Below are 72,089 nucleotides of genomic sequence, written 5' to 3'. Positions count from 1 at the left end.
TCAATGCGTGTAAGGAAGCATTGGTAAGTGCCAAGTTGCAGTGTATGAAGGTGCTCGTGCATGATTTATGTTTTGGATTTGCATTGAGTAGCAACAAAGTTATGTGGGCATCAACTCTTCAACAACAATTTGACCAAGAGCCAAGAGATTTACTTGTAATGCATGATTGGAGTATCATTAACTTATCACCATCAAAGGATCCACCACAACTAATCAAATGTATAAAGGAGAAGGAATCATCTATCGACATTGGCAAGCAAGAAGAGGAAAGCATAACAATTGATGAATATTCGTGGGATAGGGAAAACAAATCATTCCACATGGTGTCTAAGGAGGAAGAAGAAGTCATTGAAGAGAAAAGTATTATCACCCTAAAGGGGAAAAAGAAGATGATTTCAAACGATGTCCAAGGAGAAGAGGATCTAAGGTTTATTTCTCTCTTTTTTAAGTTTACAAAGTTATTCATAAATGAGTATTCATAGATAAGAGTAGAAGGCATCAAGCACCACATCAAGTTGGAGAATTTGAAGTTTGTCTCACTTATTGTGGTTGTTCCAAAGGAGAAAGACGTCAACTTCCAATCCTTGAATGATTCAACCAAACGAGATTTATTTTTGCTTCCTTTTCGAGATGAGATTCTAGATGAAATGGTCATACATAAAAAACAAGGTAATGTGGAGAATGTGGTGTGCCAAGAAGAAAGTCATGTTGATGAAGCAAAGATTGACATAATTCAAAATATGACAATTCTGACAAGTCTCGAAGCTTTGAAGGTATTTGTACAAAAGGTTCGCTCGCTCGAAAGATTTATTCATATGTTAACATGCTTACTTCTATCAAGAGTTATGTATCACATAGACCTACTTCTGTTTGGAAAGTTGATGAAGATATACTAATTGTTGTAACCTCTTTCTTTGTGTTGACAAGGAGAAAGATGGTGATGGCAATTGTCAATGTGTATGTGTGTGTGTTTAGAAGTGTGAGGTTTTTCCTATCGACTAGCGGGGGTTTTACTCACATAGTTTGTTTCTTTTCTATTTATTTTCTCCTTCTTTGTCTATAGCCATGAATAAGGCGAAGGAGAACCTTTAGTTTTATTAGTAGCTTAGGGTTCACCATAAATGGTTCACAAAAAAGCAAGGGGGAGGGCTAAATGTGAAAGTGTTTTTAGAATTCAAGGTATTGAAGTCTACAAGAATATAAGGTATGGTGCGTTCACATCCGGAGGGCAAGATCACGAGCTAAGGTCTTGAGGATAAGTCAAACAAAAAGCAAGTCACGTGGAGAAAAGTAAAAGAAGAAAAAAGCGGGCACCAAAATGCAGTCTACAACGAACGCTCATAACTCATTCGTTTGGAAGCCAAATATAATGTGTAAATATGGGTTGGAAAGTTTGTGAAGAGAGCTATCCATAGGTTTTTAAAGCTCTAAATTTAGAGCTTCTACGAGGGAGATATGACGATTAGAAGATCGTTGTATCATAGCTAAGAATAGGAGATGGAAAAGCTGTAAAAAAAGCGTGGAAAAGAAAGCAAGCGAAACTTATCTACTAGAGGAGAACTTCATATAAAGCAAGAAGAGTGAGGTGGTGAGGAGAGTTTTTTTCTTGTGGTGTTTTTCTTGCCTATTCATGTAGTGCGTTTTTCTAGTGATCAATTGATCCTTGTAGGCTTGAGTTTATGTATCTTCTTTCTCTTGTTTCTATGATGATCACTCCTTATTAATATATCTTTGTAGATTTGGGTTTCTATATCTTCCTTCTCTCTCTTTTTTCTATCATCATATCTCTTTTCAGTAAGATAAGTGATGTTGCATTTCGTCTTGACCTCCCTCCGCACATGCATCTTCATCCGGTGTTTCATGTATCCCTTTTGGAACCTTATACTACAAGTTCAATTCCGGGCCGTCTTATGACACCCCCACCACCTGTCGAGTTCTTGGACGGGCCTGAATTTGAAGTTGCTGCCGTTCTCGATTCTAAAATCGTGCGCAACAAGTTGTATTACTTGGTCGATTGGCTAGGCTATACCCCCAATGATCGAACTTGGGAACCTGCCACAAATCTTTCCAATGCTGCAGAACTTGTCAATGCATTTCATTGCCAATATCCTTGTAAACCAGGTCCTAATACAAACCCTACGACCCGTGAGACGTGTCGTCGAAGAAGGGGGATAGTGTCATGATAACAGTCACATCATGCATCGAAAGGATCATGACACTCACATTATGACTTGAAAGGATTTGAACCCACGACCTTGTTGTACACATGTCAAATCCTTAACCATTGTATTAATATTCTTATATGTATAGTCTCTAGAATATGAAATCTAATATCATAGGAATATTCTATATTACTCTACATTCTAGAATGACCTAGAATATTCTAGAGTGTTCTATACCACTAGAACCTTCTAGAATACTCTAGAGATCTTCTAGATTACTCTACATTCTAGGATAACCTAGAATATTCTAGAGAGTTCTCTATTACTTATAAATAGGGATCTACCACCCATCCCAAACCTAAATTGGTTCAACGCCATTTTGTAGCCTACTCTTTGTAATCCATTTTACGCTTCAATATAATAATTCTCTTTCAATTATCTCTCTATCTCTTTTTCTCTCTCTTTTTCTCTCTCAGTCTTGACAGGCTCGAGCCCAAAAACAGAACACACTATATGTAATGCATGGGAAGTTGTGTTGAGAGGAAGAAAATGTAGTGGCTGGCTCAGATGGTGAGTTGTGGCATAAAAGGCTCGGACATATGAGTGAAAGGGGAATGCATATCCTTGCGGAAAAGGATTTCCTACCAGAGGTGAAAGGAGTGCATTTGGAAAAGTGTGTGGATTGCCTGGCTGGAAAGCAAAATAGAACAGCGTTTCACTCTAGGCCTCCAATGAGGAGAGAGCATGCCTTAGAGTTGGTTCACACCGATGTATGTTATGTTGATGCCCCATCTCATCGTGGAGGACAATACTTTGTCACATTTATTGATGACTTCAGTAGGAAAGTGTGGGCTTATGTGCTGGTGTCTAAAGACCAAGTGTTGTCGGTCTTTAAAGAGTTTCATGCCAAGGCAGAAAGAGAATCCGGACAAAAGCTGAAGGCTGTCCGAACAGATAACGGTGGCGAATATAGAGGCCAATTTGAGATGTATTGCAAGACTCAAGGCATCAAACTTGAGTATACGGTGCCGAAGACAGTTGAGCTAAATGGTCTAGCAGAAAGAATGAATCGAACCATAATGGAAAGGGTAAGAAGCATGTTGGCACATGCAAAATTGCCAAAATCATATTGGGCTGAAGCAATGTTGACGGCTGTTTATCTCATAAACAGGTCTCCATCAGTGCCTTTGAAGGGGGATGTACCACAAAGATTGTGGACAAGAAGAAATGTGTCTTATCAGCACTTAAAGGTGTTTGGATGTACATGTTTGGCCTATGTACATGTTGCTAAAGATCAGAGGTCAAAACTGGACAGCAAGTCCAAACCTTGTATATTCTTGGGGTACTCGGAAGACGAGTTCGGGTACAGAATGTGGGATCTCCTTGACAAGAAAGTGATAAGAAGTCGAGATGTCATATTCATGGAAGACAAGACAATCGAGGACTGGGAGCAACAAAGACCAGAGTCGTCTCCCAAATCGATCACTGCTATGGAGTCAATACTAGTCGATCCGACTCCCACACAAAAATCGGCTAATGAAATTGAATTTGAGTCAGTCGACACCCAACAACAATCTGAGTCGGTCGACACCCAACATCTGACTGATACACACGAATTGGAGTCGGAAGATGAGTTGCTGGAAGAAAACGGCCATCAGCCAATTATTGAAGGGAGAAGATATCCACGAAGACAAAGGAAGGTCTCTTCTAGATATCCAGCCAGTCAATATGTTCTCTTGACTGATGAAGGGGAACCAGAATGCTATGAAGAGGCCATGACTGATGTACACAAGGAGAAATGGTATAATGCCATGCAAGAAGAAATGGATTCCTTGCATGAGAACCTAACTTATGAGCTGATGGAGTTGCCTGATGGTAAGAAGGCACTTAGAAACAAATGGGTCTACAAATTAAAGACTGGTGAAGATGGTAGTACACCCAGGTATAAGGCCCGTATCGTCGTAAAGGGTTTCCAACAGAAAAAGGGAGTTGACTTTGATGAGATTTTTGCCCCAGTTGTAAAAATGACCTCTATTCGGGCTGTCTTGAGTATGGCCGCTAGTATGAATCTTGAAATTGAACAACTAGATGTTAAAACAGCCTTCTTGCATGGTGAGCTAGAAGAGGAAATCTATATGCAACAACCGGAGGGCTTTGAGGTAAAAGGAAAAGAAAATCTCGTGTGTAGGTTGAAGAAAAGCTTGTATGGTTTAAAGCAAGCTCCACGACAATGGTATAAGAAATTTGAGTCCTTCATGTTGGAACATGGATTCCACAAAACACAAGCTGATCATTGTGTATTTGTGAAAAGGTATAATGAGGGTGACTTTCTTATTCTGTTGTTGTATGTGGATGATATGTTGGTTGTTGGACAGGATGTCAAAAAGATTGCAAGCTTGAAGAAATCATTGAGCAAATCATTTGCCATGAAAGACTTAGGACCGGCAAAACAGATTTTGGGAATGCATATAGTCCGGGACAGGACCGAAAACTTGCTATGGCTGTCACAAGAGAAATATGTGACAAAAGTTTTGTAAAGGTTTAATATGTGCGATGCAAAATCAGTCAGATCTCCATTGCCAATGGACTGTAAGTTAAATTCAGGACAATGTCCGAAATCTGAGAAAGATAAGGCAGAGATGAGAAGAGTGCCGTATGCCTCTGCGGTTGGTAGCCTTATGTATGCTATGGTTTGTGTTACGGGCATGACCATATAATATCCCGTGGTGAGAATTGTCGTAGTATTCTATACACGTGGATAAGTGTGAGGGTTAAACAAAGAGTCTAAAGAAGGGGAGGATTACTTTTAATCCTCGGGATTGAGACAACCCATGAGGCCAAGTGTGAACATGGCTGGGGGCCTTGAGAATTACTATAAATAAGAGGCCTAGCTACCCTCATTGGGGCATGCATTGACTACGTCGAGACTCTGTCCGTGAGTGGAACGACTCTTGTAGCAAGCACGCTATCGTCCAGGTACGACTCGACGCCAAGGCGGTGGTATGGGACGCCGATTGAGGCTCGAGTCCGTCTCGATCCCTTCGCTCGGGGGTGGTCGGGTGGATCGGCACCCTTCTTTCTCTCTTTTCTCTCTATTCTTTCTAGATCTATCATTGATATATCCTTATTTTATGCTTACTTTAGTACCTAATCTCTAATATTTTGAACATTCACGTTTACAATATCGATAATGTCTCGGGTCAATTAACATATTTTGAACAAAAACAACTTGATGAAATCATAAACGATTTTCGTGATGTTTTTCCGAGTGAACTACCCGATGGTTTACCTCCTAAACGTAATATAGACCATCGTATAGATATTGTACCTGGCATTGCACCCATTAGTATACCTCCGTATCGCCTAAGTCGATCTGAAGAGGATGAGGTAGCTAAGCAACTTAAGGACTATTTACGAATGGGTTATATACGTTATAGTAAATCTCCATGGGGTGCACCAGTTCTCTTGGTTAAAAAGAAAGAGGGCACATGGCGTATGTGTATTAATTACCGACGCTTGAATAAAGTGACGATCAAGAATTCGTACCCATTGCCCCGGGCTGACGATCTAATTGACCATCTCCAGGGAGCTCGGTATTTTACGAAACTTGATCTCCGTACTGGCTACCATCAAATACGAATAAGTGAGGACGATGTTCCTAAAACAGCATTTCGTACGCGCTACGGCCATTATGAGTTTTTGGTTATGCCTTTTGGTTTGACCAATGCTCCGGCTACATTTCAACAAGAAATGAATGACATTTTCCGAGAACAACTTGGAAAATTTGTCGTTATCTTCTTAGATGATATTTTAGTTTATAGCCGTACATTACAAGAACATGCTAGACATGTCCGCTTTGTTTTACAAATATTGCGTGACAAACAATTTTACGCGAAGATCTCAAAATGTGAGTTCTTCAAGAAATCAATTACTTATCTTGGACATCTCATAACCGAACGAGGAGTTGAAATTGATCCTTCTCGCATCGAGAAAATCAAGCTTTGGCCCACTCTTTGGAATATTCGAGAAGTTCGATCATTCCTTGGTTTTGTCGGATTTTTGCGAAAATCTCTTCGTAGTTACTCACAATTGACGACGCCGTTTACTGATCTTCTAAAAGGTCAAACGCGTAAGTCTACAAAACCTATTGTGTGGAATGCTACACTAGACCTCGCCTTTAAGGAACTCAAGGACTTGGTATGCAAGGCTCCTTCACTTCTTTTACCCGATCCTTCAAAACCTTTTGAGGTTGAAACCGACGCAAGCGATTATGCTATAGGTGCTGTCTTGTATCAAGATGGTAAACCAATAGCATTCGAGAGTAAGAAACTTGATTCTGCTCAATGTCGGTATACCGTTCAAGAAAAGGAATTATTTGCGGTTATACATGCGCTCAAAACATGGCGCCATTATCTTTATGGAAATCGCTTTGTGGTAACTACGGACCACGAGTCCTTGAAATATTTTTGTGACCAACAAGACCTGAAAGGTCGTAAGGCACGATGGGCTGATCTCATCCAGGACTTTGATTTTTCCATACGATATCGTAAAGGTTCCATGAATACTGTCGCTGATGCACTAAGTCGCATCCGTGAAGTTAACATGCTTAGCTTCACTGAAATAACATCAGATCTTTATGATCACCTTCGAGGAAAGTATCCTGATGACAATTATTTTGCAAAATACTGGGCAAGAGTCGAGTCTGGAACAGACACCACCACACCCTCGAAGGAATACTTCCACATTGCTAACGGTCTGCTCTACCGTAATGGGAAGGTTTGTGTTCCAGATTTACCTGAGGTCAAAAAGAGAATTCTTTTTGAATGCCATGATGCACCCTCAGCAGGGCACCCTGGAATACATCGTACACTCGTTCTCATCTCCACTCAATTTTATTGGCCTAAGATGCGTCCTGACATACATAGCTATGTGACTAAATGTCACCAATGTCAGGTTAACAAAGCCGAGCGACTTAAAGCCGCAGGACTTTTACATCCCTTGGACATTCCCAATAATAAGTGGGAAAGTATATCCATGGATTTTATTGTTAGCCTTCCTCGCACCCAAAAAGGTCATGATGCCATATGGGTTGTGGTTGACAGACTAACTAAAATGGCCAGATTTATTGCTACTAAAACCACGGTAACAGCTCCTGAATTGGCTTACCAATTCGTTGATGAGTTATTTCGTTTTTACGGGTTACCGATGGATATCGTGAGTGACCGAGATCCGAAGTTTACTAGTGACTTCTGGACGCAAGTCTTTAAGAAGTTAGAAACTACGTTGAGCATGAGCTCCACGGATCATCCTCAATCCGATGGACAGACAGAACGAGTAAATCAAATTATTGAGGACATGCTTCGAGCATACGTTGGTGCAAAACCAACAAAATGGGAACGTTACCTCCCAATTTTGGAGTTTGCTTATAACAGCTCCAAGCATACGTCGACGGGATATAGTCCTTTTATGTTGATGTATGGATTTTAGCCACGAGCCCCGATTGATGTTAATATACATCATGATGAGTTGCGAAGTACGCAAAACTTTCTTCGGGATATGCAAGATATGTTGCATATTGCACGGGATAATATAAAAACAGCTCAAGATAGAGCGCGTTTTTATGCCGATCATCACAGGCAACCTCGTGTATTCAGCCCTGGACAGAAGGTATTTTTACGTGTACTTCACAATTCTAAGACATTGTCTACGGGTAAGTGCGCTAAGTTAGCCCCACGGTTTTGTGGACCTTTTACAGTCCTCAAACGCATTGGATCATCAGCCTATCGTCTCGCTCTTCCCGATGGTGTTGGAATCCATCCAGTCTTTCATGTAAGTCGTCTAAAAGAACTTCTAGGTTCTGGCGACAATACAGTTACAACTGAAACTCTGGTTACTTCTGAAGATTTATCTTCTAAACCACATGTACCAGAAAGAATTCTCGATGTTAAAACAAAAAAATTACGTGCTAAGGAAATCCGAGAATTTAAAATAAAATGGATGGATAAATCAATCAAAGATGCCACATGGGAACGCGAAACGACTCTCAGAACTAACTTCCCTAACTTTCCATTGCAAGAGTGCAATGTTTTAAAGAGGGGGAGTATGTTACGGGCATGACCATATAATATCCCGTGGTGAGAATTGTCGTAGTATTCTATACACGTGGATAAGTGTGAGGGTTAAACAAAGAGTCTAAAGAAGGGGAGGATTACTTTTAATCCTCGGGATTGAGACAACCCATGAGGCCAAGTGTGAACATGGCTGGGGGCCTTGAGAATTACTATAAATAAGAGGCCTAGCTACCCTCATTGGGGCATGCATTGACTACGTCGAGACTCTGTCCGTGAGTGGAACAACTCTTGTAGCAAGCGCGCTATCGTCCAGGTACGACTCGACGCCAAGGCGGTGGTATGGGACGCCGATCGAGGCTCGAGTCCGTCTCGATCCCTTCGCTCGGGGGTGGTCGGGTGGATCGGCACCCTTCTTTCTCTCTTTTCTCTCTATTCTTTCTAGATCTATCATTGATATATCCTTATTTTATGCTTACTTTAGTACCTAATCTCTAATAGTTTGCACAAGGCCGGACATTGCATTTGCTGTCGGGACAGTTAGTCGATACATGGGAAATCCTGGAAGGGAGCATTGGGAAGCTGTGAAATGGATTCTTAGATACCTCAAAGGAACTTCGAATGTATGTCTTAGATATGGCTCCGGGAAACCCATGCTAGAAGGTTTTACAGATTCTGATATGTCGGGTGATGTAGATTCTAGCCGATCCACATCAGGGTATGTGATGACGTATTCAGGGGGAGCTGTGTCATGGCAATCAAGATTGCAAAAGGTTGTGGCTTTGTCTACCACCGAGGCTGAGTATATGGCTGCAGTGGAAGCCGGAAAAGAACTAATTTGGATGAGAGAGTTCTTGAATGAACTAGGATTGAAGCAAGACAAGTACTTACTTCATTGTGACAATCAAAGTGCTATCCATCTGGCTAAAAATGCTACCTACCACTCTCGTACAAAGCACATTCAAAGAAGGTACCATTGGTTAAGAGAAAGAGTGGAAGAAAATGAGTTTGTTCTATCTAAGATCCCCACTGAAGAAAATGGCTCAAACATGCTCACAAAAATTTTGCCTATGGAAAAACTTGTTGCATGCCGGAATAAGATTGGCTTGGTTGGTTCTCCCCCTACAGGAGTGAAGGGGCAGTTTGTTGTGTAAAGGCGTCCCTCCTTGCGGGGGAGTCGGCCGAAAAGTCGACTTGAGTGTCGACTGGTCGAAATCGGCCAAAAAGCCGAAAGGAGTCGAATTACCGAAATCGGCCGAAAAACCGAATTACCGAATTTGGTCGAAATTCGGAAAGTAAAAGAATAGTCGGTTGCGAAGAACCGAATCGGGGGTTAGCTGATCGAATTCGGTGAGAGAGTCAAATTCGTATTCAGTCTAATAGACACACATATACATATACATATGTCTTCTACATTCAAAGAAAAAAAATGACTTAGTATATATATGCTAACAGGCCTGGTAGTGCGCCTGTATGCGGGATAACTTACTAAGAGTGAAATAGTGAGAAAAGGGGAAAACCTACATAGCGTATGTGAGGGTGTGAGATATATATATATATATATATCTGAGAGAAAAACGAGTTGTGTGTGTGTGGTAAATCTGAGAACGACTGGTTTTCTGCACAGTAGTGGCTGTGTAAGAGTATACGTACTCAGAAGCTAAGTAAGAAGAAAAGAAGTGTGAAGCAAAAGAGAAAAAGACAGAGAAGCTTCGGAAGCTTCGGAAGGAATAGTCACCTGCGTGCTAGAGTTTGAAGAGCTTGACTGAAATCGTGGTTTCAGTACATGCTCATACCAAATCAGGTTTCATTGTTCTGTGATTGTATTCTGTCATTTCTCATAGTGAAATTTATGTTCCGTGGTTTTTCCCTAAATCAGGGGTTTCCACGTAAATTGTGTGTTCTTTCTTATTTCCTGTTTGCGTCTAAGTTCAATTTCTGATTTCGAATCGGAGTGAAACTCTTTCATTTACTTCTTGGACGAAGTTCAAAAGAGAGTTGCGACAATATTTTATCCCTCAGAACGAGCATTTACACCTTATGGATGAGTGGAAGGCATTGAAGCAGGGAGAAGGCCAACTTACTATCTATAATGAGAAATACCGTCAATTAGTATTACAGATACCCCATCTACATCCAATCACCAGCTTCATGGGTTTGTGTCGGGCTTAAGACCACGTATTCGGATGGAGGTGGAGAAGATGAACCCACAATCATGTGAAGAAGCCATGCGAGTAGCAGAATGAATTAGTGATATCGAAGCAAATACACGTCCGACATATGGAAATCAACCAACTAACTTCAACAATAGAAGCTGGATGACAACGGCAACTCGATGCAAAAAGGTTTAACTCGGGGAGAAGCATCTCAGAATCAATGGACAAGCAATATAGGGCAAGGCGCACCATTGCTCAATAATACCCCGACATCATCATTCCGTGGTCCCGTGATGAGGAGAGGATGTTTCAAGTGCGGTGGTCCGCACCTTGCATCAGAATGCCCAAAAAAGAAACAATTTCAGGCGAGAGCTGCCTCTTCCCAACTTGAGATAGCCGAAGAGGAGGAAGGAATGAAGTGGGAAGTAGACACAATGACAACTCAGTACGAGGATGAAGTAGATGAAACCATATGTTCGAGCTGGACCAATTAGAGCACGGCCTATATGCCTCAATGCAAGGCTAAACAACACAAGCAACTTATTTTTACAAGTTCAAATCAATGGGTACACGTGCGAAGCTATGATCGATAATGGAGCAACACATAATTTCATAACGCTAGTATGTGCAAGAAAATTTGGCTTGAAACTACAACCTCTAAGAAATCTTGCAATCAATTTTGTGCAGGGATTCAAAAATACATGCTCAATAATCGAAGATGTTAACTTAGGTAGAAGCTGGAGATTGGAAGTGGTCGAACAACCTTTCTCTCAGTAGATATGGATAGCTTTGATGTAATTTTGGCGTTGGAATGGGTGGACAAGTATGTCATCTCCCAGTTTGGGAAAAAGGTAGATAAACTGTTGCTAGACAATGAGGATGGAAAAGGTGGCATCATTGTAAACATGTATAGGCATAAGGAAGAGAGGGTTACAAATCGGAAGGCCAGAATCGCCTCTTTGTAGGTGCAGCTATGCTCAGCCAAGGTTGCAAGTAAAGCCCTAAAGAAAGGCGGGCAACTTTTTTTATGTACCTCTCTACACAAAAGGATACAAGAAAAACAAGACTTGAAAAAGGTACGATTGGGTGATGATAGTTTTTGTAAATTACTAAATCAATTTAGTGATGTGTTAACAGAGGAGTTGCTGAAGACGCTTCCACCACAACGAGCGATTGATCATCAAATTCCTTTTATTCCGGGAAGCATGCCACCCGCGAAAGCTCCCTACCAATGAATACAACACAATTGGCAGAATTAAAGAAGCAATTACAAGAATTGGAAGAATGTCGCTTCATCCGGGCGAGCAATTCTCCTTACGGTGCACCGATAATTTTTGTAGCAAAGAAGGATGGCACAATGAGATTATGCATGGATCATAGGGCTTTGAACAAAATACTTGATCAATTACAAGGTGCCCAATATTTCTGTCGAATCGATTTGCGCTCCGGATACCATCAAATCCGGATAGCAGAAGAAGACATTGAGAAAACAACATTTTGTACTAGATATGACAGTTTTGAGTGGTTGGTCATGATCTTTGGACTGATTGGAGTGTCGTGGACCTTGTGTAGGCTTGGGAATGATCTTTTCCGTGACTATCTAGATAAGTTTGTAATAATATACATTGACGATTTGCTCATTTTTAGCAAATCATTAGAAGAACACAAGCTACATGTCACTCAGGTTTTACGACGACTAAGAGAACATAAGTTATTCGCCAAGCCAGAAAAATGTGAGTTTGTTGTAGAAGAAATAGAGTTCCTTGGGTTCCGAATAGGAAGGGAGGGACTAAAAATGGATGTGACGAAAGTAGAAGCAATTACTAAGGAAATGGCCTGACCTAACAAAATAATAGAGGTACGACAGTTTATAGGATTTGTGCAATATGTTAGGAAATTCATTAGGAATTTTAGTGAAATGGTAGCCCCACTAACGGATCTCATCAGAGGGGCTCAAATGTTCAAGTGGACAACAAGAGAACAAGCCGCATTCGAGAAATTAAAAGAGGCCCTATGCTCACAACCGGTGCTCCAATTACCCGATTTCACGAAACCATTCGAGATCCACACCGATGCATCCGATCAAGCATATGGGGCCGTGTTGTTTCAAGAAGGACACCCAATTGCGTACGAGTCCAAAAATGTTTCGAAAGTAGAGAGTAGGTGGCCAACACAGAGAAGGAGATGTTGGCCATAGTATACGCTCTCCGGAAATGGAGGCATTATGTACAAGATAAGTTCACACGGGTAGTAACAGATAATATCTCTCTAAAATACTTCCAATCACAGCCACGATTACCAGCAAAACAAATGTGGCAAGACCTATTGGCAGAATTCGATTTGGAAATCATACATAAAAAAGGTAAGTTACATACATTACCTGACACACTAAGCATGATGCCTCAGATACAACACATATCAATAGTCACCAGCTAAGCATGGATGGAAGAGATACGGCAAGCTCAAGAGTAGGATGCGGGAACCCGACAACTCAAAGAGGATGTGGAAAGTGGCAGAATAGTGCATGGAATGTATAGGCTACATGAGGGCTTATTATGGAGTCAAAAGAGGGTGGGAATACCCAATGACATGCAACTAAAGGCCAAGATCCTAAAGGAATTGCATGATGGACATCTGGCGGGACATGGAGGGCCAAAACGGACATTATTGGCCGTAAAAAAATATTTCATGTGGCCAAGAATGGAAGAAGAAATTATCAATTATGTATGTACATGTAAGGTATGCCAAGCGGTGAAAGCAAGGAGAGGGAAAGCACTTGGACTTCTACAACAAATGTTGATTCCATCCAGGCCTTGGGACGTGATTAGCATGGATTTCATCGTGGATCTTCCTCCATCCCGGGGACACAACATATTGATGGTGGTCGTGGATTTCTTCTCTAAGCAAGCCCATTTCATACCCACTAAAACACCTCTAACAACGAATCACATGGCACATCTTTTCTTTAAATACATTTTCAAGTATCATGGGTTGCCCTAAATAATCATCTCTAATAGAGACCCACGTTTTACAAGTAGTTTTTGGCAAGGGCTATTTCGGGTGTTAGGCACGCAACTTCGTATCTCTTCGTTGGCTCATCCACAGACAGATGGCCAAACCGAGAGGCTTAATCAAGGTATTGAAGACTACATTCGTTGCTACGTCTGGGCTGATTAGACGGATTAAGTGGATCGTGTTGACAAGCTAGAATTTTGCTATAACGCGACCATTCATTCGAGCACTGGTTTTTCTCCCTTTGAAATAGCTACGGGGAAAGAGGTACTTACGCCAATTGGTCTAATTCAACATAAAGATAGGAGGCCTACAGGAGAGCTATATATTGACAAATTCCTGGAAACATGGAAGCAAAAGATGGAAACAGCAGAGGCCGCCTCAACAAAACAAAGACACAGATGATTGCTTGCGTCAACAAAAAATGAGAACATGTGGAATTTTTTCCAGGGGATCTGGTGCTAGTAAGTGCTTCAAGCTGGCCATTGCCTGAGAAATTAACGCCAAAGTTCAATCACAAGTTCTATGGTCCGTTTGTTGTCACAAAGAAAATCAATAATGTGTCTTACAAGCTTCAATTGCCAACAATATAAAAAATACATGATGTTTTTCACGTTAGTCTATTGAAAAGATTTCATTCAGATGTGACATGGGCCCGGGATGAGCAAAATAACATGGCTTATGAGCCAGAGACAATTTTGAAGAAGCAAGTTCGAAGAGGAAAAAGTCGTTTTTTGGTCAAGTGACAAGGATTGTCAATAGCAGAAGCTTCATGGGTGACGGAAGAAGCATTGCGTCAAGCAGGGTTTGAATGGCTGATGGCACCGCTAAATCAACCTGATCTTTGGTAGCTATCAGCCACTTTAGTTTTGTGGTCGAAAATCTCTTCAATGGAAGGAGAGTGTTACAACGGTAGAAAATAAAGAAATCGTTTAAACCGTTAAGCCACGGTTTCGTGGTTCAGTTCGGTTTGTCGCCGATTGTTAGAGGATGTATGGAAAACAATGCCCTTGAGAGTCTTGGTAAATTTGTTAAACTCAAGGATTACCTCAATTAGCAAAATCCTACAAATCATGTAACCATTGCAGTTACGCTCCTTATCTTCTTGTCACTTTATCGAAGATATTGTCACGGATGAACAATTGGGGGTAATGAGATGGGGAAGTTGATGATATAGGGAGATCGAGATGTTGATGACAATGAGTAAAAATATCTATTCCATGACTGGTGTTGATCTCCTTGATGTTAACAAGGGAGATCACCCCTTTTTATACATGTAGTGATGCATGATAAGCATGCTCATGCCAAGTCTTACATACTATGATATCAAGCATACTAATTCTTGCATGCCAAGTCTTACATACCGAGTCTTACATACTAGGTCTTACATACCACTCTTTATACAAAGGTTTGAAGTCTAAAGTTTGTCTAGGAGAAATATATATACAAGGGCCTAAGGTTCACATTCGAGTCGAAGTTCATGAAATTATCCTCCCCTTAAGTGTCGACTTCAAGAAGGTGTGGGTTTGTGAGGATATCGGAGATGAAAATCATGAACCACTTCTGGGGCATTTAGTAAATTTCTAGTGGGCTCCCATGTAGCCTCAGAGATGGGATATCCTTTCCACAATACCAGATATTGGAGCTTTCGTCGGCTCTTGCACGAGTCCAGAATGGTCTCGACTTCATACTCATCCTCGGTCGCCAAAGACACAGGGGGAGGTGGCTCGATGCTTCTTCCTGGAATTGAGGATGGATGATAGAGCTCAAGAAGTGATGCATGGAAGACATTGTGAATTCAGTAGTGTGATGGAAGAGCAAGACGGAAAGCCACAGTGTTGACTTTATCAATGATGCGGAATGGCCCCAACTTTTTGTAATCAAGTTTGTTGCATGGGCGAGTTGTCGGAATATGCCGACGTAATAACCATACCATGTCACCGACTTTAAAATCAGGCGCAACCCGTCGATGTTAATCAGCCTTCTCTTTGTGTCGTTCTTGAGCAATTGAGAGTTCTAGGGATAGGTCATGATGCACTTCTTTCATCAGACGAGCTCGTTCTTCAGCATATGGATTTACAGAACTAGCAAGGATAGCTATACTAAAGCATGGGTGGAATCCATAATTTGCGAAGAAGGGTGTTACAGTAGTTGATGTGTGGAGAGTATTGTTGTAGGCGAACTCAGCCATTGGAAGAAATTTGATCCAATCATCTTGTTGATAACTTATGATACATCAGAGATATTGCTCTAGGATCTGATTTACTCGTTCCGTTTGACCGTCTGTCTCAAGATGGAAGGCTGTCGAAAATTTTGTGGAAGTTCCAAGAGTCTGGAAGAGGCACTTCGAGAAATGAGACATAAATTAGGGACCACGATCAGAGATAATGTCATCCGGTAAACCATGAAGGCGCACAATATTTGTTAACAATAGATCTGTTGTTTCCATCCCTGAAATTGCTTTAGAACATGGAATAAAATGTGGCATCTTTGTGAATTTATCCACCACCACTAATAGTGAATTGAATCCCTCAATGTCGGGAAGGTCAGTGATAAAATCCGTCGAGATGGAGGCCCATGGCCTACTTGGAATTGGCAAAGGTTGAAGTAGACCGTAGGGACGATGATGTACTGCTTTGGCGCGGGCACATGTATCACATGTTTTCACAAATTGTTTAACAAGTTTCCAAGGTTGTGGCCACCAATAACTTCTAGAGATTAACTCCAAAGTTTTTGCAATGCCAAAATGTCCAGCTAGGGTGTCATCATGGCATTCCTTCATGATACAGATACGACAAGGACCATTTGGGACATACATTAAGTTGTTCCGGAAAAGAAAACCATCTCGAAACATAAATTGTTCTTGACTATTCCGTACCTCCTTTATGGTTGATTTGTTGACTCGATTATCCTTAATTTCTTTTGCAAATTTCTCGGTGGCAGTATCTGTGGCTATTGCATTGAGTAATGATTCATCTACACCCATATAAGCTGCAAAGAGTTGAATCTAATGTGGCTGTAGGAGACAACGTGATTGTTGATTGTAGGTCTCATCTCCTGGTCGAATTTCGAATTCCGAACGCCGAGATAGGGCATCGGCTTTACCATGTTGGGCACCGAGACGAAAAACAATTTGAAAGTCATAGTCAGCCAGGAAGGTCGACCATCGCGCTTGCCTCCGGTTCAAAATGCGAGTAGTGGTGAAGTAGACGAGGTTCTTGTGATCGATCACCCATAAATAGGGCCAAATGGAGGACACGCACCATCTTTCAAGTCAATTGGAGAATCATATGAGCGATGTTCGGGCAAGCGATCAACATTTTTCTTCTCAAATACATCAGAGAAATCATTGTATTTTGATGGAAAAGAGCTAGTACATAGTGTAGTATCTGGAGTGGACATGACCGCCATGTCCTTAGAATTAGAAATGGATGCAATCAGCATTATATCGCTTACCCGAGCAGGAATTGGAACTATTTTCGAGGCCAACACGGGACTAACTATCGATGTTGTTTCTATTGGAGCAACCGCTGACATGGTTCTCGCTAAAGAGGAAATGGGAGTGACCGATAACTAGGTCCTCAACGGAGCAGAAATGGGAGTTGCACCTGAAACATGGGTGGGAGTGACCGTTGACGTGGTCCTCACTGGAGCAAAAACTGGAATCGGAGCAACCATTGATGTGGTTCTCACTGGAGCAGAAACGGGAGTTGTCCCCAAAACATGAGTGGGAGAAACCGTTGAGACGGTCCTCACCGGAGTAGGTGGCCAAACAAATGGCAGAGCATTGGCTTGAAGAAGGGTGGACGTAATACCTTGTGAGTGAAAATTCGAGGTGAAATTGATGGAGCGAGATAACTAATCCACGACTGGATTGTGAGTTTCGAGCCATGATAACCCCAAGATGATAGGATGTTGAGGTGATGTGATGAGGTTAAAAGTGATTTCTTCCTGGTTGGCTCCAATGTGGAGACCCAAGGGAATTGTTGTATTTGTGATGGCACCAGAAGAGAGCGTTCGATCGTCGATCACTTCAACTAGAATCGGGACGGTTAATTTGTTGCTTGGAATGTTGTGTTTACGTGAAAACATGATGTCAATAAACCACAACGTAGCCCTAGAATCCAACAAAGCTTTTGTCTTCAGAGTGGTAGAGCCAAACTGAAGAGTGATCGGAATCATGAAACTTGTTGTCGAGGAAGTCGATTAATTGGGCCCTTGACATAATTGTCAACTCTTGTGGTTCAGATGCACAACCCCTACTGCAACTGGACATTGGAAGTTTCCTGTTGACCAAAAATGTCAATCCCATCCACACGATGTGGTGTTTCACGGGGTCCCTTTTTTGGGCAAGAGCGGATCAAATGGTCAAGGCTGCCACAATAGACACATAAATTGTTGGCCCGTCGATGTTGTCGTTGCGTATTAGTCAATGGTCGATAGCGAATTCGATCGATCTCCATTGGCGAGCTAGAATTTGTGGCAGGAGTTGACGATGAAGTGGAGGATGACATGGGAGGCGGTGTTGTCAACCATGGTAGGTGACTTCGTGTAGCGGCTGACCAAGGTGGATGGATCCGGTGACGACGTTCCTCTTGCCGGAACTCAAAGAGACAGTCATCGCAGCGCACAGCTTGGGAAATAGCCTCATTCAAAGATGTGGGCTCAAGAAAATTAAGTAAAAGATTTTTTACCTCACCTCGTAATCCTCGGCAGAATTGAACGAGGAGGGCTTGTCCGTCCCACTCGACATCGCATGCGAGCTGACGAAATACAGATGCATAGATTGATGTTGGATGATCACCTTGTTGAAACGCATATAGTTTGTTGAGTGTGGCTCGTCGTTTGTCGGTCTCCCCAAAAGTTGCCTTAAATTCGGTAAGAAATGCTTGGAAGTCATTCAAGAGAGGTGAAGAGGTCTCCACTAGAGGGGCAAACCAAGCTTGTGCTTGTCCTGTCAGCAACGTGCTGATGAGCCCAACTTGTCGAAAGTCATCAGAATAGCGTCGGGGCTGAAGACGAATAATAAGGCGGATTTGGTTGATGAAACCTCTTAGCCGTGACCTTGTTCCATTGAATTTGTTTGGCAAGCTGACATTGGGTTCTACAACATAAGGGTCAACAATCGGGTGAGGTATAACTGGTGTGGTTGCCTGAAGTTCTTGAACAGAGTTTCGCAAGTTCGCATTTTCATGTTGGAGTTGTTGCACGACCGCCAAAATTTGCTCAAGATTAAGTCTAGATGATTCTGACATGATAGTGTATTGAGAAAGAAGGAAAAAAGGAAAACAGGAGATCAATCTGTCACGGATGAACAATTGGGGGTAAAGAGATGGGGAAGTTGATGAGATAGGGAGATCGAGAAGTTGATGACAATGAGTAAAAATATCTATTCCATGACTGGTGTTGATCTCCTTGATGTTAACAAGGGAGATCAACCCTTTTTATACATGTAGTGATGCATGATAAGCATGCTCATGCCAAGTCTTACATACTATAATATCAAGCATACTAATTCTTGCATGCCAAGTCTTACATACTGAGTCTTACATATTGGGTCTTACATACTAAGACTTACATACTAGGTCTTACATACCACTCTTTATATAAAGGTTTGAAGTCTAAAGTTTGTCTAGGAGAAATATATATACAAGGGCTTAAGGTTCACATTCGAGTCGATGTTCATGACAGATATATATCCTCCATTGATGTCTTAACTATGCTAGATGATATAAACAACCCATCTCCAATTACTAGTGTGTGAACATATATGCAAAGTGTCTTTAGAGTTAACAACTTTCCTACTGTAAAAATGGAGCAAGTGGTGTAATGCAGAGGAAGATAATTGAGTGTGTGTGTGTGTGTGTGTGTGTGTGTGTGTGTGTGCGTACGTGAGGCAAAACAGAGAGAGAGAGAGAGAGAGCTTAAGACAGAGATAACTATGTATTACATCCAACAGTAACAAAGTTACAAAGGGTTGGTTTAAATACCAACTAAGCTAGGGCAAGTGCCCTTTCTACAATTTACAAAACTAGCATGGTATGTCCATGAGCTAGTGTGAAACCTATTATTAAGGGAAGTTGAGTTCGATTCTCAACACGCCTCCTCGAACACAACTTCTATCTATCGAAAGGTTGTTCGGTTCGTACTTCGACCCGTCTCGTAGGCTTTGATCAACTGCGTATTGCGTACTTGTATATCGTGCGTACGTTGTTCGGTTCATACTTCGGAATGCTTCGAACTTTGATTGTTCGGCTTTTTGGTTGCGTACTCCTTGTTCGGTTTCAATCGATCGATCGGTTCACTGCCACTATTTTGTACTCCCGCTTAAGCTCGGCTGGTCGGGAAGAGATAGGCCAAGGTTCGACACAAACTACCAGAGCTTATCGACACCAAGGGCTTTCGTGAAAATGTCGGCTACCTGTAGGTGCTTACTGAGATGTTGTAAATCGATATCTCCGGTTTGTACGCGCTTGCGGATAAAATGATAGTGCACTTCAATGTGCTTAGTCCGCGCGTGGAATACGGAGTTCTGCGCAAGGTAGATACTGCTCATGTTGTCGCAGTATAGACGAATTGGATCTTTGATGAGTACACCCAACTCGTTCAGTATACGCTTGAGCCATACAGCTTCGCATGTGGCGACTACCGCGCCCTTGTATTCAGCTTCCGTGCTCGACAGTGCGATTGTCGGCTGCTTCTTACTACTCCAGGAGATCGCTCCGCTACCAAGAGAGAAGACGAATCCGTATGTGGATTGTCTATCTGCTTTGTATCCTGCCCAGTCTGCGTTTGTTTACCCTTCGAGTCGAATGATCGTATTTGACTTATACATGATGTCGTAGTCCATCGTCGCGCTGACATACCGAAGTATCCGTTTAGCGCAATCCAGATGAGGATTTCGCGGATTTTGCATAAATTGACTAAGCAGACTAACCGAATAGTTGAGGTCAGGTCTCGTGATGGTTAGATAAATTAAGCTACCAATCAGTTGGCAATACTGAGTCGGCTCACCCTCGGCCATGCCGGAGTTAGCATCGATCTTGAAATTACCATCGAGAGAGGTAAACACAGATTTGCACTCCGTCATTCTGAACTTGTAGAGTAAGTTGAGAACATAGTGCCGTTGTGATATCATTATTCTAACTAGTGTTCAAATTACTTCAATGCCTAGGAAGTAATGGAACTCGTGCAGGTCTTTCATTTCGAATCTGCCGGAAAGAAGTGATTTGACCTTGTTAATCTCAGTTAGATCTTTTCCTCCGATGACCAAATCATCCACGTAAAGGATGATGACAATCGGGCTATCCGACTAATTTCAGATGTACAGAGAAGTATCAGATTTTGACATTCGAAATCCGATCTGATGAAGATACTATGTGATCTTCGAGTGCCACACACGCGGTGCTTGTTTGAGGCCATAAAGTGGTTTCTTAAGTCAACATACGACGTGCGGATAGTTACGTGATTCAAATCCGGGTGGTTGAATCATATACACTTCCTCTTCTAATTCTCCTTGGAGGAAGGCGTTTTTCACGTCCATCTGGTGGAGGTGCCACCCTTTCGCCACTGCCAGCGCAATTACGGTCCGTACAGTGGTCATTTTTGCCACCGGGGCAAAGGTCTCTTCATAGTCTACGGCGTGGGTTTGTGTGTATCCTTTCGCAACAAGACGTGCTTTGAAGCAATTTACAAAGCCGTCGGCATTGTGCTTCACCTTGTAAATCCATCTACAACCAATTGCTTTCTTGTTCGGCAAGTGAGGAACAAGATCCCATGTCTCATTTTTGCATAACACTTCTATTTCCTCATGCATCGCGTTGACCCATCGCGTTGACCCATCGCGAATCTTCTACGGCTTCAGAAAGCATTTCCGGCTCCCGTATTGTCGCTACCTTCATCATAAAGGCGTAATGATATGCCATGTACTCATTGTAGCCATAACGGTTTACGGGGTTCTTCTCTCGGGTGGACCGGTGTAGCTTTTCGTTCGCAGATTCTAAAACTTTCTTCACGCCGTCTGTCCAGATGTCAAGGCCTTCGAACTCACTATCAAGTGAGTGAGTTGATTCGAATTCGAACTGATCTTCGTATTCCCGCATTTTCGCCTTCCCTTTGTCCAGCTTTGGACTCGGCCGAGATGTGCTTTGATCACTCGGCGGCTCTGACGGCCCACTGAGTTGTGTCGTAATTGGACTTCTGTTGAACATGCGCGTAACTTGATCTTTGGCTTCTGCCTCTATTTCGGCGTATATCGGAGTTGGAGTCGAAGTTGTCTCTGGTGCGTACCAGGATGTGGACTCGTCGAAAACGACATCTCGACTTGTTCGAACTTTTCGGGTAGATGGATTGTAGCATTTGTACCCCTTCTGTTCGAGTGAGTACCCCACGAGGATACATTTCTCTGACTTCGGGTCGAGCTTTTGTCACGTATCGTCGAGGATATGTACATAAGCAATTGCGCCGAAAATGCGGACATGTGATAAGCTCGGCTTGTTTCCAAAGAACTTCTGATGAGGAGTTACGTCGTGTACTCCCAAGGTTGTGCACCTATTCATTAGGTATACGTCCATGTTCACCACTTTTGCCCAGTACGATTTCAGCAAATTCTTCTCATTCATCATAGCCCGAGCAACTTCTACTATGTGCCGGTTTTTACACTCAGCTACGTCGTTCTACTGAGGTGTGTGACGGCATGTGAATTCTCATCGGATTCCTTCCTTTCGGAGATATGCCGTAAACTCATCCGAAAAGTATTCTTTGCCTCCATCTGATCGAAAGCAACGTACATGCTAACCCGTAGCTTTTTCAACTTCAGATTTGAACCTCCAGAAGTGTCCAAACACTTCGTTCTTTTGTCTCATCGTAGATCAAGGTGTTCCTGGAGAAGTCGTCGATGAAAGTGACAAAGTATAGGCATCCGCTAAGTGTGCTCGTTTGGGATGGTCCCCATACATCTGAATGTACGACATCCAGGATCCCTTTGCTCATATTCCATTCTTTCGAGAATGGATGTCGGCGTTGCTTCCCGAACTGGCATGCTTCACATACGCCCGTAATCTCCTTTTCTGTAAAGTTTGGGAGTCCAATTACGACTCTTTTCGATTGCATGTTCTGAAGTTTTTGGAGATTGATGTGGCCGATTCTTTTGTGCCACAAATTTAAGTCCATTTCGACTTTGAGGCCCTTTGCGAACATGGCTGACTTACCTCATTTGATTCGAGGATAAACATACGACCTTCTCGTTGACCATGAGCTACGACTTGACCACCTTTTTCGATGAAGCACCTATCGTTGTTGAATCGTACTTGCATTCCTTGTTCGACAATCTGGTCGACTGAGACCAGGTTTTTCGTGATGGTGGGAACATGTAGTACATTCTTTAGGTAGGTTTGTTTGCCGTCGTTTCCGAATGGGACATTCCCAATGTGTTATATTGGATGAGTCGTATCATCGCCTGTCTCGACATATCTAGGACGTTCCGGTTTTCGTAATTCCCGAAACCAATCTTCATGAGAGGTCATGTGATTTGATGCTCCTGAATCGACAAACCATACATTATTTGAGGTGGATGCGCTAGTTGAAGCCTGTATGGACATCGAGTGTGCTTCATGTTTCATTATGAACATTCCGCCATGATCGCCGTAGTCGGAATTCAAAGCGTAATTAGTAAACTGTCGGCATGCCTCGTGTTTCTTCTTTCGGCCCTCCTCTTCATAATGACCGATTTTTCCACAATACCCGCATTCAATTGGGTTTCTACGATTGCTTGGTCTGGCATGATGACTCCCCCTTCCACAGAACTCTCTAGGACCGGATCTATCCGCTTTCCATTGGTGGGGGTTACGCTCATGATTGTGTCGGCCTTGGCCGAATCAGGCTCTCCTTCCGCGACCGTTTCCTCTTCCTCCATCGAAATTCGAATACAACATTTGTCTGTCATGCGTGTTGTTTCTTTGATGCACGTGATTCTCCTCAACAAGAAATAACGATTGGAGGTCAAAAAAGGAAGGAGGATTCTCTCTCGCAAGGATGGCCGATCTAATCGAGCCAAATCGAGGTGCTATGCCACCGAGGCATATTTGCACCATCTTGTCATCATCGATGATGACATTGATCGAACTGAGGGCGTCACATAGTTCCTTGATCTTCAAGGTGTAACTTGTGATCGACATATCCCTCTATTGTAGATTGTTTAGGTCCTGTCGAAGTTGGAGCTTCCGTGCAGCCGTATTTGCTGCAAAGATTTTCTTGAGGTTTTCCCACACCTGTTTCGGTGTTTTTGCCTCTCTGATATATCCCAACATATGATCATGTACGCATGATGCCAAGAAATACAACACACAACTTGCGGCGCGCTCCCAAGTGGGATAGTCAGCGTGTGTTGGGTTGGGTTGCGTTTCGTGAGCTCCTTCAATGTAGCTCCAGTAACCTTGCCCGACAAGGTATTGATACATCTTGTATTCCCAAGATACGAAGTTCGTTCTGTCAAGCTTCTCCGTCGGAAGTGCACTTCCCATCTGAGTATTCATTGTGGTTTCTTCTCTGTTCATGAACCGGTTCTATTGTTCATCGGCGTGTAGCACCACACAAGAAAATGAGGAGGAGGATTAAGCAACCACACGCTTTGATACCATGTAAAAATGGAGCAAGTGGTGTAATGCAGCGGAAGATAATTGAGTGTGTGTGTGTGTGTGTGTGTGTGCGTACATGAGGCAAAACAAAGAGATAGATAGAAAGATAGATAGATTATATTATCGTCTTCGGAGGTCAAATATGACCTATGAGACCAAAAATATTACATTTCACGTGATACGTGTGAAAGTGAGTAATGACTCTCGATGTTCAAGAACTTTACCAATGAATGCTGCAATCGAGAGTGCACATTGGGGTTGTGAGAGGAATTCATGCAAAGATTGGGCTCGATCGAAGAGATGTGGAAAGCATGGTCAAATATGATCAAAGGCAGAGCATTGTATCAAAGTGTGATACTCAGACTCGCGAACTTGTTTAGGGCAAAGTGTGCATAGCCGAGCACTGTCATCACTTGTACCCCAACGCCCTGTTTCACATCGCAATGCATGTGAGCTAAGTCGCATGGAAGCAATGGTTCGAATGGTAGATAACGGTATGGGCTCTAACATGTATGGATGTGTACGATTTCCCCGTTTCGCAAAAAATATGGTTTTGTAGTTAGGTGCAACATGTGTAGTATAATTTGTGAAACGTGAGCCTCCACATTTGTCCCATGTCATGATACATTGGCGTTGCAAAAATGCCTCATTTACAGAAGAATGTAATGATGCATCATGAAGCAAGTGTCTCGCATCCCATCTACCAAACCATTTTTCTATATCTTGCATCCAACTGGAACACAAAATTTTGCTTTTATGCGTCTTTTGGATCTTTTTGCTTGCTTCCCACGCAATTCTAGGAAGTCGATGTGAGGGGCTTTTTTGAACCTTAAGCATGTATTCAACAACCCTTTCCATGGCCATGATCTCAATGGGAAGTGATCCCGTCTCAAGGAGGAGGGTGTAGGGTGTTTGTTTCTTAACTTGTAGAAACTTGGTAAGAAAATGCTTTTGGACATTTTCAAACTCTTTCCACATAGATTTAGGGATACTATTGCCCCATACTTCCACCCTATAGAGAAGAATCGGTGTCACCAAAGTGTCGAAAAGATATTTCTTGAGGACCCAACACTTAATATCTCCAAGATTGCATGTGTTCTCAAATGCATAGTATGCTCACTTGCCCGCCTCTAATCGGCGTGTAGCACATTCATTCCATCTATGATTTGAAGGAACTTCAAGGCCAAGATATTTGAAGCTTTCCACACATTCAAATGGCTCATTGTTGTACATAATGCATGGTTTATCTCTTTTTTGGCTCTTCACAAGAATAATCTTTGTTTTAGAGCTATTGACACTTAATTTAGTATGCATGCAAATTTTTTCCAATGCCTTCATAAGCTTTTGTGCATCTCCTAAAGTATTTGCAAAAAGCACTACATCATCTGCATATAGCAAAAGCATAATTACAACATTCCTAATGGCAACTTCTTCAACACATTCTTCCTTTGCAAACTTGGTAACCATTTCTTCCAATTCATCAATGCATAGAACAAATAGTGTTGGTGAGAGTGGGCATCCTTGCTTAACACCAATAGTGCTTTTGAAAAAATCTGAAAGTTTATCTCTCATGCGACATATAACCTTCTCATAAATTCAGGAAATTGCAAGCATATATTCACTTGGCACCTCAAGTTCTTCCATTCGCCTCCAAAGATGCTCACAAGGTACCATATCAAAAGCTTTCTTGAAGTCTACAAAGCAACAATATAAACCTTTACCTCTAAGGCGACTTTCCTCCATTAATACTCGAGGGGTGATAAGGTGATCAATGGTGATATGGTGTTTCCGAAAGCCAGCTTGTCCATAAGCTCTCTTACCACTTTTTTCAGCCCATACACTTATCTTTGATTCCATTATACATCCAAATAGTTTTGCCATTAATGAGCCAACCATGATGGTTCAATAGTTTTTTACATTATTTATATCTCTACCTTTATGTAAAGGTTTGATCCAATTTGTAGTCCAATCGTACGGCATACCATGTTGCAATGCATCATTAAACATATCGTTTATCCATATATGTGCTTCCTTTCCTGTCCATTTGAGCATTTCAGCCTTTATACATTGAAGATTGATTGCCTTACGAGAGGCCAATTTCTTAAGTCCTATGCATATATCTTCAATTGTAAAGAAGGGAGGCATATGTGAAAGAGAACCATAACACATCATCTTTCCGGCAAGAGATAACTCATATAAATTCTTACAATGCATAGACAAGTCGTGAAGAGTTAAGTCACCATAACTCTCAACACGTTGTTGAGGTATTCCTCGCGGATGCGTGGAATGAGGCGGGGCCTCGGGGGTCTTGTACCGAAGAGCAAGAGACAAAGGAGAAGGGAAGGGACCCACTACGAGTGGGCGTAGATTCACAGGGACACGGCCCTTCGACACAAAGACGCGAGTGGGACACGACGCAGAGAGACACGAAGGTATGTATGTATATATTAACAGAGACAAACAACAAGAAGCACGAAGTCGGTTACAACCGAACAGGCCGGCAAACAAATGCCGATGCCTGTTCGTAAACGCACAGAAAGAAAGGAGTAGGTTGGAGGTGTTGCCGGAAGCACTCGGGCATTCCTCCGAGCAACGCGAGCCTCCCGAAACCTGCACAGAAAGAAGCTATGGAGTTTGGAAGAGAGAGAAGCCTTCGGCCGACAACCCGACAGCACTTCGTCCTCTCTGATTCCGCGATCCCCTCTCCCCTCCTCGTCTCCCTCCTTTTATAGGCAAGGAAGGAGCCGTTTCCCATTAACTTCCTACCTACCGAATCTACCTACCTAGGATCTTCTATGTACAACATAAGGCGTACGTGTATGAAGAGCCGGTTCCTACGCTCCGGTGCACCGATTCTACTTGTGGACGGTTTTCTTCACGACATCCGCCCCCACCTAACCGCGCATCCACCGGCATGCGCCAAATTGAGTTGGGACGGAGAAAACCGGTCCAGCCTTCATTCCCCGCCCGTCGGTTCTTCCTCGGTTTCGGATCGTTCGTCGTCGTGGTCCAGGTTAACCGGATCCGGCTCGTCGTCGTGACGCTTCTTGAACGCTTTGATCTGCTTCCCAGCTACCAGTATCGCCATTCTCGTGCCGTCGAGCTCCGCCAGATGGTACGTCCCGTTGTCGTTGGCGCTTTGTACCACGTAAGGCCCGAACCACCTTCTTGCGAACTTCCGTGTCGCTCGGTGCTGGTTGTCGAGGCTGCTATCGTAGACTAGCACCCAGTCGCCTTCCTCGATCTTCTTTGGTTGGAGCCGGTGCGTCTGGTCAAACCGGGCTTTGTTCCTCGTCCTTGCCACCCGAAGCTTTCCCACAGCCTGCTCCACGTCCCCCGGTCTTCGCTCGAGCTGTCGTATGCGCGCCGCCAACAGTTCCTCCCGGCTCATCTCGTCTCTCCAGTCCACGGTTGCCCACGAGGAGATCGTACGTTCCATCGGCATGACCGGCTTCTGCCCAAACATGAGCTCTGCCGGCATGAATCCGGTTACCGAACTGTGCGTAGTTCGGTCCGCCCACAACGCGTAAGGCAGCAGCTGCGGCCAGTTCCCGACTTGACCTCCGCATGCCCGAACTAACGCCTTGACGATCGGTCCGTGTCCGCGCTCCACCTTCCAATTCACCTCCGGATTGTACGTAGTGGTAAGCGAGAGCTTGACCCCTAGCCGGTCGAACAGCTCCTCGGCCTCTTCGGCGTCCAACTCCCCGCGATCAGCCACGATCTTCCCGACGCACCCGTACCGGCATATCACGTCCTCAATCAGGAACCGACATATGGCCGCGGACGTTTTGTTCTGAAGGGCTCGGCCTTCTACCTGGTTCGTCAGATCTTCCCGAGCCAGGACCAGATACCGCATCTGTCCTACTCCCATTGGCATCGTCACCAGGTCTACCATCCATTTGAAGTGGATGGTCGGAGGGTACGTAGGGTGAAGCTCGTCCCGATGTCGGACTACAGAGTGCATCTGACAGCTCTCGCAAGTTGTCACGGACCGATGCACGTCCCGGTACAGTCCCGGCCACCAGTACTTGCCCATTATCTTCTCGAACGTGGCCCACGTTCCACGGTGTCCAGCCCAAGGGCTGTCGTGGTAGGCCGTCAGCATCTCCTCCTGTTCTTCCTTCATCGCCACCACCCGGAGCGGGACGTCGTTCCTCTTCTTTGGGTGCTTCCATAAGTATCCGTCCCGGAGAAAGAATCGGTATGCTTTCTTCCGGATCCGGTTGGCCTCGTCCCTCGTCCACGACGCATCCGGCGTCATTGTCCTCAAGAAACCACCGATCTGGAGCCACTCGCCGTCGTCCTTGCTCTCGTCGAAGCCGTTAAGTGCCGGAGCGCTCGTCCCATCGGTCGTCACGTACGCTGCCTCGAAGAAGTCCACGCTGACTTCTTCGTCCTCCAAAACCATGCCGCCCTCGTCATCAAACCTCGCCCTGGAAAGCTTGTCGGCCATGGCGTTGTCCTTTCCGGAAATGTGTCGTATTTCCGGGTCCAGGAACTTGATGTATGTTATCCACCTGAGCATCGCCAGGTCCGGTGTCGCGCATCCGGAAACCATGCCGAGAATTGGGAGGCAATCCGTCTCGATAATCACTTCTGTCCCGATCAGGTAGTCTTTGTCGGCCATTACTGCCGAAACGATACCCCAGAGTTCGCGTTTAACCTGGGCGTACCCTCGCTGTCGCTCACTGAGGACCTTCGCGCCGAATCGGATCGGGAACCGAATGCCATCCTCGTCTTCTTGGTTGACGACCCATCCGATCCCGGTCGGACTCGTATCCACCGTTATGTATACCGGGGTACCCTTCCCGTAGACAGCCTTCCGGAGCGTCGGTGCTGCCGCAAGAGCTTCCTTCAACTTCCGGACCGACTCCGTGTGCTCGTCTCGCCACTCAAATTTTCTCCCTTTCTTCAGCAACCCGTATAGCGGCTCCGCAATGTGGGCGTAATGCGGGATCCATATGTGGTAGAATGCGCACGCCGCCAGGAACCTCCGGACTTCCGTAACCGAGCTACAGTCGGTCTTCATCGCGGAGATGGCTTCTACCTTTGCCGGAGACGGCTTCCGGCCATATGGTCCACATAGGTGTCCGACCACCAGGATTTCTGATTGCCCGAAGGCCGATTTCTCCCCGGAGAAGGTGAGCCTCGCATCCTCTAGCCTTTGTAGCACCTTCTCGCAGTCGTCGATGTGTGTTGCCACGAATCGCCGGCATCCGTCCGGTCCGAGTGTTGCATCCTTCTCTTCCACCAAGCACCCCTTGATCGGGATGTCGTCTAGAAATGGCATGGTGATGTCCAGGATGCAATCCCTTAGTACCTTGTTCATTGCATTCACCATGTGGGCCACCGAGTTGGTCCCTCCTTGTGGCAGGGTACACATTCGCACTAGGCCGAGGGGAGTTCGCATCGTCGTAATGTCTCTGCTCTCCACGGCTAGCTGGAACTGGTCGTACCCCGAGTACAGATCACCGACCGAGTAAATCGACCTTCCGGCGAAGACCTCCGCGAACTCGTCTATGGTCGGTCCGATTCCTGCGTTCCAAATGGTCACTCTGTTGACCGGCTGCAGGTCTTGAATGAAGCGCAATGTTCCGTTTTTCTTTGGTACGGTAAACCATCGGTTCGAGTATGGGGCACTCGACGGTTCGAGAATGCCCATATCGACTTTCTGCCTCAATAGCTCCATCAACTTCGGGATGTGAGCTCTCGGTACTAGAATCGGCTTGAGATTCCACGGCACATGCAGTACCGTGAATATCACCATCGGCTCCACGATTGTCGGGTCTACGCACCCGATCTCTCCCGGTGAGAATGCGAAGGCTTTCCCGTGCCTTCAGAGCATTCTCCGAAACTGGTCTTCCTCCGCCGACAGTAGGAACCCGCCCCCACCGATTTTGAGCTCCCGGAGCGTCCCGTCGGTGAAGGTGTGTCCTATGCAGACCGGATCTCGTAAACTGGGGTCCGACGCAACCCCTCTGATTCGGGACTCGCTGTCCTCCGGTAAGGGTGTCGCGACTGGCCTTACCTTCCGGTCCACAGTCTTGTACTTCGTGCTAACTCGGGCCGTCCGATCCAACCCGAGCCCCTGACTGAAGTCCGCGATGACTTCGTACATCTCTTTGGAACATACCGGTATCGTCCGGTCTTCGTTAAGGTCTTCTCCGGCTACCTTCCTCAGCATTCCCAAGGTGTCGTCGAAGGAGACCGCCTCCACGGCTCCGCTGATTTCCTCGTCCGGGCCGAGAACTCCGCACGCTCGAAGTCGCACTTCCGCCCTTGCCTTTTCTCGGCCAACGATGCCGACTAACATACACCCTCCGTTGTCGGAGAAGCAAAAAAAAATTTTACTTATCGTACAGGGTTTCTTCGGTTTCGGTTCTATCGTACAGCTGTGGGGTCTTTCCCGAGTGTCCGGACTGTCTCGGCCCCACGCTTTGGCAGCCCTCTCTAAAAATCCTCCCGGTTCTCGCCACCCAGGGATTCGCGGTTCCGCTCGTGGTTTGGTCGCACCGTCAGAAATTGGACCGAATGGCGCCTGTCCTGGCTTTTGACCCTCGCGTAGGCCGAACCGTTGTCTAGCACCTTGGTCTCCATCCGCACCGCCGTGATGTATGGTTCCCCTAATATGACCGGGTGCGAGGACGTCTCCTATACGAAGAAGTGTTGGTCAATCTCGACGTCGCCGATCTTGACTCGCACGTTCGGGCAGGCCCCGTGCAGTTCCTCGGTGGCGCGCGTCGCCGCCCGTATCTTCCACCCGTGCTTGGTGTTGATCGGCCACTTTCCCTGCTTATAGAAGTCCATGGACATCAGGTTTATTTCCGAACCGTGGTCCACCAATGCCACCACCGGTTCCTGAACATCTCCGATCTTTACCGGTGTCTCCGTGGTCGCTCGGGCCCAGTGTGGCCTCGAATAGTGGCTCTCCGCCCACTCATCTGCCAGCGCCGAGTCGTCGATGTGCGTCGTCCGCACCTCCACCGGTCTCTCCGGTTCCGTCTCTGTCGACAGCCTCTTCCGCTTCACCAAGTCCACAATGGAGTCGTGGAACTCCTTCTTAGCGATCCCTAGCACCTCCCGCAATGACAGCTCCACTTTGTTGTCGAGGATCCGCTCTTCTAGGACCTTTCGTAGGTCCGTGGTCCTTTCTATTTCCGTCCCCAGTCGGTATCCGCCCTTCCTGGGGTTATCTTGCGTGCTGGACCCACCGACATCGTTCCGTCGTTGCCCGAATCGGGTCTCATATCGTTGTGAGGGCCCGGCCGCTCCAACTTTCCCCACTCGTTTGTCTTCCACCAGAGCCTCGTAGTTCTGGTAGGCGGCTTCTACGAAGCCCGTCTTCTCCTCGACCGGGTCGCTCCACCCGGTTATTTCCCGGACCCGTTTCTCAGCGCGGTCTGCTTCATCTTCCCTCAGCCGTGCGCTGGCGAGGCCTTCCAGCATTGCCGACCAGAATCCGTCTTTGCTCTCCTTTCGGGCCTCACTGCCCCCGACCCGAATACCGGTCGACGCCGAGTAGTGGATGGCCTCCACGTGTCGGGCCGCTGCCTCTTCCATCAGTCTCTTCATACCTCCCCGCCTGTCGTTTCAGTTTAGGGACCTTCTGGTATCGTCGGCATGCACCCGGCCTTCCCACAGGTACACCACCCGGCTCCTCAACACCTCTGCGAAATCGCCGTAGTCCTTCCGAATGTGGCCGACCTCGTCGCACCACATGCACCTGTTCCCTGCTGTCGGCCGTCGGTCACGAGCCGGTTCGCCGCCTTCCCTTCGAGTCTGGGCGATCTGGAGATCCTTTATCGCCCACGTCAACTCCTCCAGCGCTGCTCCTCCGAACGAGTCATTGACCATGCCGGTCGAAGCCGAACCGGTTTCGAGCCACTCCCGGGTCTCTGCCCTTCGCCCTTGTGGTGCCGGTTCAAGCCTCCTTGCTGTGACAGAGCCCGCTCCGGTCGCCCCGTTGTCAGCCCATTCTCGCTGTTTGTCGAAACAGCCACAGACTCTCTTAACCGCAGTCCAGTCGGTCATCAGCCCGTCTTCGGTTTCTGGCAAGGAGCCGACTTGATCCCGGTCCCGCTCGTCCACCGACTTGACGAACAGTAGGACCCGGCTCGTATCCAGAACAGTTCGGTCAAGCGCCGAAAGGCGCGCAAAGCGTTCCTCAAACTCCCAGAGGAGTGCCGACGCGTTTCTTCCCTTGCCGGGGGACTCCACCCATTCCATGAAGTCCCGTTTCGAAAGCCAGAGCGCGTCGTCCAGCCCGTATTTCTCTAGGAGTCGGCCTTCGAACTCCTCCCAAGTACGGCTCTCCACCCGTACCTCGAGCACCTCCGCATGGATGCTCGGCATCGCCACTCGAGGGAACCCGGCAAGACGCCTCTCTTCCGGAATGTCCCGCATCAGCATTTCTGCCCCGTAGGACGCCAAATACTTCGTAGCATCCTTTCCGCTGAACCGGCCGATCGTACCGACAACCGCCTCAATGGCTCTGTCGAGGGCGCCGGTGCCCTCGCGTGTGCTCAATATCCGATCCACGGCCGAAGCCATGGCCTCTGCAAGATCCGACCCCCTCATCTTCTGCTCTTCTGCCGCCTCCTTCACGTCGGGTTCACCAAGATGTCGAGGTATTCCTCGCAGATGCGTGGAATGAGGCGGGACCTCGGGGGTCTTGTACCGAAGAGCAAGAGACAAAGGAGAAGGGAAGGGACCCACTACGAGTGGGCGTAGATTCACAGGGACACGGCCCTTCGACACAAAGACGCGAGTGGGACACGACGCAGAGAGACACGAAGGTATGTATGTATATATTAACAGAGACAAACAACAAGAAGCACGAAGTCGTTTACAAACGAACAGGCCGGCGAACAGATGCCGATGCCTGTTCGTAAACGCACAGAAAGAAAGGAGTAGGTTGGAGGTGTTGCCGGAAGCACTCGGGCATTCCTCAGAGCAGCGCGAGCCTCCCGAAACCTGCACAGAAAGAAGCTATGGAGTTTGGAAGAGAGAGAAGCCTTCGGCCAACAACCCGACAACACTTCGTCCTCTCTGATTCCGCGATCCCCTCTCCCCTCCTCGTCTCCCTCCTTTTATAGGCAAGGAAGGAGCCGTTTCCCATTAACTTCCTACCTACCGAATCTACCTACCTAGGATCTTCTATGTACAACATAAGGCGTACGTGTATGAAGAGCCGGTTCCTACGCTCCGGTGCACCGATTCCGCTTGTGGACGGTTTTCTTCACGACAACGTTTTCCCTTTAGATTTCCCCAAAATTTAGCACATGCATGTGTTTTCTCTTGCGTTTGGATAAATTGTTGAGTAACTTCCCATATTCTTCTCTTTCTTTGAATAAGCCATTTATACTCATGCAAATGCTTTTAGTAATTCTCTTTATCCTTAACTACATCCAAAACCATAAGGCACTTTCGAGCTTCGCGACATTCTTTATCAAACCATTTTTTCCTAAGTTTCTTGGTGCACTTCCAAGATGTGCGGTTGGTCGAAAAACATTTGTTTGTACATGAGAGAATGACTTTCTTGAAAGATTCCCATTTGCATTCTAGTGTGGCACCATGTTGTATCTTTGTCATTTGTAACATATCCTCAACCATCTTGGAATACATCGGTGCTCGCTTAAGGTTCATGCTCAAGTGCGGTTGTTTATTATCTTCAATAGCCTTCTCACAACCAAACCTATGCATACATTTGAGATCAATACATAAAGGCCTATGATCGTATTCCGATGTCCATTCACCAAGTGAGAATTTATGTATACGATCCAAAATACCTTCGGAAAGTAGCACATAGTCAATCACACTATTTCCGTTGTGTTTTCTACATGTAAAACCATTAGTGTTGGGCCATAAGGAAATACCATTTGCAATAAGCAATCCGGTACTATTGCACATTTGTAGGAGTAACTTCCCAAATTGGTCCGGATCTTTTTCATCGCTAGAAGAGCGGTTATACATTTGCATATCCTCTTGCATCCTTGAGATATGTGGCATGAAAGATTCTTGTGAATCAAGTTGGAAACTTCTTGTACGAGCATTCATGTCACCAAAGACAATAACTTCCCCTTTGGATTTGAAATAAGCAATATCATCTTCTTGTACGAGCATTCATTATATTGGCAAACGGTTGATCTTTATCCAAACAAGCATAAAAGTTAGAATCTTGATGAGGAATGTAACATCCAACTACAAAACTGGGCAAATCATTAGGTGTTTCTATTTTGAGCCATCTGTAGCATTTATTTTCATCATTTTTTATGATTGACACATATTTCTCTATTTCCTTCTTAATCAAACATGCCACCCCTCCTTGTCCTCTTCTTTGTCTTGGATTTTTCTTCCATATCAAAGAGTGTACATTATAGTTTCCTAAACCTTGAATCCTTTGAGCATCATGCTCCCATGTTTCAACAAGAAGTGTGATATCCGAGTCATCGGTGAACCCATCTATGCCAAATCCCGCATTCCATGGGTATCCATTGCAATTCCAAAAGCATAGTCGTAAAAGGTATGGATTAGTCTCATAGATCACGTGTCCCTATTTGGCTACATTTCCATCTTTAGGCACATCCTTAACCTTATTTTTCAATCTTTCTTCATATGCTTTACGACGAGCATTTTGTTGTGAGATTGTACGATCTTCACTCACAAAGCATTGTGTGCCTTTGAGGTATACCCAACTATTTTCGAGTATGATCCGCCGCTTTGTATCATCTGTCATTGTGCATACAATAGGCCTTTCTCCGGAGCGAGTAACACCATGTTTCCCAACTCGGTGTGCCCCATATACATTCACATCTGACATCCCATAATGCATGCTAAAAAATTCACCAATGGCCTTTCCAAGGGATGCGGGTGTTTCCATACTCTCTTCTTTAATCCCACGGATGACAATGTTCTTTGATCTTCGTTCACGTTCTTTCAATTCTCGGACATCTATGCTTTCTATATTCTTCTCTTGATGCATCACATGCATATTAGATGAGTTTGATAGCACATTCCCACCACATACATCTGCCCATGACTTCGTTGTACATACATTTTTCATCTCACTTACATCCCGCCTCATCGTGTCCAATTTTTCTTCTTTTAATGCTTCCTTTAACTCAATCTTGTTAAGGCACTCATTTGTTTCAAAAGAAGCTCTTTTACATTCTTGAATCTCTTCTTGAAGTTTTGCAACCACTTGTTTAAGCCTTTCATTCTCAATGACAACATTTTGGAGCTTAGTATTCTCTTTCATTAACATCCTAATCTCTTCACCTTGCTTGTTTATGGTTTCTTGAAGAGAAATCAAGTGACTCATAAGCATTTTGTCCATTGCATTAGAATCGAGATTTGTTGGTGATCTTGGCTCATTATCAATCATACCCCCGAACTTTGTGGCGGTTTTACGAGTATTTGCCATTGTAGGGAAAAACCCTACGGGAAGAGAGAGACTGAGAGGGAAGGAGAGAGAATGTACCTTTCACTCGATTTAGGGCTTCAAAATCTACCTTCCGTTTGAGGAACCGTGGGGCAAAGATGGTTGCAGATGAAAATGCTCATAACTTCTCGCCACGGTAACGGAATTCAGTAAATGAACATTCTTTAGAAAGCTCTCTCAAAGAGCTTTCCAACGAGCTATAGAACGTAGAAAACGATGGCCGGAGTGAACTTACAAAGAGCTTTGAAAGAGAGAGAGAGAGAGAGAGAGAGCTTAAGACAGAGATAACTATGTATTACATCCAACATTAACAAAATTACAAAGGGTTGGTTTAAATACCAACTAACCTAGGGCAAGTGCCCTTTCTACAATTTACAAAACTAGCCTGGTATGTCCATGAGCTAGTGTGAAACCTATTATTAAGGGAAGTTGAGTTCGACTCTCAACACCTACCATTTGCCAACTCTTTGAGTTTGCCTTAATTTTAGATCTCAAAGGATTGAATTGATTTCTAAATTATTGAAGAGCTTTTATTTCTTCGCAGGTATGAAGACTTATCTTTTGTGCATACTCCACAACAACACACTTTTTTTCTAAATACTTTTTTCTTGATTTATACATCGTATGAATGATTATGGCAAATTTTAGCTATACAAGGAATCATAGATCCTAACTTTATAGAATTGGTTATATTAAAAGAGTAAGGAAATTATAGTTTGTCAATTTGACTTTAGTTTTTTGAATAGGCATTATGTTCAACATGATCAATGAGCATGAACATAGCTTCAATCGATGCAAGTTGTTCTTCCAACAATTTCACCTTGTTCTTTAAATCGTCCAACTTTAGGTTAGACATAGCATCTACATGCACAAAACACAAAACATTGGTTAAACAGAGTTGTGGTGTGTAAATATGAGATCACTTAAAAAGCTATTCTATCTAACAAAGTTGTATTTATTTCACGATACAATCTCGTTTGGATTCATCTTGTCCGAATAATAATCATAAGGTCTTCCTGTATAGAACTAGAGATAATGGTTGACTATGGACAAAGAATCCTTATACGGCCATGTGCCATATCAGTAATGTTTAAGTAGGTGATATTGGTCATGTATATGTGCATAAGTAATCAAAGGGCTCATGATGATGAGGCCATTGACATCATTCACCAAGGAAGTGTTATGATGCAAATATAATAATTAATCATTTAAAATTGGTTCTCTTTTTTTTTCTTTTTTTTTCCAAAATAGGGGCTACTTTCCCATTAGTTAGGAGATAATAAATAAGTAAAATTGGTTGTCTCTTAAAGCATAGTAGAGATGGCTATATTGGTGCCCAAGGGACATTCACCTAACAATGAGAGCTATATTATTCTAGATAACAATGGGAGCTATGTTGGTTCTTAGAATGCAATATAAATAAAAAAGGATGTATCATATATGAGCATTGAGCACCACCAAATCAATATTACACATCACCTAAATGAATTCTAAGTAACAATGAGAGATTTATTATTCTAGATAACAATGGGAGCTATGTTGGTTCTTAGAATGCAATATAAATAAAAAAGGATGTATCATATATTAGCATTGAGCACCAGCAAATCAATATTACACATCACCTAAAAGAATTCTAAGTTCTAAGTTGCTTCTAGCTAAACATTCATGACTAGATATATACTGATCGATTGACGAATATATTATTCAATTACTAAAATATGTATATATTGTAGTAAAATAATAGAGAGAGAGAGAGAGAGAGAGAGAGAGAGAGAGTTGCACACCTGAGAGATGCAAGACACTCCTAAGATGATTAATGTCCATGAATGTCTCTTGCTCTTGTTTATGTAGGATATGATAATAAGTTTTAGATGATCCCGCAACAGGCGCATTAGCGAAACATTGCATTTTATCAGCCATATAATGGAGATTCTTAGCCTTCTATGCCAGGATTCCAATGCCTCAACCTTGCATCCATCTTTATATTCTCTATTTCGGTTTTAATAGTCTCTTCAATGTTGGGGTTCAACTTTTGATTGTGCCTCCTTGTTAGACCAATAATAAATGTTTTCTCCCATCAATGTGGGGTCATCGAATCATTTCTCCCACTTCACTTGAGACTATACATAGTGCCTTGTGGGGACGAGGGTTCTAGAAGTGTGTTTTGCCTCTTGCTAGTAGAAATTTCTATATTTCCTTATGAAAGTTTTATTCCTTTATAAATATTTCCTTCTCTCCCGGGAGTGGGGGCATTCAAAGGTTTTTGTCCTTGAAATAACATAATGAAACTTTAGGGTAAAGCTCCAAAATACCCTTGAAATTTCCTTTATTTGCCCCAATACCTTGGCATTTTCATTATTTCCCCAAATGCCCTTGGTAAACCCCTTCTCAATGGTTAACGCATCCTTTTTTCTGACATTTGTAAGTTATTTGGACAATTAAATCGTGAAATTATCCCTTTTTTCTCACTCTAGGGTTGGCAAAGCATACTTCTGGAAATAACTAAATCTTTGGGGCAATGGTCAAGATAAAGAAAACATCATGCATATGTTAGAGTTTTCTATGATAATACATTGGATAAAATAAGAAAGGGACTTCCTTTTATGAGATGGGACAAAATTCCAAGCCTCCAAAAAGAATACACATAGCTCTAGAAATAGCTCTAAATTGACAAGTTGATTTTTTAGAGCACTTACCTAATCTTATCCGCTATGACCAACTTTTTCTTTTCTTTTGTTTCTTCTTTTTTTACCAACTTTTTCTTGTTAAAAAACAATGCTTTCATATCAATATATAGTCATTTCCCGCATGACCCTTCGAATGCATGTTGACAATAACCAACCTTTTCCCCATCCATCGAGAGGTTTTCTAGACTTTATTCCATTATCTCTCAGTCTACTTTTGTTTTTGTATTGAAATTTATGTGTGCACATCTCTTCAATTTTGATTCTAAAGAAACGCACAACTTTTTTTCAGGAAGGCTAGTTTTGTGGAGTCTTCCATGTGCCAAATTGATAATAAAAACTCTAGGTTCCATCATTCCATAGTGACTTCAATCAACCTAATCTTTTTTAGTATATATTAGGTTTTTATTGAAACAGTGACAACTCTATGTTTATATTTACTTGCTTCAGGTCAATTGCTGAAACATTTTTTACCAAGCCAAAAAATAGGAAATTAGTCCTTAGTGGTAGATCTTTCCTTGAAAAAATGAATGAAAAGAAATACAAGACATGCAATCTAAATTTGAATAGTAAATTATCTTGGAGGTGCAATGACGATGTCAATTAATCAAACTTTTATGTTACCAAAATTTATTCCCGACTATTAAGAACGAAAATAACTCTCTAGGTGTATTTTGTTGACATGGAAGTTAAATTACTCCATAAAGATGAATAATTGTTGGCGCACAATGGAGATATTTCATAAGTATTCTAATTCTTATTCTTACAAACTTTAGTGGAGAGATTTGAAAGTGGCTTATGCTTACAAACTATTGTGAAGTGTCAAAAAGAGATATTAACATGTTGTCAAATATGTCGATGTTGTATTTCACACTTCACAATTTTCCACAGAGGGCAACAAATGTCAAGTTTTGAAGTCTACAAAGGTCTGCAAAATGGCAATTTTACCGTTCTATGCAAGTGAAACTTTCAAAATACTGTTTAAACCTTTTGTGCGAGAATTGTTATTATTCTATGAAAAACACTCAGAAGCAAAGACTTGCAAATACATTACCCTTCCAAAAATCAATGTATGTATCAACAAAACATATAGTTTTTGTTTTTGTTTTTTAAAACCATTATTTGCAATACTATCAGGTAACATCATTTCTTCGCATGTTAATAGTTTGTGGGCTTGACCAAAATGGGAAACTAAAAATTCTAGTACATGTTACGTGTTGCTTGCAAATTGTTTGTACTAACATTATGTGATCATCTTAAGGCTAAACATAGACATGAAATACTTTAGATACTCGATCATATTTCAATGACCTCATTGTCTAATAAGTGCTTTGAATTGGACACAACCATAGACTTTTCGACTTCTAACTTGTAGCAACGTAGTTTCTCAAGAAGGAGCATTCATAAACGGACAATACCTTAGCCTTGTGGGCAAATATAATGGATTGTATATTCTTGATGAATCTTTACAATTTTCTCTTAGTCTTTTCGAAAGAAATAGAAATTCTTTTTAGTGGTTCATATCAAAAGGGATCTTTTCAAACTCTAAAGGCTTTTTGTCTTGTGTTAGTAAAGACTTAATGTAATAGCCAATGAGGAGGGCTCTTTCCAAAGGCATTTTTGTCTTTCATTACTAAATTCTTAATGTGAAAGACCAATCATATGTTAGACAAAGACACTTTCAAGTCGATGTAAGTATATAACTACAATGATTGGATCAAAATTCTAGTCTGAAACATGATCATGTCTGGATTAACCAACTGACATGTGCAAGAACCCTCCCCCCACAAGACTTGGAAGGTAAAAAAATGTGTTACTGATTAAGCTTATTTATTTTTTACGCCGACCCTCACACATAGGGAGATACCCTCCCTCTTTTTTTTGAAGATTTGGGTATTTTACTTTATCAATATACAAACACATGGAGCTTCCAAAACACGTAGTGGCTCTTCCAAATTTGCATAGTTTTTCCGACCACATTTATGTTCTTGTTATGCATACCTTATTCCAAATACTAAATTTCTTCCTCTGAAATTCGACAAAAGGTGCCTTTGTTAACCATTGCAAGAATATTCGGGTATCTATCTACGCCAATGCAAGATTTTCAATTCTACCAAAATCTCTCTTCTAAAATATTTTGTCAAGCTTCTATCATTTCGTCATATGTTCTTGCATCATTCTAAGACTTGATTAAAAGTGGATTGAAAAAGCTTTACATTTCTCCATTTGTTATGAGCAAATAATAATGCGTTCAATAACATCTCTCCTATGACATTTTGTGCAAGCTTCACAATTTCATCATATGTTCTCTGAATTGATTAAAAACGGATCGTGCAACCTTTTCATTTCCCCATTTGTTACAAGCGGCCAACAATGCAAGCCATACAGGAGGGTAATGGTTAAAAGAAGGCCTGGTATTCTTCATGACCATCATCGCTTCGTAAAAATGACCTCCAGTTCCGAAGGCACTCACCATACAAGCATGATGCTCTACGTTTGGTATAATATTGTACATTTTGCTCATATTTACATAATATGTTTCGGTTTCTTTTAAAAGACCCGAATGATTACATGCACTCATTACACATAGGAAGGTTATCCCATTAGGAATAAGACCCTCATTCTTCATCTGTTCAAAGCAATTCAATGCTTCATGCCCATGTCCTTGTTGGGCATATCCACTAATCAATGTATTCCAAGAGACTAGGCTATGAACAACAAGGTGATCGTGCAATTCTTGCGCTTTTCTAAGAAAACCACATTTGGCATACATATCCACCAAAGCATTGCCAAGTACATCATTTGCCTCTAGCAACTCCTTACTAACAATATCATTGTGGATTTGTTTCCCCTCATCAATGGCCCCTATGCTACCACAAGCCTTTAAGAGACAAAGAAATGTGACTGCATTTGCATTCATGCCCTCAGACTGCATCCATTGGAAACAATTCAATGCTTTATAACCTTGCCCTTGTTGGGCATACCCTGCGATTAATGAATTCCATGAGATTGTATCCCAAATCGGAAGGTCAACATGCACTTGCAATGCTTTCCCAAGAACACCACATTTGGCATACATGTCCACCAAAGCATTGCCAATGGCAACGCTTTTCCCAATCAAACCACCAGTCATAATCATTTCATGAATTTGCTCGCCCTTTTCCAGCGCTCCGACACTACTGCAGGAGTTTAAGATGCAAACTAAAGTGACCTCGTCTGGATAAAGTCCCTCAACTGTCATTTGTTCAAAGCAGTTCAATGCATCATGCCCTTGTTCTTGTTGGGAATACCCTGAAATTAGAGTATTCCAAGTGACTATGTCTCTGAAGGGAAGATCATCATGCACATGGTATGCTCTTTTGAGCATTCCACATTTGGCATACATATCCACCACAACACTACCAAGAACAATATTTTGATCTAACATGCATCCACTAATAATTCCGGCATGAACTTGCTCGCCCTTGTCAACAGCCGCTACAATAGCACAACCCTTCAAAATGCAAACCAGCGTATCTGCATCGGGAAAGAAGCCCTCGATTTGCATCTGTTTAAAACATTTTAACACTTCATAACCTTGTTGATATTGGTTATACGCAGATATTAGAGCGAACCACGAGATCTCGTTCCGGAAAGGAGTGCCATAAAGCACCTCCTGTGCTTTAGCAAGCACCCCACATTTGGCATACATATCAACCAACGCGGTAGCTAGCACAACATCATTTTCTAGAAAGTCCCTATGAATAATCTCATCATGAATATGTTTCCCCTTATCAATAGCTCCAAGGCTCCCACATGACTTCAAGATGCATGTGAAAGTGACAGCATCTGGAGAGTATCCCTCACTTTTCATTGATTCAAAAAGATCCAGTGCTTCTTTCCTTTGCCCTTGTTGTGTATACCCTGCAATTAGTGCATTCCAGGAGACTAAATTGTGTTCAGGAAGCCCATAAAACACCTCTCGTGCTTTTTCCAAGTGGCCACACTTGGCATACATATCCACTAATGCATTGCCAATCACCACATTTCTCTTTAAGAGTCCCCTATTGATTATCTCGCCATGAATTTGCTTTCCTTTCTCAAGATCTTGTAGATTTCCACATCCTTTCAATATGGAAACTAAGGTAACCACATCGGGAAAGAGGCCTTCACATAGGATCACATCATAACACTTCAATAGTTCAGAGTTTCTCTGATTTTGGACATACCCGGAAGTTAATGCCTTCCATGAGTTTGTATCTCGGAAAGGAAGTTCGTCGTGCACTTGTTGTGCTTTTTCAAGGAGCCCACATTTGGCATACATATCCACTAAACTGATGCCAAGCATGCCATCTTTCTCTAACAAACCCCTTTGAGAAATCACATTGTGAACTTCTTTGCCTTCCTGAATAGTTCTCATGTTACCACAAGCCTTCAAAATACATGTAAACGTGACCACATCTGGAGTTTGACCCTCATATTGCATTTGTTCAAAACAATTTAATGCTTCCCTAGAATGACCCCAATCAGAATACCCGGAAATAAGTGCATTCCAAGAGATAATGTCTCGGAAAGGAAGCTCCTCATGCACTTTCTTTGCTATTTCAAATTCACCACATTTCGCATACATATCTACCAAGGAGTTTCCCAGCAAGGTATTTTCTGATAGCAATCCCCTATCAACAATCTCGCTATGAATCTCTTTACCTTTTGTGGCATGTTCTATGCTTCCACACCCCTTCAAGATGCAAGTTAAAGTGATCACATCCGGACAATATCCCTCCCTTCTCATCAATCGAAAAGAAACCAGTGCTTCATGACCTTGACCTTGTTGGGCATACCCTGCAATTAATGCATTCCAAGAGACTATATCTCGAGCACGAAGCTGATCATGCACTCGTTGTGCATCCGGAACATGACCACATTTCACATACATATCGACCAAAGCATTGCTTAACACAATATCTTTCTCTAAGACCAATCCCATGGTGATAATTTCATGATGGACTTCCTTTCCTTTATCAATATCTCCGACGATGCCACAAGCCTTTAAGATGGAAGCGAACGCGATTGCATCGGGAAATATGCCCTCCTTTTGCATTCGATCGAAACAATCCAAAGCTTTATGCCCTTGACCTTGCCGGACGTAACCCGAAATCACCGTCGACCATGAGACCACATTCCGAAACTGGATACTTTCAAGCAGGTCTTGGGCTTCTCCAAGAAATCCACATTTCGCATACATGTTGATGAGACTACTTGCTACATAAGAGCTTCTTTCGAGCAATCTCTTCTTGACGATATCATTGTGTAAACTCACACCTCTCTTTATGTCTTTCGTTTCAGCACAAGACTTGAGCAATCGCACATACGTAAAATCGAGCATTTCATCTCCATAGTCGTCGAACTCATTTCTAGAAACAGTGTTTCCTTCCTCGACCGCACAAGAATGACTACGAATGGGGTGCTTCATCGCTGGTTTCCTTCTCATATCTACATGAAACCCTAGGTGAGATGGATCGTCATCGCTGGGTTCTTTCCAGCAAATCTACATGAAACCCTTGATGAGATAGATCATCATCACTGATTTTCATCAGGCATGATACGTACAATAAACCCTAGATGCGACGGATCAGGCCTGAATACACATGATATACGATGTCAAAGTAGAGAGAAACAGAGAGTTTCTGTCTGTGCCCACCATTAGGAGCTTTCACGGGAAGGATTAGTCGCTAATTGCAGTTATTAGTGGCAGGATTAGTCACTAATGGCAGTGATTAGTAGAACGATTAGCCACTAAACACAGTTATTAGTAGAAGGATTAGTCGCTAATTGCAGGTATTAGTGGAACGACAAGTCCTAATGATTAGTAGAAGGATTAGCCACTAATCACAGTTATTAGTAGAAGGATTAGTCACTAATCAGCTCATAGTTGGTTTGTGATTAGCTCCTAATTAGCAAGGACACCAATCTCTCGCAGGTGTTAAAATGAGCCGGTGATTAGCTCCTAATTAGCATGGGACACCAATCATAGTTATTAGTGGAAGGATTAGCCACTAATGAGCTCAGGTAGTTTGGTCTTGATTGGCTCGTAATTACTTGGTCTCCCATGTTAAAAACCACTAACCACAACAATTAGTAGAAGGATTAGTCACTTATCAACACAACTAAATCAGTTGTAAATAGCTCCTACTTACCTAGGGCACCGATCTCTTGGTGGACGTTAAAAATCACTAATCATAGTAATTAGTCATTAATCGACGAAGCTACTTTGGTTGTGATTAGCTCCTAATTAACTAGGACACCCATAGCATCAAAGTCACATAATTTGAGAGAACCCCAAGTTTGGTGGTATTGTCTCTCTTGTTGGTTTTAGATTTGTCTTTGTTGTCTCTAGGATTGTTCCCTAGAGGCGAATCATGCATGCTTATATGGGCAGGCGATGGATGCACTAGGCTTCGATTCTCACTATATCAATCCATATGCTTGTTCTGCCAAAGTTTAGTTCTCACTATTTGCACGTAAGTTTCTAGATGGCATGTCTTTCTAGTCTTTAACACACAACCCCACCAATGGAAATAGAAGTTATTCAATCGAGCTTCCTTCATCCATGTTCTCTCCACCCCCGTCATGGGCCAATTTTGGCCTTAGAAGACGTTAATATATCTTTCTTTCTCTCTAATTCGCTCTCGCCATATGCATGTCTTTCTTGTCTCGACAACTTTGTATGAAATCATTATCATTTCAAGAGTGGGTGTGCATGTGCATGACCAAGGAAGTGAGGTATTGTTCAAAAAGAGAACATCCTTGAGGTATGAAATTGCTCTTTTGTACTCACATATGTGATCAAAATAGGTTTAAACAAAGTTATTTTCCAAGATTCGGCTTAGATTTTCGGAAGTAACATCAATGAGCCCAATTATCTTGCTGATGATGTCTATTGGTGAGATTCCACCTCGATTTTTTGCAATAGCAATAATGAATCTACCCGTCTTCCCTCAATGCTATGCATGCCATAATCAAATTGTATGAATTTGCATTCAACAAAAGAGAAAGTCTGTCAAGGGAACTTGCTAGCAACAAGATAATTTGGGTGGACCTTTGACATCTCATAATAAGTTCTTGTGGCTTTGTCCCTATTTATTATATTATATGTTGCGTGTGTTGTCTTTTCAAAGCAATGTTGATTCTCTCAACTCGTATGGAGGTAGTCATTTGCTCTTTTTTTTTACCAAACACTTTCTTAGAGGTAGCCAATTACATTTTTATTGACGAGACACGAGTTCTTAGAAGCACTGAAAATAAAGAATGTAAGTTTGAAGCAGGATGTCCGTAAGTCATAGACATTTCAATAGAGTTTGTCGAAGGAATTGTTTGAAGTCCAAATGCCATTCAAATGTTCCGCAGTGCCCAAAATCTTCTTCATTGGGAGAAATAAGCATTGGTTGATTGGTGATGTGGCATATAGGCAAACCAATGAATTGCGGGTAGGTGATTCACTTATTCTTTGTATAAATGTTTTGATGAGTGAGCAAATCCATATTCAATGTAAAGTTGTTTCAAATTCTCCACCATATCACACACAATGCAATGAAGCTATCTTTCTCATCTGAAGACTTGCCCCAATGGGAGGCACACCCCATAAGTATCTGAATATGAGTTCCTTGTGCTTAAGTGGAAGACCAAACCTACATATAACAATAAGCTTGTTCTTCCATAAAGATCATGTTTTGCCTAAGTACCACAAAACATTTGCATGTTCTTCATACCAGGAGGAGGGTTTTAGCAATTTATACACTAAATGTGTGTTAATGTTATCGGTTTCAATAACAATATAGGCTTTTTTTGACATCCAATCATGAAACCTATACTCTTTTTTAAACAAGATACATGAAGTAATGTGAGTATCAAATTTGTCAATTTATTCCACATGAGTCAATAATGTGACTCTAGACTATATCAACATGTTATGTCATTGAAGCTCATTAAGTGACCTTGATAATTTATTACATCCAAAATTGATTTCAACCGATTTCTTTGCTAAGAAAAAAGACATTTCTAGGCTCTTGTTTGCCTAACAATCGTGTAAATATAATATTCCGATGTAAACTTCTAAGAACAAAGATTTCCCTGGTTTAAAGTTTCTTTCTCTCTATTTTATGTGTTGGAATATTTCCTTCTTGTCTTTTAAAATATTGGAACAAATATTTTACGAAATCTAACGTGGAGGGGCCATGATGCAATATGCTAATAGCTTAGCTTTTGTTACACTTTCCTAACAACCAATGCTTTCCCTATTGCATTCCATCTCAACGGATATTATAACCAAGATGTCTAACCATTGTTTTTGGATTAATAATTCAACCAAGCAAACTTTGCCTGATTGATTTGGCATTGTTACTATGGATAAAATGGCAAGAAAATGAGGAGGATAAATGGTAAGATTTTATTGATTTTAATAGAAATCATGGTTGAGCTAAACAAACCCAACAATGCTCTCAAGGTTAGGTATTTTACATACATCCACTCCTTGCATATAAATTCTTTGATAAAATGTCCACATCAACAACCACAATATTATGCATGAATCACGACCGAGAACACCTCAATAGTTTTATGAAAAGAGCCACGATGACCATGAAATCAAGACATCAACGATATCAAATAGCCACCACCACATATTAGTGACGCCAAAATGCCATGATCTTATGATCATAATGAAATCAAATATACATATATTGGCTCCAAATATCCACACTAGCATTGTTGGAATGGTAGATCCAATAATCAATGTCTTACTATATCCAAAAGTAGGATATACGACATGCCATGAAGATAATTAGATTAAACCTCTTCATGCCACTTAATTTAGTATCCAAAAACAATGAAGACAAATCTACCTATTTTAATTTGATTGACATCCCATTTCCATTGGGTTTCATTTTGTTTTCAACCTAGAATGTATATTCGCTACTAGAGATGAATGTCATGCCGAAATGCACATGCCAAAGGCAAAAAAGGATCCGACATCAATATGTAGCCTTTCCACAAAGGTGTCACCAAACAATAATATAAATCTCGACCACACTCCAAAATGTATGGCCAAAACATATCAAGTACATCTAGGATAAACAAAACGGGGAACTGATAAGATCAATTACCATCACCATAAATCAATATTAGTAGTTGTGTGGAAGGACCTCATTCTACAAATCACTATCAATATTCTAAAGCTACCCATTTACAAAACTGCATCCTTACCACTAAGAATACGTCAGGAAGAACGCCAATAAGCATCATAAATCAATGTAATTCGTAACAAATACCCACTTGGCGGTGGGGAGACATGATGTGACCAACTAACAATTCTTACCTTTTTATAAAAACATTTATTTATCATGAATAGATGGGGGACAAAAACATTAACCAAAAGCCAAATGGATGGTTGAGACTATTTTTTTGTAATTACTAAACACAATGTATAGATATATTGCATGATCGATCGAGGTTGACCCACCATAGTCTTTTGAGATCAATATGCATGTGCTAATCTTCCACATGACACAACAATTGTTAATGATGAGAGGTGGATCATTGCCAATGGTGTGACACAACAACTCTTTAATGATGAACGAGATGATCATTTGACAATGGTGGACAAACGTTATTAGAAGGAAAAAGTGGTGAGAGTAAAAAAACCCTCTTGTACCATGTTGTCTCGGACCCCAAAATCTCTCACATGTTAAAAAAGAAGAAGTAGTTGGGGAATCGGGATCAGATCGTCTCACAACTTGAATGTAACATCCTTATCATCTTCAATGATCCTTCGGGTTCGTAATCAGCCTAGGCATGGGATGGGCGGCGCAGCCAATGGATACAAAAACATACACTTATGGCACACACACCCCTTCTCTTCCATGGACATCCACCCCATCCATTCAAGACAAAACCCAACATGCACTCCTTTCCTCTGCTAATCTTCCTTCTAATACTACCCTTCCATCACATCCTTACCAATGCTTCCACAACTCATGATCTTGCTGATTCTGTAGTCACCAAGAACAATGGAAGGTGTGGTAACCTCTCTAATGCTATTATATGTTGGTTGGAACACCCACTATGTGGCATGGGCATCATCATCATCATCACCAAGTGTATATGCATATAAATGTGTATGTATATGTATGCATCAATGCCATCATCATCATCACCAAGTGTATATGCATATAAATGTGTATGTATATGTATGCATCAATGCCATCATCATGAGAAACACATGTATGTGTGTGCATTTTCTGCATGTATGCATCATGCCCATCATCATCAGCATAAGAAACAAATGGGCACCATGTAGCATGGACATGTCAGTCACATCCATCAATCACTTCTTCTTGACATTACAATGCCAGCATCTTCTCTCACTCTCACCCCAAAACACAACCATATTTCCTTTGTTTTTCTTTATTAGGACCATGGCCATGGCCATGGCCGCCTCGGTCGTCGATGTTGTGGAGCATCCCCTGTTGCTTGACATGCCTGGCCTATTAGAGAATGCTACTGCTGAGACAGAGATTCTGGAGGGCCTCATTGATCTCCAATACAACAATTACAGTGACTTATACTTCCTCTTCACAGGTTCTTTTGCTTCCATTTCCTACTTCCAAATTCCAATCTCAAACCATGCACTACACCTGATCCTTCAAAATTATACCAAAGGTTACTAGTAACTACAGATGTATGTGAAACCCCAAACCCGGACAATAGTTATCCACGAGACTGTCTGAAACCCCATGTTTAAGTGATAGTTATCCAGATGGCTTGAAACCTCGGGTCTATGTTGGATGGATACATATTGAGAACTCAGAGGTTTGGTGTATAGATGCAAGTTATCGAGAGATTGTATAGTATAGACCCCGGAGGTTTGGTGTATAGATGCTTGTTATCGAGAGACTGTATAGTATAGAACTTGAAGCTTTGGTGTATAGATGCTTGTTATCAAGAGACTGTATGGTATAGAACCCGAAGCTTTGGTGTATAGATGCTAGTTATTGAGAGACTTTATAGTATAGAACCTGGAGGTTCGGTGTATAGATGCTAGTTAACGAGAGACTATATAGTATAGAACCCGGAGGTTTGGTGTATAGATGCTAGTTATCATTATTGTGTCCTATGAACTTGGAGGTTTGGTGTCTAGATGCTAGTTATTGTTATTGTGTATGGGACACTCTCCAACCCAATTGATCCCCCGTAGATTAGATTTAACAACGTGTAATGCGGTTGTAACCATGTGGAAACCAATGTTGTAGGGAGGGTGTTGGAAAGCCGAGGAGTTTCCTTCACTCATGCATTGGTCTCTCGTTTCCCATCTGTGGATGCCCTTGAAACCTACTATGACTATGCTATATCTGACATTGCAACGAAGATGTTGCCATGGCGAGAGGTAATGAAATCATCCATACATGTGGTTGGTCGTTAACAGAAATGCACTTGTGCAAAAATACGTCTGTCATCTCCGTAACACACATTTGTGTTTAATGTTTTTTATGTATGAGCTTAGAGAGGAGGATATAGTGTTGACTATCAAGTGTCACTTGATGAGGACTCGGCCCATTTGACCTCTACGGTAATTTTCTCTCCCATTTTTGGTTTGGATAATTAATCATGTAATTCTTTATCTTAAATGTTTCTAGCTTCAAAGTTTCTCTACATGTAGCTCATTAGCACACGACACATCTTGGATGTACTCTTTGGTGTTTTAAATAGGTTCCCATTTCCTCTAGTCATAGTTTTATTTGATGGTATAGATGACCTTGTGAAATTATGTATAGATTTGATACATGCATTAGATTCTTTTAAGTGAAATCTTGGTTAATGCTGTATATGGTGATCTTGGATACATATCTCTTATTGTAGGATGCTTTAGCATTCCACGTAACTTTGATCAAGACGAATTCAAATACTTCTGACACGATGGTCACTGATGTTATGAATGCTTTTCTTGCTTTGCGTAACAAGCTTGACTATGTTACCCAATTAACCACAGGTAAGTACATACATAATTGAGAGACCATGGATTACATGTAACAATTCCTTCATGTCTTGAAATTACCAAGAGTGGTAGCCAATTGGTGGTCCAATCAATTCATGGTTTGGATAGGTGCAAATCTTTATCTTCGAGAAAGTTATAGGACTATGTCACATGCATTTTCGGTATACCTACCTTCCAGTTAAGTAACATTAATGGTACATACACCATTTCAATACGATATCATGCTAATACATATGTAAAATTCTGTCACATGAATCGTGCATCCTTTCTCTCTAACACATGTGATGATATGTTTCTAGTTGATGCTTTGGAGACTCTCCAACAGGAATCATCATTTTTAAGTGTAAGTAGTTTGTGATATTTTGAATGCAAACATGCCCTTTTCAAAGTAAATAATGTTGAATATATGTTATAATGGCAGGTACTTAATGACCAAATTCTCGCAATTGCTGAGTCTTATGCATTGGTCACTTTTACTCCATTTACACCTAAGAAAATGATGCTTGTGATATAACGTCCACCAAGAGAATTTCGTCGTGAGAGATCACATTACTTTATGTTTCAACCATGTAAAAAATTACTTTTTGATGTTTTGAAATGATTAAAAATATAGTTATTAATAATAGTTAAAGGACGGTGAAAAAATAATTATAAGTAGAAGTAAAAAGAAGGCTTGCAATGGTAATACACAATGTCAAGGATCATTTGGTTGAAATGGAAATTATAGATACCACTTGGATCTGAACTTGCAAAACTTTCAAATGCCTATTTTTAAAGATTCTTTGGAGGAAATAAAACTTTGTCGAACTTCTTGGAGATAAATCATAAGATGGTGCTCTTATTTCCTACATGATGAGGTAGGTAAAAATTTGTTTCATATTTTCTTTGTTGCCTTCCATGTGCTTTCTATAGTACTACCTCCCTATCACCTTGGGTTAACATGATAAGCTAATGGTTACCTTCACGTTAGATCGTTGGGATCATGTGAACTCTAGTACAAACTATATGAAAAGAGAGAACCCAAGAGGAAGAAGAGCTATTAAAGTCACTAAAATGCAAGTTTTATAGTTTTTACAATGAGATTGGGCTCGTTTCACACTAGGGTGGCCATTTGGCTACAAGCTTTTTAGTGAGTTCTAGTCACTTCGCTCGTGAAATAAAATTACAGCCATAGAATTTGGGGGTAAAATATTGTCAGAACTCATGCAAAGTAAATTCATTGATGGTGACTAAATCATTATGAGATCTGATTTCAAAATTTGCCTTCCACAAAATTTAAACAAATTAACACATTGTTTCTCACCTCGTGATCAAATTTTCATGCTGAATAATTTGTCACCATCCTTGTTCATAGTTTAAAGTATAACCAAGTTCATTACATTCAAATAGCAAGGTAAGTATAAACCCCACATATACATCATGCATCAAATCCCAGAAGAGAGGAAGAAAAAGGGCCTTCCCCTGCAATGGCGGAATTGCACTTCTGCACTCTATCGGACTGCTACCAGTAGTGTGTTGGTATCTGGTGCAAGGGGCCCCGCCATCCAACTATATTGCTCAGTGAGGCAAGGTTGTCCCCTAGCCCCATATCTCTATCTCTTTGTAACTGAGGCTTTCTTAGCCTACTTACAAGCACCAAGCAGCGAGGGGATTGTGCATCCCAAATGTGACTGAGGATCTTCTGTTATCTGAATATGCCGACGATACGGTCCTTTTTTTCCAGGGTGATGATGCAAATCTGTAGCGAGTTGAACATCTTGTTGAAGACTTTTGTCAGGTTGCCGGTGCCAAGATCAATTGGGATAAAACCTAAGGCCTCTGGTTCAACGAACAAGAGAAGCCGAGGTGGCATCCCCATGTTGATTTTGCATGGGTCTCTAATGGGACGACATTCAAGTACCTCGGATTTACGATGGGGAGGGCAATCGCCAAGGGAGCGCAATTGTCACATGTGCAAGCCAAACTAAGCAAGAAGTTGAACCAATGGAGCAGGTCTAAACTATCCTTTGTTGGTAGGGTTCTTATTGCGAACCAAGTGATTCTCGCCACCATGTGGCACTCAGTCTCGTGCTGGATTATGGATCCTTCAGGCTTGCGCGCGGTTAAGGCTGCCATCATGGGGTTTGTATGGTCAAGTAAGGACAACCCGATGGCTGCTGCCAGAGTGTCATGGCATTGGTTAACACAACTGCGGGCCAAAGGGGGGCTTGGCCTCATAGACCCCTTAATGCAGAGCCGAGCATTGCTAGCCAAAATGGTGGTTAGCAGCCTCCTACCAGGTAAGGGGTGTTGGAAGGTTCTACTTCGCAATAGGTTGTAGGTAGGGACTCCCAAGTATGGTAGGCCTTGGCCAGACTCCTTGAATTGGTGTTGCACTAGTGGCGTCCCACCCAAGATGGCTTGTCTTTTGGAGGATAGGGTCACGAACTCCATCTTGCAGGCATGGTGTCACATACGACATCATTTGGTGAAGCACACGCCGAAGACACTAACCAAGTGGTCTAGACAACCATTATTTTGGAACCCTCAGGTGCGAACAAGTGACGACATGATGTTAGGCCAGCTTAAGGCCCTAGCATGGGGAAAGCTGGTGCAAACAGGACTTCACTCTTTAGATGATTGAAGACGCACGGTGGCTTTAGGAGGAGCCCAGGAGGTCCCATTCCCTCCCCTCAAGGGAGCCATGAAAATGCGGAGATTGCTAGCTGAGGTAGTTGATAGGGTTCTGATGGGGGAGGTGAGAGAAGATGCTTGGTTCGGTCTCTTTGATGAGGCTGGAAGGGTTAAGGCACTGAAGGGCGTGAGCAGATTGGGAAGAGGTAGGATTTTGGGGAGAGTTAGAGTAGGGGCTCTTGGCACCCTATTCGCATGGTGGCGCTATCAGGAACAATACTAAGACATAGAAGGAATTAGTACTAAACGAAGGATTAGTACTATGAGAGGTGTAAAACTTCTTCGAGAGAAGGAAGAAGTGAGCGAGACGGAGAGAAAGAGAGAGATTGAGAGAGGGAGAGAGTGATGATAAGAAAGATATGTATTATGTGAAGAGAATATACAATGGTGGCTAAAAGGCTTAAGACTGGCGTTGAACCAATTTGGTTCAACATAATGCCTAGTGCCCTCTTTTATAGTGTTCTTAGGAATAATCCTAAAGCTTCTAGAATGTTCCAGAGAGATCTGGAATATACATCAATTTTCTATGATAAAGCATAAATGAAAATAATATTCCACGTATTACAATTCATAGTCTAATGGTAAGAGCTCAACCCATGTAGCATAAGGTCATGGGTTCGAGTCTTGCCATATCATGATGAATTCCAATGCGTTCTTAAGGATATCTTATGAGCTTTAGCAAATTTCTTATCCATAAAGCAAGAGTTAGCTCAGGAATCTAGGAGTGCTAGGACATGTACTGGAGGGGTACTTTTAGTACTAACTATTACTTGGGCTACAAACACATCACTAACTTGCTAGGGAATGGAACCACTAATGGGCTGCACAGATCTAGGGCTGTCCAACCAAACGACTCCTATTTTGGCTGGACTTAGTCGTTTAACTCTTCTTCTAATTGACTAAGGACATCAAATTTGTTTGCTAGATCTGGGCTATTAGTACTATTAGGACTATCAGATATCCCTACTGAAATAGGCTCGGGTTTAGTACAATTAGAACTAGCGACTATTTGGTTTACTTGTCTTCTTGGCCTATGGGGGCAATTTATTGCGATATGTCCTGGTCCACCGCAATAAAGACATAGTCGATTTGTACGACGTCACTGCTTTTCTTCTTCGGATAATAGCCCTCGAGGACGTGTAGTGTCAATCTCCATTGGAGTCGGAGTATTCGCTGGAGGTGCATTATATGACTCCCTCGGAAAAGGTCTTGCTACCACTGAGGCGTAGGTGGGCTCTGATCTTGCCCTTGACATCTGTAGCTGTTGTTTCGAACGTCGCTCAAAGAGGCGGTTGTCACATCTCACCACGCGATTGATTGCTTCTGTTAAGGACTTTGGCTCTTCGGGGAAGGTCAAGAGTAAATCCTTGGCGTCGTTGCGTAAACCATAACGGAATTGCTCCATCAACGCTTGATCATCCCAAGGGATATCGGCAGCGAGTAGGCGAAAATCTGCAGCGTATGCAGAGGCTGGATGGTCACCTTGGCGTAATCGCCGAATTTTGTTGATTGCGGTCCTGATGCTGTCAGTATCTCCGAAACATGCTTTAAACTCACCTAGAAACTCTTCAAAATTGTTGAGTAACGGAGATTCCTTTTCTAATAGTGGAGCGAACCATGACAACGCTGAGCCACTTAACAAAGTGCCTACTAAACCCACTCGTGATGCATCGGTGGGATATCGGGAAGGATGCATTTGAATAACTAATCGTACCTGGTTAAGGAACCCTCTAAACTGCGATCACGTTCCATCGAACTTCGTGGGAAGGCCAATCTTGGGTTCTTTATGAATCCCTTGTGTTCCGGGCCCTTGTTGTTGCATTGCTACGATGGTTGCTTCGAGTTGTTGCACGCGTAACGCAAGTTCCCCATGCTGTTGTTGCGTTTGCTGCTTTTCTAAGGAGATTTGCTGAAGATCCCCCAGCAACCGTTGGTTTTCTTGTTCCAAAGCATGCAACTTCTCCTTCAAGCATTCAAATTCTGAGAAAACAGATTTATATTCTTCAGCGCTAATAGTGGCCATGGGATGAAAGAAAAGAGGAATAAGAGATTAGTAGGAAATGAGAGAGACAGAAGGTAGGAAAATTGGTTCAAACTGTCAGGAACAGTACTAAGACAGAGAAGGAATTAATACTAAACAAAGGATTAGTACTATGAGAGGTGTAGAACTTCTTTGAGAGAAGGAAGAAGTGAGCAAGACAGAGAGAAAGAGAGAGATTGAGAGAGGGAGAGAGTGATGATAAGAAAGATATATATTATGTGAAGAGAATATACAATGGTGGCTAAAAGGCTTAAGACTAGCGTTGAACCGATTTGGTTCAACATAATGCCTAGTGCCCTCTTTTATAGTGTTTTCAGGAGTAATCCTGAAGCTTCTAGAATGTTCCAGAGAAATTTGGAATATACACTAATTTCCTATAATAAAATGTAAATGAAAATATTATTCTACGTATTACAATAGATGATCTAATGGTCAAGAGCTCAACCCATATAACCTAAGGTCATGGGTTCGAGTCTTGCCATATCATGACACTATCCCCCCTTTAAAACGACGAGTGTCACGAGTCGTCTTGGATTGAGGACCCGGTTTGTGTATATTCTCTTCACATAATACATATCTTTCTTATCATCACTCTCTCCCTCTCTCAATCTCTCTCTTTATCTCCGTCTCGCTCACTTCTTCCTTCTCTCAAAGAAGTTCTACACCTCTCATAGTACTAATCATTCGTTTAGTACTAATTCCTTCTCTGTCTTAGTACTGTTCCTGACAGTTTGAACCAATTTGGTTCAACATAATGCCTAGTGCCCTCTTTATAGTGTTCTTAGGAATAATCCTGAAGCTTCTAGAATGTTTTAGAGAGATCTGGAATATACATCAATTTTCTATGATAAAGCATAAATGAAAATAATATCCTACGTATTACAATTCATAGTCTAATGGTAAGAGCTCGACCCATGTAGCATAAGGTCATGGGTTTGAGTCTTGTCATATCATGACAGGCGCAGGTTGGAAACATTTGGATAGACCTGGATGTTGCTAAGGTGAAACCCCATTGGAAGTTATGGGTAGAGGATGGTTGTCATCCTCTCGTCGAACTAGAATGGGACCCAGGGGATTTTAGGTGGAACCATGATAGCAAATTTCACCAATTCTTCGAGTACAACACTAAACTGGGTCGGGCTTTTCAACTACAAATAGACGACCCCTTACACAATGGCTGCCATACATTGGGCATCCCTGATGAGGTGCTCATTACCTTTTGGAAGGGTCTCAAGCGTCTCCACTTGTCGGAAAAGATAAAGTTTTTTTGGTGGCAAATCGGTCATAATGTGGTTTTCGTTGGCGAATGGCTAGGTAAACGTGGCAGCCCGTTAAGCTGCCCACTTTGCCATTCACCTATTGAGACTTTGAGGCATTGTCTGTGGGATTGCCCTCATGCTCAAAAGGTATGGGATAGAGTGACTCGCCTCCTTGCGGCATGGGAAGTGGAAGGAACAACATCGTGGAGTGTTGCGGCATGGCTTGATCACTCTGTTGATAGGTGGACGGACGCCTTCAATGCGGATAGTTGGTGCTATGTATGCATTAGGGGAAAAATCGCCAAGATTCAATTTGAGAGAGCCTTGTAGTTTGCATCCCCTAGGTTCCGGGACATTTGGATGCTCATTGCAGGCTTCACCTTGTGGTATGTATGGAAAGCGCGTTGTCGTGAAGATTCCGGGCCATAGTGAGAAACCGGGGAATATCAAAAGAATCAGCGGAGTGCATCATGTGCACTTATCCTTGTAAAAACGTGTGAATAATAGGGGTGCCTTTAGGGCACCGAGTAGGACTCAAGTCGGGATAGAGAATCCCATGTAAATCGGGATTTATCCCACATTGTTACGCACCTCCCTCCTTGTGCTATAAAAAGAAGGGAGGATCCCTTGTAAAAGGGTTGCCCATTTTGAGTTAGGAGTGATACTGTTGACAGGAACTACACGCTCCCTTTGAACAGCGCTCGGCCACAACCGAGCCTAGGATAAAACACAGAAAACAGGGAATGAAACACAACACGATAGAGAGAAGAGTACACAGGATGTTTACGTGGAAAACCCAAACTCGGGAAAAACCACGGTAGCCCACAGACCACAAACTATCACTATGTCAGAATGTACAATAAGAAAGCACCGAGGCCACAACCTCGAGCTTGCTATCTTCGCCACAGGCGGCGGTTACAATCAGAGGCAATGACCTCTTCCTCACTCTCACTCTCTCTGTACACAGTTGCGTGCTCTAATCTTGCGCCAACAAGAATGACAACAACACTTTCATAAGTCTGCCCTAAGTCATATTTATACTAATATGACTTTTCGGCTATTTACAAATATAGCCACGATGGACTCTCAGAAACATATTTGCAAATATGTCTCTTCATCCGGTTCTCACCGGGTCTGCACCATCCAGCTCTCCCTAGCCGGGTACTCGCCATCCGGTTCTCACCGGGTCTGCACCATCCAGCTCTCCGTAGCTGGGTACTCGCCATCTGGTTCTCACCGGGTCTGTACCATCCGTCTCTCTGTAGCCGGGTACTCATCATCCGGTTCTCGGCCTCGACCGAGTTTGCTCATCAGTACTGTTCTTCTCACTTCCCATCCAGAGGGACCTATTTCCTAACAAACTCCCCCTTCACTCCGCCATGGGATGTCTTACTAGTCCGACCCGCTTCCGGTATGCATCCAACTTGTTGGGTATCAGTACTTTGGTCAGCATATCTGACCCGTTCTCGGCCGTGTGAATCTTTGTCAGCGCGAACTCCTGGTTATCTACTCTTTCCCAGATCCAGTGATACCTTCGCTGGATATGCTTCGTCCGGGAATGGTAGGCCGCATTCTTAGCAAGGTGGATGGCACTTTGACTGTCACAATAGAGCTGGTATTCATCATGCCGGATACCGAGCTCTCCGATGAAGTCCTTCATCCATAATATTTCCTTGCCGGCTTCCACAGTCGCCATGTACTCCGCCTCCGTGGTTGACAACGCAACCGTCTTCTGCAGCCTCGACTGCCACGAAACAGCTCCCCCTGCATATGTCATTACATACCTGGATGTAGACCGGCTGGTATCCACATCAGCCAACATGTCCGAATCGGTAAAACCGTCAAGTTGAGGTTTTCCGGAGCCGAATCAGAGACACATATTCGAAGTGCCCTTCAAGTACTGGAGTATCCATTTGACCGCGTTCCAGTGCTCCTTTCCGGGATTGCTCATAAACCAGCTCACCACTCCGACTGTGTAGCCTATATCCGGTCGGGTACACACCATTGTGTACATCAAGCTCCCGACGGCAGAGACATATGGAACCTTCATCATATCAGCCTTCTCTGCTTTCGTCTTCGGGCTTTGCTTACCGGATAATCTGCAGTTTGCTGGGAGTGTCGATCCGACCGGTTTCGCATCTGTCATGTTGAACCGGTGAAGTACCTTTTTCACGTACTTCTCTTGTGACAGCCACAATTGCTTCACTGACCGGTTCCGGATAATATGCATCCCCAACATCTGTCTTGCCGGACCCAAGTCTTTCATTGAGAAGGTCCAATTGAGGCCCTTCTTCAGCATCCGTATTTTGGCTTGGTCCCGTCCGACAATCAACATGTCGTCCACGTACAGAAGGAGTATTAGGAAGTCACCTCCTTCGAACTTCTTCACAAACACGTAGTGATCGGCCTGTGTCTTGTGGTACCCTTGATCGGTCATGAAGGAGTCGAACTTCCGGTACCATTGCCGGGGGGCCTGCTTCAACCCGTAGAGGCTCTTCTTCAACTGGCAAACCAGGTGCTCCTTCCCTTTCTCCACGAATCCTTCCGATTGCTGCATGTAGATCTCCTCTTCGAGGTCGCTGTGAAGGAATGCCGTCTTCACGTCCAGCTGCTCTACCTCGAGGTCCATGCTTGCTGCTATACTCAGCACCATCCGGATGGAGGTCATCTTTACTATCGGGGCAAATATCTCGTCGAAGTCCACACCCTTCTTCTACCGGAACCCCTTCACCACGATCCTGGCTTTGTATCTCGGGGGGTTGCCGGCATCTGCCGGTTTCAACTTATACACCCACTTATTTCGGAGTGCCCGCTTTCCTTTCGGCAACTCCACCAATTCATACATATGGTTCTCATGTAGGGAATCCATCTCATCATGCATGGCATTTAACCATTTGCGGCTGTGGGTGTCATCCTTCGCCTCTATGAAGCTTTTTGGCTCCCCCTCATCGGTTAGCAGCACATGCTCTGCATCCGGAAATCTCTGGGGGGCCCTTCTCTCTCTGAGAGGATATCTCCGTCTTTGGGCTTCGGTAACCGGCTCCTCCATTTGCTCTTCATCCGAATCCCATTCGGGGTCTTGGCCGGTTTCGGTTTCGGCTTCCTCTACTTCTTCTTCTGCCGGTTCGATATCCTCACTGTAACCGGCTGGTTCCTTGAGTGCTAACCGGTCTCTTGCCGATTGGGTCTGTTCATCATAGAATCGATCCTTACCGGTCGACTCGGAGTTCATTATCTTCTTCTCCGACTCCCAGTCGGCGAGCGTCTTGTCGTCCATGAAGATAATATCTCGACTCCGGAATACCTTCTTGTCAACCAGGTCCCACACTCGGTAGTTGAACTCATCGTCGCCGTAACCGAGGAATATGCATGGCCGGGTCTTTGGATCTAACTTTCCTCTCCGGTCCTTAGCTACATGCACGTACGCGAGACACCCGAATACCTTTTGATGCCGGTAGGACACCTCCTTACCGGTCCAGACTCTCTGTGGCGTGTCTCCGTCCAAGGGTACTGAGGGTTATCTGTTTATCACATATGTCGCCGTCGACAGTGCCTCAGCCCAAAACTTCTTGGGTAGTTTTGCATGCGCCAGCATACTCTGGACCCTCTCCATTATGGTCCAGTTCATCCTCTCGGCCAGCCCGTTAAGTTCCGGTGTCTTCGGCACGGTAAATCGAGCCGGATTCCCTTCGAGCGACAGTACTCCTCGAACTCCCCCCGGTATTCAGCTCCGTTATCTGCTCGAACCGCCTTCAGCTTCCGGCCGGTTTCTCTTTCCACTCTCGCGTAGAGCTCTTTGAAGACGGATAACACCTGATCCTTCATCTTCAACGGTGTGGCCCACAGCTTCCGGCTATGGTCATCTATGAACGTCACGAAGTACTGCGATCCGGCATGTGACTTCGTATCCACTTGACATACATTAGTATGCACCAACTCCAGTGGTGCATTACGTCTCATCGGTGGCCTCGATCGGAAAGAGGTTCGGTTTTGTTTACCGGCCAGACAATCAGTGCACTTCTCCAAGTGCATGTTCTTCACTGGAATGAGGTTGTCGTCTGCAAGCCTCTTCATTCCCTTCTCGCTCATGTGGCACAGTCTCTTGTGTCACAGCTCACCGGCAGTGTCGGATGCCATGTTTACTTCTTCCGGGCATAACCGGGCATTCATCAGGTACAACGTGTTGACCTTCCGGGCCCGAGCCACAATCAGGCTCCCTTTGCTGAACTTCATAACACCGTTCCGGATGCTACCGTGTAGCCTTCATCATCAAGCCGACTGGCTAATATCAGGTTCAGATGAACCTCCGGAACGTGTCAGACATCCTTCAGCAGCAGCTTGCATCCGGTTGGTGTTGTTAGCGACACGTCTCCTATGTCGACAATTTGGCATGTACCTTCATTCCCCATCCGGACATAGCCGTGATCACCGGCTGAGTAGGATGAGAAGCACTTCCGGTCTGGGGTAAGGTGGAACGACGCTCCGGAGTCGACCACCTAGGTCATCTCGTCGCCGGCAAGGTTTATCTCACTCTCCTCGGTGATGAGCATTAACTCTTATTCACTTGCCGCGATTGCCGTCGTTCCCTTCCGGTCCGGCCCCCTCCGGTCTTTACCGTTCCGGTCTGGTGTCCGCTTCGAATCGGTGCCGTCGGTTTCCTTGTCTTTACGGAAATGCCGATAGTTCTTCTGGAAGTGTCCCGGCTTGCCGCAATAGAAGCAAGTAGGCCTCCCCCTTGACTTTGACTGTGTCCCTGACTTTTCTCGGTTCTGGGGGCTACGGTTCCTTTGTCTTCCGGGTTCCAATTCGGTAAGGAGCGCTTTGGAGTCGGAGCTCGTATCCTTATATTTCCGACGCGCCTCCTCATCTAGCAAGCTCGATTTCACTCTTGCTAGGGATAACCATTTCCCTTCCGGCCCAGCGTTGCCCAAAGTGACAACCAACGTCTCCCAGCTATCTGGGAGGGAACCGAGTAGGAGTAGCACTAGTACCTCATTGGCGAGAGGTACTTCCAATGATGTTGCTTGGTGTATCAGCCCTTGGAAGGCATTCATGTGCTCTGCCATGCTGGAGCCATCCTGGTACCAGAGTCTCACTAGCTTCCGGAATATTGAAACCTGGTTAACAACATTTTTGTTCTGAAACATAATGCCGATTTTCTCCCAGAGCTCATGAGCCTTGCTCTCTTCATTGAAGTTGTTGTACAGGCTCATGTCGATGAAGCACCGTATGTAAGCCATTGTCTTCATGTGCATCACCTCCCATATTGTGGCGTCGATTTTGTCCGATCTCTTGTCCCCAAATTGAACCGGCAACCAAAGATCTTTAACCACGAGCATGTCCCTCATCTTCGACTTCCACACCGAATAGTTGGAGCCGGTGATCTTGAACATGCCTCCCAACGAGTCGTCCATTTTCTGTGTCGTTTCGCTCTGATACCACTTTGACAGGAACTACATGCTCCCTTTGAACAACGCTCGGCCACAACCGAGCCTAGAATAAAACACAGAAAATAGGGAATGAAACACAACACGATAGAGAGAAGAGTACACAGGATGTTTATGTGGAAAACCCAAACTCGGGAAAAACCACGGCAGCCCACAGACCGCAAACTATCACTATGTCAGAATGTACAATAAGAAAGCACCGAGGCCACGACCTCGAGCTTGCTATCTTCGCCACAGGCGGCGGTTACAATTAGAGGCAATGACCTCTTCCTCACTCTCACTCTCTCTGTACACAGTTGCGCGCTCTAATCTTGCGCCAACAAGAATGACAACAACACTTTCATAAGTCTACCCTAAGTCATATTTATACTAATATGACTTTTCGGCTATTTACAAATATAGCCACGATGGACTCTCAGAAACATATTTGCAAATATGTCTCTTCATCCCGGTTCTCACTGGGTTTGCATCATCCGGCTCTCCGTAGCCGGGTACTCACCATCCAGTTCTCACCGGGTTTGCACCATCCGGCTCTCCGTAGCCGGGTACTCGCCATCCGGTTCTCACCGGGTCTGTACCATCCGTCTCTCCGTAGCCGGGTACTCATTATCTGGTTCTCGGCCTCGGCCGAGTTTGCTCATCAGTACTGTTCTTCTCACTTCCCATTCGGAGGGACCTATTTCCTAACATCTGTTAGGGTTGATGTAAGTTAGTTCTTTTCCTATTTTCTCTTGCTTGGCAGTAGACAACTGTTGTATACTGAGCTTCCTAGGTCTGGCTCGAAGCCGGGGTTGTATCTCTCACATTGTAACATATATATATATATGTTTGGTTGTGCACATTCGCGTCTCTGGTAGTGTCGGGTGTTTCCACCCCTTTCTGTTTTCCGTGCATAAGAGTCAGTGTAGCGAGTGCAAGCTCTCTCTCTCTCTCTCTCTCTCTCTCTCTCTCTCTCTCTCTCTCTCTCTCGTGTTCAGTGGCCTTCGGGACGTGTCCGGAGTTGGTTTTCTTGTCTCTCGAGCTCCCTCATCCGAGACCCCCGTGGTCCCGCCCCTTTCTACATGTACGTGTGTAACAATGCGACATATTTGGTGAACCCGACGTGAAAGGGCGGCAAGGGAGAATGGAGTTGGAAGAAGATGACTTCGCACAACTTTTTGTTGAAGCGGTGAGGGAGTTTGAACGAGCAACAAGAAGAAGAGAGACGGCGTAGCAAGCTGTTGAGCGAGTGGTCGAAAGAGTCGGCCGTTTCAATGGGGACAAGGTCCCATTCTACTTGAAAGCCTACAACGCGGAAATGGAGGAGCGAGACGTAGACGAGGTGTTGAGGCTGGAGTTCTTCTGTCGGGTCGTCGTCGTCCGCATGCACGCGGAAGTGAAGGAGCTCCGAGAAGCTCATAGTTTGTGGGAGGCCTTCGAAGAGGTTCTCGTGTAGGCATATGGAGGACGACGGAAGAGCCGGGGACGACGCGGCTTCAACCAGTGGGTGGCATCGGCGAAGACCTACCGGGGCACAACGAAGGCGTTCCGAGAGTTCGAGCGACGCCTTGCTCGGCTCCCGGAGCGGGAACAAGGTTTGGTAGGGGTGGACAAAGTCTTGTTGTTCGTTAAGTCAATCAATCGAGTAGAACTGGAGGCCATCGGGATTGAGCTCGAAGACGAGGATGGAGCGAATGGCCTTACGGACGACTGGTCGAAGGTCGGAAGGGTATGCCAACGGCTAGATGACGAGCGGGACGAGAAGGCATGGAGGAAGGCGCGCAACGGCGTGCCATCACAACGGGAAGAGGCCAAACGGCAAAGAGAGTCGGCAAGGATCGGCTTTGGGGCCAGGATTGCGGAGGCGTACACAGCTCTCGAGGCAATGCTCGAGGAGGGGGAAAGATCGAGGCTGCAAGCCGATGCTGAGAAGACGGACCTGCCCCACAATATGGCAGGAGATCAGTACGACGGTACCATGGGAGAGGGTACGGAACAAAATGCCCTCTCGGCTTGCAGAGATAGAATGGCCAAGAACAAAGCCGAGATACTGATCACAGAATCGAAACGTTGGGATCAGCGGTTCGGGCACGTCAGCCCGAAACTCCGGACATTGGAGAAGCAAGCCCAGGCGGGGCTTTTGCGATTGGTAAGGAGTCGACCACTGACCACGAGGAGCCAATGGCTACAGACAAGGGCGTAAAAGGGACGGGAGATTCTTCGCGACTTCCCACACTTGCTCCCGAGACGATGGCAGTCGGGCCCGAGTGCCCACATGAGTCCCAAGAGGAGGAAGGCGGTGGCATGAGACTGAGAATCACCGGCGAGACGATACAGGGAAGGAACGAACAAGAGCCCTCGGGGCCAAATCCGGAGAACTTGGCATTTGGGCCCTTACGCCCATGTGAGACCGAGGAGATGGATGACGGTGTCGTGAAGAATTTCGTCCATAGGCGGAAACCGGGGTGGAAAGGGCAAGTCGGTGGTGTGCAACATGTGCACACGATTACTAGGAAATTTTATCCCACATTGTAAGGTCCCTCCCTCCTTGGGCTATAAAAGGAAGGGAGGGGTCACTTATGAAGGGTTGCCTATTTTGCGTATAAGAGGTATACCACTTAGTCTAGAGTTCTTACCATTTTAGGGTTAGGGTTTCGTTTAGGGTTTTCCTTATTCATCTTTGGTTAGGGTTTTCTCATAGTCGTTTGATGCGGCCCATGCGGCCACCATTGTTGTAATCATTCGTTTGTTTTAATATATCTTGTTGAGTATCTTACCTCCGCCGGTCTCTCCTTCTATGTCATGGTCTTATTCTTTCTTCTTCTCCTCTTGAGCTAAGCCTCCGTATCATATCTTATTCTTTCTCCTCTACTCCTTGGTCCAAGACCCCTGTCGTCCCGCCCCTTCTACACGCACGCGCGTAACAACGCGACAATGGTATCGAGGAGTCCTGGCACGATGCCAACGAAGATGGATGGGAAGTGGCCCGCGAGAAGGTCGACGAAGAAACCATGAAACGACCCGACCGGGGACCGACCCACACGACACTCCGATTCGGGTGGGGCGCGATCCGATCGTGGATAGTTCGATCGGGGCTAGAATCGGCATGAATGTGCCGATACAGGAGAGGGTGCAGAACAAGCCGCCCTCTTTTGCATGGGGAGAAAGACCGACCGGGCGAAGGTCAGGAATCGAAAGGAAGGTGATCAAGGGTTCAGGGCGAGTCCGCAGGATCGGCATCGGAGCCGAGAATCCGGACATTGGAGAATCAAGCCCATGCGGGGCTTGATTGATCACAGAGCGGATGCTATCCAATGACACCACTAAAAGGGTCGGTGGCCTGGGACGAGTCGCCGGAGGACGTTACGAAATCGGTAACACCACATCTTGACCGGAGACTTCGGCAGTTCAAGCCAACAAGATAACGTGAGTCCGAAAGAGAAGGGAGATGGTAGGGAAGCGTAGAGAACGGGACTCAGCAATCCAGAGAATGGCGGAGCGGACTTCCAGATAATCGATCTAGAAGGTTCGGGAAGACGGGAGGCCCGAGGAGGATCCTTCACACCGGATCTAAAGACTTTGGCAGTCGGCAGCGGAGCCGGCGTAAGACCAAGAGACTGATGGTGGCGGCGAGGGGATGAGGGCAAAGGCAACAAAAGAGAGTTCCTATGGGATCCTCACACCAACCAGGAGACATCGGCAATTTAAGCTGACGTGGCAACGTGAGATCAAGTGAGAAGGATGGTGGCGGCAGGAAATGGGAACTGGCGTTGTGGGAACTGTGGATGGGCGGTCTACGGAGATCCTCACACCAATCTGGCGGTCGACCCGAGAGCCGGCATGAGTCCTATAGGAAGGGACGGTGGCGGCAGGTGAACGTGACCAACAGAAGAGGCCGATAACCGGTACATCGGTACCACGGGGGAAGGTGTGGAGCGAGCCACCCTCCCAACATGCGAAGAAGGAAGACCCGGGATAAGGGTCAGAGATACGACAAGCCCGAGGAGGATCCTTCACACCGGTTTTAGAGACTCCAATGGTCGGCCCGAGAGCCAGCGTGAGACCTAGAGTGATGAACGGTGGCGGCGAGGGGACGAAGGAAAAGGACTGTAGAAGAGGAGGTCCCACGGAGATCCTCACACCGATCCGGCGGTCGGCCTGAGTGCCGACGTGAGTCCTACAGGAAAGGATGGTGGCGGCAAGAGAACGTGATCGGACGACGGGGGCAGAGTAGCAAGGAGGTATCGGGCTGGCGAGGCAACCACAAACCAAAACCGGACCTTCCAGTAAGGTCGAAAGAAGAAGGAAAGAAAGACGGTCCTATGGGATCCTCACACAGATCCGGAGACACCGGTAGTTTGAGCCGACATGGCAACGTGAGACCGAGTGAGAAGGATGGTGGCGGCAGGAAACGAGAACTGACGATGTGCAAACTGCGGATGGGCGGTCTATGGAGATCCTCACACCGATCTGGCGGTCGGCCCGAGTGTTGACGTGAGTCCTATAGGAGAGATCAGTGGCGGCAGGTGAACGTGACCAACAGAAGAGGCGGGCGCGAAGGTTGGGACTACGGCGAGGGGAAAATGGCAAGCGGTGTTGTCGCGACCTTACAGACACTGGTTCTAGACACCTCGGCAGCCGACAACGAGAGCCTGCGTGAGACCTAGAGGGAAGAACGGTGGCGGCGGCAAGGCGGGCAACCGAGACGGAAAAGGGAGTGGTCCTAAGTCATATTTATACTAATATGACTTTTCGGCTATTTACAAATATAGCCCCGATGGACTCTCAGAAAACATATTTACGAATATGTCCCTTCATCTGGTGAGCACTCCTCACCGGGCCTGCATCATCCGGCTCTTGCCGGGTACTTGTCATCCGGTTCTCACCGGGTCTTCCGTTGTCGGGTACTTGTCATCCGGTTCTCATCGGGTCTTCACCATCCGGCTCTTGCCGGGTACTTGTCATCCGGCTCTCATCGGGCCTTCACCATCCGACTCTTGTCAGGTACTCCACATCCGGTTCTCACCGTGTCTGCAACATCCGGTTCTCACCGGGTCTTCACCATTCGGCTCTTGCCGGGTACTTGTCATCCGGCTCTCACCGGGCCTTCACCATCCGGCTCTTGTCGGGTACTCCACATCCGGTTCTCACCGGGTCTGCAACATCCGGTTTCGGCCTCGGCCTATCGGCCTCAGCTAAGTTTGCTCATCAGTACTGTTCTTCTCACTTCCCATCTAGAGGGACCTGTTTCCTAACAAGACCGAGGGTAATGGAAGGTGGCAGCAAGGGGGCGAAGGCGGCAACAGCAAAGGCACCGACCAACCAAGGTGTTATATGAAAGAAAGTGGCCAAGTGGGTGACTACGGGGTGTTCCTCGTACGCGGGGGACACCGGTATGCGGAGAAGCGATGGTGGCGGAAGCAGAGAGCTGGTCCTGTGGGGTCCCCACATTGGCTTCGGAGACCTTGGTAGTGCAAGCCTGCGAGGCGACGTAAGACCAAGGAGAAAGACGGTGGCGGCGGGAAACGGGACCCGACAACAATGAAAGCCGGCAAGACGGGGTAGTCGGGGTGCGAAACCTTTACCGGCCGATTACGGTTTCCAAAGGGCCGGCAAGGTAAGCATGAAGTGGTGTGCCGGGCTGGAAAGGCACACCCAGAGCTGAAGAAGGATCGTGCAAGTGGCCATCGAGGGCCGAATCAAAGCACGAGTAAGGTACGACGTTCGGTGCAGGTGGCACCGAACAAGGGAACAGAAGACGATACACAATGATGCCGGGAACGTGGACGAGGGCACGCTGTCGTGACGATTTTCGGCTACGGTGTGAAACCGAGTGAGACGAATAAACCAAGGATGTGCAACATTGCACATACACTTAGCAAATAAGCCTCCTAAGGCCTAGTGGCACTTGAGTTCATACAGAGGGGTGCAAGCAAGGTTTGAACTTTGCACCTCTAAGATACAAGATAATTGCCTTACCACTAGGACAACTATCACATAGTGTAGAATTTATGTATTTCCTTTTCATATACAAATTATAGACGAAACAACCATAGAAAACCATGTGCACAAAACCATGGTTTTAAACCCATGGCTTGTGCATGACATAAGCAAAACCGTGTGCACAAAACCATGGTTTTAGCCCATGGTTTTGTGCATGTCACAAGCATGGAAAGACCTATAAAAGCCTCTAGTTGGGCTTGTGTAAGGGGGGCTCAATATGTGATATCACCAACACCATTATCATCAATATAAATTATATTTGTCTTTATCTTCTTCATTATTTTCTACTTCTCAAGTGTACAAGCTTTCTTCTTCTCAAGTGAACAAATTCCGTCTAATCTTACATTGATCGTCATCTCTTCGATAATTCCGCGAACGTCCTCCCCAGTCCAAGACCCCGGTGGTCGCTCGAGTAGCACACGCACGCGCGAATCTTCGCGACAACGCTACAAGCTGCACGGTTGAAGACAAGAGGCAATGACAAGGTCCAAGGGAGGATCCTCCACACCCGCTTCGGAGATCTCAGTGGCTCAATCGGAGTGGCAACGACTGGCGTAGCGTGCCAAACCCGAGATAACAAGCTGGTGGGGACGAGGGGACGACGGCAAGCGGAAGGCTCCAAACTGGTGGGAATAGCGCAAGCGGGCTACTATGGGGTGTTCCTTGGATGCGGAGGACACCGGTACGCAGAAAGGCGGCGATGCACGATCTGGCCGGACGAGGGCTGATGACGCGTGCATGGGGGAGTAACCGAGTTCGGCACGGGCGGTGCCGAGCACGAGAAGGGGATGTGCGGCACACGGAGGTGCCAGAGCGGGAATACAGGTGATCTCACATAGAAGGCCGGAGAGGGACCACCCTCCACACTGGTTCCGGAGACCTTGGCAGTTCAGCCGCCGTGGCAACGTAAGACCAAGGAGAAGGTAGGTGGCAACGAGGGGATGAAGGTGGTGGAGGTCAGCGCGGAATGAGAATCGGGACGACGCAAAGGTCGACTGAGGCCAAGCGGGCCATCACGGGTGCTCCTCGGACGGAGGACACCGCGTATCCGAAGGAACGAGAAGCATGCATGCGGTCGGAAGAAGGGCCAATGGGGAAGCACGCACACTACGAGATCGCAGCGAATAACCTATCGACGGGTCGAACAAGCCTACGGAGAAGCAAACGCGGAGAAGGAACCAGAGCCGATGGTTCGGACGAGCGAGGCCAACGCGCAGTTGAAATGCGGATTACAGAAGACCGGTTCCTCACCGGCCGAAATCTCTCACCCTTCTCCGAACTTGGCACGTACCAGTGGACGTGCGGTTTAGTGGGGGCGGATGTCGTGAAGATTCCGGCCCATAGTGAGAAATTGGGGAATATTGGAAGAATCGACGGAGTGCATCATGTGCACTTATCCTTGTAAAAACGTGTGAATAATAGGGGTGCCTTTAGGGCGCCGAGTAGGACTCAAGTCGGGATAGGGAATCCCATGTAAATTGGGATTTATCCCACATGGTTACGCACCTCCCTCCTTGTGCTATAAAAGGAATGGAGGATCCCTTGTAAAAGGGTTGCCCATTTTGAGTTAGGAGGGTATACCGTTAGGGTCGAAGTAAGTTAGTTCTTTTCTTTATTTTCTCTTGCCTAGGGTTTCATCTAGTTCTACTTCTTCTTCGTTGTTTTGGGTGAGCGAGTCCTAGCATCTAGCGGCTCTATTTTGGCCCTGTCTCCTGCGCAAGACCCTGCTCGACGCGACGAGCCCAAGAGCTCCCCGACCGACGGCTTGGCAGTAGACAACTGTTGTATACTGAGCTTCCTAGGTCTGGCTCGAAGTCGGGTTTGTATCTCTCACATTGTAACATATATATATATATATGTTTGGTTGTGCACATCCGCGTCTCTGGTAGTGTCGGGTGTTTCTACCCCTTTCTGTTTTCCGTGCATAAGAGTCGGTGTAGCGCGCGCAAGCTCTCTCTCTCTCTCTCTCGTGTTCGGTTGCCTCCGGGACGTGTCCAGAGTCGGTTTTCTTGTCTCTCGAGCTCCCTCGTCCGAGACCCCCGTGGTCCCGCCCCTTTCTACATGCACACGCGTAACAACGCGACAACATTGCCTAAAGGTCTTCCAGGATCTGGTGCAGCCCTTGGAGGAAGTCATCATGGACATATGGTTTGCGCTTATTAGCTGCCTACGAGGGCAATTGGACGAGGTTTGCAACCATTCCTCTGAGCCCGCTTGCGCTTTTGGCTGAAATGGCGGAACTACCAGCCCCCACGTTGGCTGTTTCCGGCTCACTTACCACCCTCCCTTTGTTGTCAACCCCAAGTGTTGTCTCGCACTAGTCATCACTGAAGGGCATTGTTTTAGCTATAGGTACTTACACTAAGTAGTCAGTCCGAAAGGCGATGTAACTAGTCTCAATTTCTTTAACTTGATCGGAGGGAGATTCCCCGATCTATGTTTAAGCCTCCTTGTACAGTCTCTTTGTAATAATCCTACCTAACTAAAGGGAAAGTAGCATCATTTTGGAAAAAAAAAAAAACTCATGATTAATACCCATATTTACATTAGAGAACCTTTCTAAATAGGGTGAATATAATTTAGACCAAGGGAAAAAAAATAGATGGATAACTTTGAGTTTCGACGTGGTAATTCTATGAATGAAGGCCATGCCAACTTTCTCTTCATACTTCTCGTTGCACTCTCTTGAGCCACTGGCCTAGTGGTTTGAATTTCCATCAAAACCTAGGCATTTGGAATCCCAAAACTACAACGCTGACAATGAACTCTCTTGCCTATTATATGGGAATTTGGCACTTTCCTGCCAGACAAAAATAATGATATTCTTTTAGCATGCATCATAACTTTTTCCTTTAGCATGCACCTATCTTTTTCATACCAAGGGCGCTTGGTGCTAATAAAATGCTTGATTCCATATCCACTACATTATCATCACTTTTGCATTATAACAAACATTTTCTCTTCGTTGCTCCTAGTTGGGTTCAGACTCTTAATATTTCCATTCAAGTGGACAACTCTCACCAATTTAGCTAGCTTCAATTATTGGCTTGAATTCCAAGCCATCTCCTCTAATTTTGCTACTTCTCTAACCAAACCATTTACCTATCAAAAACTTATATTCTAGTACTTTTCTTCCTTTGCACATGCCACATCACAACAATGGCCTAAAACCTTTTACAAGGATCAACAGACATGAAACCATGAGGTCATACTTAAAATGATACACCATCAACTTCCACAGAAACATGTACTGGTTCTCTCTAAATCAAATGTGAGATTGACAATAATCTTGACATTATTTTTCTAAGAGGTGCTTCGGTGTTCAAAATAGGGTAAATGATATCCCTCGAATGGAGGCCCATTGGAAGGAAGTGTACATGTTTGTTTACAATATTAGGGCGACAATTACTACATTCTTGTTGCCCCTAATATAGAGATCAAGAAGCACTACTATATGATAAGGGTAAAATGACACGAAAACATGGCACTATGCCTATATCTACTCGACGTGTCAATCTTGTATTATTGTTGTGGCGATGTAGTTAGTGATGTATTAATACACAACGCACAATGATGGCCTGCAACAACTAAAAAAATCTTAATATCAAAGCTGCTCTCATATATTATTAATCTCCCTATTGTTATGTTGTTCTGCCACTATTGTGATCTAACTCTATTGTGTGCTCTCTGTTGAGAATCAAGCTCAACTTGGTCTAGTGTGTGAACTCACCTTGAGAGTGAAGAGACACTCCAACGGTCAAGAGTCACCACTATGTCACCACTTTGTATTCGAGCATTTAGTATGAGTCATAGAATCATATTCTATGACACATAACTTATGATCTTTCACATTCCCCATGCTCCATGAGTCTTGTAGTTAATGAAGAGAGAGGGTGTCTACATAAAGCACTCTCCTCCCACCTTGTATAATGTTGTCTTTCTCATTTGTTAATCTACTTAACCTTGCGTATACTCTGTGTGTCTCTCTCTCTATCTCATACACACACACACACACACACACACACACACACACAGTTCACACCTATTCAGCTTCACAAGAATCACCATTGATTCTTTACATGGTATCAGAGCGATTTGGTAGTTCGATCTAGCTCATTCGCCTCATCGTGATCATGTGTTGTGCTCCACGCCGACGACCAAGAACCGGCTCATCGTTAACGTAGCTTCACTACATAGCTCACATTCGAAGAGAGAAGAAGAAGAAGAAGAATCGACATAATGAATACTCAAATGGGGAGCGCTCTCCCTACCGAGAAGTTGGATCGAAACAACTTCGCATCTTGGGAGTACAAGATGCACCAATACCTTGTCGGACAAGGCTATTGGAGCTACATCAAAGGAGCGCATGAAGACCGACCCGTCGACACGGCTCCCGGATACGCGACATGGGAGCAAGCAGCAAGCTGCGTGATGTATTGTTTGGCGACATGTGTTCACGACCACATGGTCGGTTACATTCGAGAAGCCAAGACACCGAAG

General features: G+C 44.4%; 2 protein-coding genes and 1 long non-coding RNA gene across 4 annotated transcripts; 1 reads left to right on the top strand and 2 right to left on the bottom strand.

Moving 5' to 3' along the window:
• Positions 1-36,141: 36,141 nt before the first annotated feature.
• Positions 36,142-37,495, bottom strand: LOC147855976 (uncharacterized). Its single transcript, XR_015530711.1, has 2 exons — positions 37,260-37,495; positions 36,142-36,336 (listed from the first exon to the last, which is right to left on the bottom strand). It is a non-coding gene; the product is annotated as an uncharacterized LOC147855976 (long non-coding RNA).
• A 2,951-nt stretch (positions 37,496-40,446) lies between these two features.
• LOC147855975 (pentatricopeptide repeat-containing protein At2g39620-like) lies at positions 40,447-43,611 on the bottom strand. Its single transcript, XM_087329604.1, has one exon. It carries the CDS (start codon positions 43,609-43,611, stop codon positions 40,447-40,449), a length of 3,165 nt encoding a protein of 1,054 aa, XP_087185730.1.
• A 4,397-nt stretch (positions 43,612-48,008) lies between these two features.
• On the top strand, positions 48,009-50,805 carry LOC147855974 (uncharacterized). Of its 2 annotated transcripts, none has more exons than XM_087329728.1 (8): positions 48,009-48,209; positions 48,607-48,773; positions 49,445-49,578; positions 49,696-49,761; positions 50,052-50,181; positions 50,296-50,348; positions 50,487-50,530; positions 50,609-50,805. In XM_087329728.1, exons 1-7 carry the CDS (start codon positions 48,031-48,033, stop codon positions 50,526-50,528), a joined length of 771 nt encoding a protein of 256 aa, XP_087185854.1. In that variant the 5' UTR covers positions 48,009-48,030; the 3' UTR covers positions 50,529-50,530; positions 50,609-50,805. The 2 variants fall into 2 exon arrangements, with proteins under 2 accessions (XP_087185854.1, XP_087185853.1); XM_087329727.1 differs by having other exon boundaries at positions 50,296-50,364.
• Positions 50,806-72,089: the final 21,284 nt, after the last annotated feature.

The sequence above is a fragment of the Azolla caroliniana genome, unplaced genomic scaffold (genome assembly GCF_043228905.1).
Source record: "Azolla caroliniana isolate FFs.n. ecotype wild unplaced genomic scaffold, voAzoCaro1.0.p SCAF_13, whole genome shotgun sequence".
NCBI lineage: Eukaryota > Viridiplantae > Streptophyta > Polypodiopsida > Salviniales > Salviniaceae > Azolla > Azolla caroliniana.
The sequence above is the reverse complement of the archived record's forward strand: the minus strand, read 5'-3'. Positions and strand labels throughout refer to the sequence as shown.

Bases quoted from the DNA above. Each gene is read 5' to 3' on its own strand.
- LOC147855974 (XM_087329727.1), top strand. From the start codon at position 48,031: ATGGCACACACACCCCTTCTCTTCCATGGACATCCACCCCATCCATTC. The intron at 48,774-49,444 runs GTTCTTTTGCTT...CCAATGTTGTAG, and splicing joins CTTATACTTCCTCTTCACAG to GGAGGGTGTTGGAAAGCCGA. The intron at 49,579-49,695 runs GTAATGAAATCA...GTATGAGCTTAG, and splicing joins AGATGTTGCCATGGCGAGAG to AGAGGAGGATATAGTGTTGA.
- LOC147855975 (XM_087329604.1), bottom strand. From the start codon at position 43,611: ATGAAGCACCCCATTCGTAGTCATTCTTGTGCGGTCGAGGAAGGAAAC.